At 42.4% G+C, this 58337-nt stretch overlaps 3 protein-coding genes and 1 long non-coding RNA gene across 10 annotated transcripts; 3 read left to right on the forward strand and 1 right to left on the reverse strand.

The window, feature by feature from the left end:
- The first annotated feature begins 10846 nt into the window (after positions 1–10846).
- LOC117668057 (uncharacterized) lies at positions 10847–14579 on the forward strand. Its single transcript, XM_034421746.3, has 2 exons — positions 10847–11424; positions 12868–14579. Exons 1-2 carry the CDS (start codon positions 10947–10949, stop codon positions 13365–13367), a joined length of 978 nt encoding a protein of 325 aa, XP_034277637.1. The 5' UTR covers positions 10847–10946; the 3' UTR covers positions 13368–14579.
- Positions 14580–15245: 666 nt separating this feature from the next.
- Positions 15246–16801, reverse strand: LOC132711502 (uncharacterized). The gene is made up of 2 exons (XR_009622389.1): positions 16743–16801; positions 15246–15793 (listed from the first exon to the last, which is right to left on the reverse strand). It is a non-coding gene; the product is annotated as an uncharacterized LOC132711502 (long non-coding RNA).
- A 153-nt stretch (positions 16802–16954) lies between these two features.
- CCHCR1 (coiled-coil alpha-helical rod protein 1) lies at positions 16955–43056 on the forward strand. Of its 6 annotated transcripts, none has more exons than XM_060690873.2 (18): positions 16955–17861; positions 18614–18700; positions 19534–19741; positions 21374–21866; positions 22649–22791; positions 22885–23005; positions 23813–23923; positions 26729–26878; positions 28704–28814; positions 31319–31425; positions 34599–34711; positions 37504–37576; positions 38672–38802; positions 39149–39358; positions 41349–41450; positions 41885–42036; positions 42114–42219; positions 42860–43056. In XM_060690873.2, exons 2-18 carry the CDS (start codon positions 18631–18633, stop codon positions 42958–42960), a joined length of 2502 nt encoding a protein of 833 aa, XP_060546856.2. In that variant the 5' UTR covers positions 16955–17861; positions 18614–18630; the 3' UTR covers positions 42961–43056. The 6 variants fall into 6 exon arrangements, with proteins under 6 accessions (XP_060546856.2, XP_087744241.1, XP_060546853.2 ...); XM_087888115.1 differs by having other exon boundaries at positions 17081–17190; XM_060690870.2 differs by having other exon boundaries at positions 17146–17323.
- Positions 43057–46474: 3418 nt separating this feature from the next.
- Positions 46475–54730, forward strand: TCF19 (transcription factor 19). Of its 2 annotated transcripts, XM_034421563.3 has the most exons (4): positions 47335–47415; positions 47555–47948; positions 51398–52034; positions 53583–54730. In XM_034421563.3, exons 2-4 carry the CDS (start codon positions 47675–47677, stop codon positions 53815–53817), a joined length of 1146 nt encoding a protein of 381 aa, XP_034277454.2. In that variant the 5' UTR covers positions 47335–47415; positions 47555–47674; the 3' UTR covers positions 53818–54730. The 2 variants fall into 2 exon arrangements, with proteins under 2 accessions (XP_087744244.1, XP_034277454.2); XM_087888118.1 differs by having other exon boundaries at positions 46475–47948.
- Positions 54731–58337: the final 3607 nt, after the last annotated feature.

The raw sequence follows: 58337 nt of genomic DNA on the forward strand, positions 1-58337 counted from the left end.
ACAGTCCTGTGGATTGCAGCAATGCAGGGACAATTAGTCATCCTTTCTTGAGATGCATTAGGGCAGTAGATTGGAAAGAGGCCAACCATTAACTTTTTACACCTGGATGGGTTTATTAGTTCTTGCTTAATATGCCCTCATAAAAACTGAGCAAAAGAGGGCTGCTCCCTGTTTCTTAGCTATTAAAATGTTTTATGGTGATAGGGACGGTCATAAGAAAGGAATGCAATCAGTTAAGAACTACTCATACAAGTCGACATTGAGACAACACCTTAGTTAAGTGATTTTAAATTCAATTGTAACAGTGATATAAAAGCATTGGCTGGGTTTCTCAGCAAATTCATATTGTGTTATAATAGCAATTTTATTTAGCGTGCACTTACAACTACAGTAAGGGCAGTACAAGTGAATGAAAAATATACACAATACAGTGGTGGGTTTCAAAATTTTTTACTACCGGTTCTATGGGCGTGGCTTGGTGGGTGTGGCTTGGTGGGCATGGCAGGGGAAGGATACTGCAAAATCTCCATTCCCACCCCACTCCAGGGGAAGGATACTGTAAAATCTCCATTCCCTCCCGAATCCAGGGGAAGGTTACTGCAAAATCTCTCCAAGACTCAAGGTTGACTCAGCCTTCCATCCTTTCTAAGGTAGGTGAAATGTGGACCCAGTTTGTAGGGGCAATAAGCTGACTTTGTATAAAATATACAAAAGAATGAAGGCTATTGCTTAACGCATTGTAAGCCACCCTGAGTCTCCGGAGAAGGGCGGCATATAAATCAAATTAAAAAAAAAAAATCCCCATTTCCTTCCGATCAGCTGGGACTTGGGAGGCAGAGAATAGACAGGGGGCGGGGCAAGTCAGAATTTTTATTACCGGCTCTCCGAACTACTCAAAATTTCCGCTACTGGTTCTCCAGAACTGGTCAGACCCTGCTGAAACCCACCTCTGATGCAATATAAGCAAACATCACAAGAAAACAATATAACAATCAATGTAAATAATTTTCTGACTGTAAAATTACTCTGATGATTAAAATGTACTTTTAATTTCTGATGTATTTCTGGGATCAATTCATGGAGCTGATTTTGACTGTTAAAAGTTTTAGGTGTAAGGAAATTACGATTAAAATATTGTCAGTTTCTACATGAATTGAAGAAAATCCTCCTAGAAGTGTCTGTAACAGGAGAAGCATAATAAATAGCTATGAGGAAAGTGAGAAGTGGCCAGGGGTGGGCTTCAAAAATTTTAGCAAGGAGTGCTCTGCCCAGTTGCTGGGTGGGCGTAGCCATGGTGGGCGTGGTCTAGTCGGCCTCCTGCACCACTTTGGGGGAGGGGTGTTTTTGCCCTCCCCAGGCTCCGGAGGTTTTCTTCGAGCCTCCGGGAGGGCGAAAATGGCCTCCCCAGGCTCCGGAGACCCTCTGGAGGCCTTCCCGAACTTCTGATAGGCCCATTTTTCACCCTCCCTGAGCCTCTGCACATGCCCTGCATTTACCTCCATCCAAAACGGGCTGCGTGGGGATTCCTGGGAGGGGAGGGGAGGGGAGGGGTGGGTGGGGCCAGCCAGGAGTGGGATTTGGGGGTTTTCTGAACTGAACAGAATCTTAGCTAGAGGTTCTCCTGAACCCTTGCGAACCCCCAGCAGCCCACCCCTGGAAGTGGTCCTTTAGCTACCAAAATGCCCATTCAAGCTGCAAGCTAAGGCTTTTTCCTCTAATGCTTTCCTGAGCAAAGTGTAGTGGTATGGATTAGATTTTCCAGTTTGCAGATCCATGTCGTCTACAATATAAGGAAGAGGAGGAGGAGGAGAAGAAGAAGAAGGAGGAGGAGGAGGAGGAGGCCACCTATGTACCATATCACTCCTTTCCAACTAAGCTGTTAATTGTCAAAGAAATATTTAATTTAGGCTTCAAAAATGCTTACAATTTCTTACATGTTAATGGCTGACCAAAGCTTTTTCATGGCTCCAGAGTTTTAACTTTAGATGCTTTGTATTGCTTTTAGCATTTCTCCTCCCCACCCCGTATAATATAAACGCATGAAATGTTACATACTCTCCTCCTAAACTGATTTTCTCTATGAAAAATCATATTAATTGTGATGGAACTCAATTTTAAGATAGCTTGAGCTGTTTATGGAGGAATAAGTGGTTTCCTTAGGAAAATAACTAAATAAATAAATAATCAGAATGCCATTACATCTCCCTCCCTTTTTCAATTCCACCCTGTTCTTTTCTTCTTTTCTCTTTCTTTCTTTCTTTCTTTCTTTCTTTCTTTCTTTCTTTCTTTCTTTCTTTCTTTCTTTCTTTCTTTCTTTCCTTTCTCTCTCTCTCTCTTGTCTTTCTTTCTTTCTTTCTTTCTTTCTTCCTCCCCCTCCCTCCCTCCCTCCCGCTCTCTTTCTTTCTTTCTTTTTTAATATTTCAAAATTGTTTGTTCTTTTTTGCTTCGGTTTCCTTTAGAATCTTGGGGTCCTCATTCCTAGGTTCCCATAACCTTAGTGCATTCTTCCATCACCTCCCATTTTGCCAATTTTTTCTTCTTTTTGTGTAAGTCTTAGAACACATCATAGATTTGTATCACCCCACCTTGCCCAGCAGTCACTCACCTTTTATTGAAGCAAAAAGATAAGGATAAAATACGCTCAGGTCTCAGTGCAAAAGCCTATATATGCTCCAGGGCGTGTGCACACACACACACAAGCTTCCGAAATCTTTCAAAATAACCTGGCCGCACCAGGAACATACATTTTAGTTCCTCCCAAGCTGAGATTTAAAGTATTTGTAAGGCTGGTGGGAGGTGGGATGGAAAAGTTTCATATCCAAGGAATTAGCAGAAATACCCAAGTTGTGGGAGATTTGATTGGTTGGTTGTCTCATCAATCACTGATTTTTATCATTATTTCCGAGGAGGGGAAAAAGGTGGTATTGGAAACAATAGTGAGATTGCAATCAAGACGAGGGAACGCACTCAAGATTTTCAATTGGGTAAGTTTTACAGTACAACTCTAAGAGGTAGATGGGCAATTTGCATTTTGCTTCTGATACTAAGAATAAGTCTTAGGTTAAAGTTACTTTGGTTGAAGCAACTTAGTATATACATGAACAGGAGAGGAATCATATCTAGGGCACCGTACAAGCTTCTCGTGCAGAAAATAGCTTGCCAGGTCTGCTTCCAAAAAATAGCGGACAAGGGGGTGTGGGGGGTTTAAGTAGTAAAAGAAAAAATTTTTTTACAATTAAATTATATATTTTCTTACAAACATTTTAATACGTATTAAAATAATCACTTCAAAACTTTACTTAAAATTCAAAACAACAAATATATTATAATAATATGTAAAATATTAAATTACATTTTAATTTCATCATAAAGCTTTTGAATAAAAAAAATGTCCACTATTTTGTGAAAAAAAATAGTGAGCATAATGTGAAAAAAACGGACTGTCCGCTCAAATAGTGGACACCTGGCAACATTAATAGCAAGTTTTTTCTGATTAAAAAAAAAAATTTGAGAGAGATTAAATAGTAGGGGATGTGAATCTTTTTCCTTGGGTTCTGGTCGTCCAATTGATGAGTAAGAAATCTGACCTGATATAAAGTTTCCCTATGCCATTTTCATAGTTCTCAAGGCAGACTAAACGTGCCTCAAATCTCTATATGGCATGAATGACAAGGGAATTGAAAATTGTGACAGATGGGAAAATAGAAGTACCAAGTGGATGGAGATAGAGAATACGTTCACCGTTTGAAAAATATATTAAAAAGATGTTGTAAATGTTTGGTGGTTTTTTTTTAATTTGGAAAATGCATATTAGGCTATAGAGAATGTGTGAAACACAACTAAAAAGTACTCTGGTCATTCTGATTTTAGCACAAGTCCCTTCCTAGTGTTTAATCATTCTTTCTGCTGTGCATAATGGAAGACCAAATCGATATGTTCTGCCAGTTTGAATGTCGTCAAATGCTTGCAAGTCACAGGTAATCTTCACGGTTCTTTTCTGCAGTACCAACTGTTAATTCAGGATCCGAGATCTTGCACTTGCTATGAGGCGCGTGTTCAACTATCTTGATAAATCTTTTCCCAAATCATGAAAACAGTCATGCCTGAGATTGTCATACTGTCAAATCATGTATTGTATCCAGTGATGAAATCCAAATTTTTTTTACTACTGGTTCTGTGGGCGAGGCTTGGTGGGCATGGCAGGGAAAGGATACTGCAAAATCTCCATTCCCACCCCACTCCAGGGAAAGGATACTGCAAAATCTCCATTCCCACCCCACTCCAGGGGAAGGATACTGCAAAATCCCCATTCCCTCCCCATTCCTGGGGGAAGGATATTGCAAAACCTCCATTGCCACCCCACTCTGGGGCCAGCCAGAGGTGGTATTTACCGGTTCTTCAAACTACTCAAAATTTCCGCTACCGGTTCTCCAGAACTGTCAGAACCTGCTGGATTTCACCCCTGATTGTATCTCTTATCTAAATGCAGCATCTGCCTCTGAAAAAAGCAATACCACCCCGTTTCCCACAGATTGAAGAGAAGCAAAAATATTCTCTGGCAGAATCATAATTGTCTACTTTATATTAGTGGATTTATTTATTTATTTATTTATTTATTTATTTATTTATTTATTTATTTATTTATTATTCAAATTTCTATACCGCCCTTCTCCTTTCGGATTCAGGGCGGTGAACAGCCAAGATAAAAACATCTATACACACATCACAGTTAAAAATAAAGTTAAAATAATTTATAAATTTGGCCCATAATTTAAAACTTGTCAATTAAAATCAATATTAAAATTTTAAAACTAACCCTAAAATCAAGACAGACCGGCTAACTGAAAAAAATAAGTTTTTAGGGCCCGACGAAAAATCCGGAGGTCGGAGATCACTCGTATCTCTGGGGGTAGATTGTTCCATAGGGTAGGTGCCACCACAGAGAAGGCTCTCCTCCTGGGGGTCGTCAGCCGGCATTGTCTGGCCAACGGCAACCTGAGGAGGCCCTCTCTGTGGGAGCGAACCGGCCAGTGGGAGGCTATTGGTGGCAGAAGGCGGTCCCGTAAGTACCCTGGCCCTAAGCCATGGAGCGCTTTAAAGGTGATCACCAACACCTTGAAGCGCACCCGGAAGTCCACCGGAAGCCAATGCAGCTCGCGCAGGAGAGGAGTCACATGGGAGCGCCCCGTCGCTCCCATAATCCCCCGCGCAGCCGCATTCTGCACCAGTTGGAGCCTCCGGGTGTACCCCAAGGGGAGCCCCATGTAGAGAGCGTTACAATAGTCCAGACGAGAAGTGACGAGTGCTTGAGTGACCGTGCGTAGGGAGTTATTGCACTTCTATGTATGCAGCATGCTATTATTTATTCACAACAATGGGTATGATGTATTGAAGAGACTGAGCAAGGCGTGATTCATCTTCACAAATCTGGAAAATGGTTTTGACGTTTAAAAATCACAATATTTCTTGTTACTTTTAAGAAGCGCAGAAATGTTTGCAAGACTTGTGTTTTTCATTTGTGTGGACACTGAGTCCGAAGAATATAATCCAAATTTACATAAATTGAATTTATTTTAAAATGTCCCACGGCCTTCACCTTTTAAGATTGACTTAGGTGATGCCCTAGAATCCTCTAATTTAATCTATAATCTACAGTTTATATTATAAATGTATAATCTCATTATAAATGAGATTATAATCTATAATCTCAACCACAGTTGAGCCCAAAATTTATGTTGCTAAGCAAGACGTTTGTTAAGTGAGTTTTGCCCCATTTTATGACCTTTCTTGCTACAGTTGTTAAGTGAATCATTGCAGTTGTTTAGTAACCTGGTTGTTAAGTGAATCAGGTTTAACCATTTATTTATTTATTTATTTATTTATTTATTTATTTATTTATTTATTTATTTATTTATTGGTTCGATTTATATGCCGCCCTTCTCCGGAGACTCAGGGCGGCTTACAATGCGTTAAGCAATAGCCTTCATACTTTTGTATATACCTGCTTAGTAGGGCTTTCGGCCCTCCCTAAGCGGTGTTCTATTTTATACAAAGTCAGCTTATTGCCCCCACAATCCAGGTCCTCATTTTACCTACCTCGAAAGGATGGAAGGCTGAGTCAACCTTGAGCCTGGTGAGATTCGAACTTGCAGTAATTGCAGGCAGCTGGTATTACTTAACAGCACTTTAATCTGCTGCGCCACCAAGACTCTTTTGACTTTGCTTGTCAGAAGGTCACAAAAAGTGATCACCTAATCCTGGGACATTGCAACAATCATAAATGTGAGACAGTTTCCAACAGTCTGAGTTTTGATGATGTGACCATGGGGATGCTGCCACGGACATCAGTGTAAAAAGTGATCATAAATCACTTTTTCAGTGATGCTGTAACGTTGAACCGTCACTAAATGTTCTACAGGACTACCTGTACAAGGGGAGAAAGTATCTCACCTTCACACTGAAATAAAAACCTTTTTCTGGAGCCCTTGGTGCTCTCTGAGCTTGGTTAAGCTACGATAATAGAATAAGAAGAATAACAGAGTTGGAAGGGACCTTGTAGGTCATCTAGTCCAACCCCCCACCCAAGCAGGAGACCCTACACCATTTCTGACAAATGGCAGTCCAATCTCTTTTTGAAAGCCTCCAGTGATGAAGCTGCCACAACTTCTGAAGGCAACTTCTGTTCCATTGGTTGATTGTTTTCCCTGTCAGAAAATTTCTCCCTATTTCCAGGTTGAATCTCTCCTTGTTCAGTTTCCATCCATTATTCCTTGTCTGGCCTTCAGGTGCTTTGGAAAATAGCTTGACCCCCTCCTCTCTGTGGCAGCCCCTCAGATATTGGAACACTGCTATCACGTCACCTCTAGTCCTTCTCTTCACTAGACTAGACATATCCAATTCCAGCAATTGTTCTTTATATGTGTTAGCCTCCAGCCCTCTAATCAACTTTGTTGCTCTTCTCTGCACTCTTTCTAGAGTCTCAACATTTTTTATAGTGTGGTGACCAAAACTGGATGCAGTATTCTAGGTATGGTCTTACTAAGGCTTTATGGAGTAGTATTAGTACCTCACGTGATCTTGATTGAATCCCTCTGTTAATGCAATTTAGGATTGCATTGGCTTTTTTGGCTGCCGCTGCACACTATTGGCTCATATTTAAACTACTATATATATACTACTACTATATGTATATCAGTGGTAGGTTCCTCCCGGTTCGGCCCGGTTCTGCGGAGCGGGTAGCGGTGACGATATGATGTCACTGAACCGGTTCTCTTTGTTCGGGAGCTGGGCTGTTCCGCCCCCCCGCCCCGTGTTATTCTTACTTTTTATTTGGCCCCACCCCCAATCTATTGCTGCCACCTGAGTCCCAGCTGATCGGCTATAAGGAAAAAAACTGTTTAAACTCTTGCCACGGGTCTTCAAAGGGCCGCCCTACAGCTGATCAGTGGTAAAAGGCAGTTTGGTGGTAGACCGGTGCCTCCAAAAACAAATGAGTAGACCGGTGCCTCCAAAAACAAATGAGTAGACCGGTACAGCTCTGCAAGCAGTTAAAAGCCTGGTAGACCAGTACCTCTGCTAAATCCTAAAGAATTGTCACATGACCATCAAGCCACGCCCACAAAATAAACCACACCCACAGAACCAGTAGTAAAAAAATTTATAACCCACCCCTGATGTATATGTACACTATATGTAATGTGTGTGTGTGTGTGTATATATATGTGTGTGTGTGTGTGTGTGTGTGTGTGTGTGTGTGTATATGTCCCTCACACTAATGTATGAGGGGTGATTGAAGGTCTGCAAGCAAACCACGAAGCTCAGAGAGCACCAAGGCCTCCACAATTGAACCCTGAGCTTCAGATATTCTCTTCTATTTGTTTTCTTGCCCTCCCAGAGCCGATTTAAGTTGTTCCTTATCAGTGTTATTACAGTTTTTATCTGTTAGGTGATAACCTCTGCCACAAACCTCTTAAAGTTAAAGGAATGCGAAGGCTGCCTCAGGGATGGAGGGCTGACACGTCTTAAAAACGCTGACCTGAGGGGAAATTCTTGTTCAGAAACCAGTACTTCCTTCCAGATCCTCCCGGAGGGAATTCCCCTCCTGTCAAAGAATAGGAACAGAAACAAGGCTTCTAGGGTTGACAGATTGGTGAGGTCTTCTCATGTGCTGCAGTTCAACTTCTATCATCCCCAGCTTTTTAGACATCACTGGGACTCTTGTGCATATAACCTTGGCCATCACTTTGAAAAGAGAGCCACACAGAACTGGAAACACTGCAGAAAAGGGCTCTGAATCTATCTGAAGTCGGAGCATTGAAGAGGGACTACAATGGTTTAGGCTTTTCAGCTTAGAACAGTGTTTCTCCACCTTGGGAAGAGTTGTGGACTTCAACTCCCAGAAATCTCCAGCCAGCATAGGAGTTGAAGTCCACTCATCTGAAAGTTCCTAAGGCTGAAAAACACTGACTTAGATAGATAGAATTCTTTATTGGCCAAGTGTGATTGGACACACAAGGAATTTATCTTTGGTTCATATGCTCTCAGTGTACATAAAGAAAAAATAAAATATATTCGTTGAGAATCATAAGATACAACACTTAGTGATAGTCATAGGATACTAATAAGCAATCAAATCATACTAGTGTAGGAAAATATATCCTTCTGGGTTCAGCTCCAAGTGGGGAAAAAGACACTGGAAACATGGAGACTACTTGGAAAGATGGTTTAATGGTGGACAGGAACACATGGCTTAAGTTCCTGAACAGAAAAGGGCGAAATACAGCGAGTCCCTGGGTTTTATGCTCTCTCTGGCTTTGAACTTCCTGGGGCCCAGAAAGAGTATCCTGATTGGTTGTCAGACTCCCAGGGGGTGGGGGTCTTAGCTAGCCTTGCTGGTTGATGTAATCTTCCCAGGTGCCATGTGGTGAGTTTCTGTTGCTAGATGGGCCCCATTGTGTTGCAGATGTCCTTTGACAAAGGATTGGGTTTCTGTCTCTGTCCCATTAACAAAGGGTGGGGGGCAGGAAGGTGGGAGCTGCTTTGCCTTTAAAACATGCTTCTTCATTTCTCATCCAGGGAAACACAATATTCTGCCTTTTTAATATTTCCCAAAATATTTCATTCTTCTAGGAAAGGGGTGGGTGCTAACTTCCTACACTAGGAAACAATAAAAACAATATAAGTTGTAAAGATACAAGCAACATGGTTATAGTCATAAGTGGGAAGAGACAGGTACTAGTAAGAATGAGAATAATAATAATAATAATAATAATAATAATAATAATAATAATAATAATAATAATACAGTCTTAGTAGTTAATTTGACAGTGTTGTGGGAATTAGTTTTTAGCAGAGTGATGGCATTTGGGAAAAAATTGTCTTGTGTCTTGTTCTGGTGTGAATGAATGGCTGGACTATGACAGAAGTGCAGGAAATCTTATTTTAGGAGACCAAATGGGGAAGAGCGGTCTGTTTAAATCCGGTAAATGAAAAAACATTTACATCCCCGATTTACAGATTGAACTGGGCTGGCTTGAGCTAAATTTTAAATTGATTTTAAATTGGGTTGTTTTAATTTACGGCCAAAATATTTCATTATTTTAATACTGTTTTTTAAATTTTGTATGCTCTGTTTTTACTTAGGCTGTGCACCGCCTTGAGTCCTATTTGGAGAAGGGCGGTATAGAAATTTAATTAATAAATAAATAATAAATAATAAACAGAGTTGGAAGGGAATTTGAAGGTCATTTAGTCCATCTCCCCGCCCCACCCAAGCAGGAGATCCTATACCATTTCTGACAGATGGCAGCCCAGTCTTTTCTTGAAAGCTTCCAGTAATGAAGTTCCCACAACTTCTGAAGGCACAACTGACTTCAACTGAGTTCAAAATGCCTGTTGCTAAGTGAGACAGTTGTTAAGTGAGTTTTGCCTCATTTTATGGCTTTTCTTGCTGCAGCTGTTATGTGAATCACTGCAGTTGTTAAGTTATTAACACGGTTGTTAAGCGAATCTGGCTTCCCCATTGACTTTTTTACTACCGGTTCTGTGGGCGTGGCTTATTTTGTGGGTGTGGTTTGATGGTCATGTGACAATTCTTTAGGATTTAGAAGAGATACTAGTCTACCAGGCTTTTAACTACTTGCAGAGCTGTACCGGTCTACCCATTTATTTTTGCAGGCACCGGTCTACTCATGTATTTTTGCAGGCACCGGTCTATCGTGTATTTTTGCAGGCACTGGTCTACCCATTTATTTTTGCAGGCACTGGTCTATTCATTTGTTTTTGGAGGCACCGGTCTACCACCAAACTGCCTTTTATCACTGATCAGCTGTAGGGCGGCCCTTTGAAGCCCCGCGGCAAGAGTTTAAACAGTTTTTTTCCTTCTAGCCCATCAGCTGGGACTCAGGAGGCAGCAATAGATTGGGAGTGGGGCCAAATAAAAGGTAAGAATAATGTGGGGGGTGAGGGCTGGGGGGGGCGGGTACAGGGGGGGGCAGAACTGGTTCGGTGATGTCATATCATCACCGCTATGGGCTCGGCGGAACCAGGCCGAACCGGGAGGAACCCACCACTGATGTGACCAAAGGGATGCTGCAGTGGTCATAAGTGTGAAAAACAGTCAGAAGTCACTTTTTCCAGTGCCTCTGGAACTTCGAACAGTCACTAAATGAATAATTGTAAGTCAAGGACTACATGTACGTCAAGAGTTCTAAGTATTGAAGTCTATGAATTCGAAAGTTTCCAAGGTTGAGAATTACTGCTCTGGTGAGAACGCAACAGTACTCAGAACTCAATGAGGGACTTCTAGATGCTGCTACTCACTGCACTACAACCCTTCCAAAGTTCAAACGAATACATTTTGAATACAAATAAACAAATGTTCTTAATTTTAACCAATCTCTGTTGTTGTATTTTGCCTCCTAGCTCAGAATCCATCGCCACTTCTCATGGCTCCTTTGCAAAATGAGAGTTGTAACGAGTCCACCATGGAACAGTTGGAGGCAGCAATGCAACAACTTGTGCTCCTTGCTGAGCTTCTACTCCTTCTACGGCCAGATGAAGATACCTGTGTTAAAATCCGTAACTGTGTTGACACGGCCCTTAGCTATTTTTCAGAGGCTGAAGAGAAAGTAGCATCTCAATTGCTGCTGGTTGATTCTCAATCTGAGGCCCTGATAACAGTGAAGAAACTCATGCAAGATGATCTGAAGGAGAAGCAGAAGAAGTTGGTGGATTTGAAAGCTCAGATCTTTGCTCTTCAAGAAGCAGAGAAGAAATCAGTGGAAATGTTGCAAACTGCTGAGCTGCACCTGAAAAACACAAAGGAGAGGCTCAAATTAGCCCATGAGGAAATGGAGAAAAACCGTGCAGGACGAGATATTGGTATGCACTTGATGATCCTTCCAGGACTTGGGACATTCATAGGTAGGTCAGTTAATCCCCAAACCAATAGATTTTGAATCGGAAGGGATTCCTTCAAGATGTACCTCTTTCTCTGTAGAGATTTATGGCACATCTGTTATCCCTCAAGTAAAATTGAGGTAATTTAAAGCCTGTCTTCATTACTGTTAGTTGAAGGCAACATTAGTTAGATGATAAAAAATATTGTAAATCATTCATTACTATATCCCATCAATTAAATGTTGATTGACTGGCAGCCTGTGCCCCGGAGATCATAGTTTCTGGAATTTTATTAAGACCTGGTTTTGTTCCCAAGCCTGGGGTTAGAGTGTTACAGAGTCCCTGATTAATTTTCATGTATCAGGGAGTGTTGTTTTACTCTGGGCAATGATGTGTTGTTTTAGAATGTTTTTTTAATCTATGTACTGGACTTAAACAACACCCAGTCTTCTTGGAGTTGGGCAACCTTAACAAATCCAATACAAAAATTTGCACAGATGATTAAAGATTGATATAAAAAATAATAATATATAATACATATATATATTATATAATAACAGGCTTTGGTATAGTGGTGAAGGTGCTGGCCTAGAAACCAGGAGACTGTGAGTTCTAGTCCCACTTTAGGTGTGAAAGTCAGCTGAGTATTTCTAAGTCAGTTACTCCCTCTCAGGATTGTTGTTGTGGGGAAAATAGAAGGAAGAAGATGTATTGTGTATGTTTGGTTATTTATAAAGTAATACAATAAAGGTTGGATAAAAGCCTAATAATTATGTTATATATAGATGATCCAATTAGAGCAGATGGGGGGAAATCAGTGGTGGGTTTCAAATTTTTTTACTACCGGTTCTGTGGGTGTGGCTTGGTGGGCGTGGTATGGCTTGGTAGGCGTGGCTTGGTGGGTGTGGAAGGGAAAGGGTACTGTAAAATCTCCATTCCTACCCCACTCCAGGGGAAGGTTACTACAAAATCCCCATTTCCGCCCAATCAGCTGGGACTTGGGAGGCAGAGAATAGATGGGGGTGGGGCCAGTCAGAATTTTTACTACGGTTCTCTGAACTACTGAAAATTTCTGAGTGAAACTTTGATTCAGATTATTTGATTCAGAATACAATTATTTATTTGATTCGGAATACAATTATTTCAGCAAATTCAAAACAATTTTTTAAAAAAACCCTTTTAATTCCTCTAGTAGCATGGCCACCTATATAGACTTGGACACAACACAATCGCTAAAGCACACTATAAAACAGAGTCCCTAACAATCAATTGATTATTAATGTGATCATTGGTGATTTATTCTAACCAGTTTTAGTACTGACACCATGCCTGCAGTCCTTTCAGACAAAACTCCCTCTAAACTTTAGTTCAGTAGCTGAATTTGGAGGGATATTTTTATTGTTGTTCTTGCTGTTGGAAAACAATTGGGAGTTAATAGCTATATCACTAATTTATCTTTGCTTCTAGGTGCTAGTGTGTTAATTGGTTATCAAATAGCCCTGGAGTCAGCTGAAAATCTAGTCGCAGAAGCTCAACGAGCAGTAGAAGAATATACAGCAGAAGTGGCTGGTTACCACGATAAGTTCATACACTTCTCCCAAAAGGAACAGGAATTACAAGATGGGATAAATGCCATGAATCAGAAGATCATCCAGACACAAGTTCAATCCGATGAGCTGCTTGCTTTCCAAGGGGATGTTCTAATAAAGCAATCCTGGATCAGAAAATGCCTTGCGCTGCTGGACGTACTGGCAGGCAAGGTTCATGTAGCCGCAGTCATATCTCGCCATGCTTGTTTCCCTGAGCTGCTGGTGGACATCTTAGGGGACATTGCACAAGTGATGGATGAGAAGGGTGGGGAAGCGTTCCTTGAAAATCAGAAAATCCAGGATTTAGTTCTGGAAATAAAGAAAGCAGTGAAGACTCTGAAAAGCAGAGTAGGAAAGAGCATGTTGCAAGATTATTAATGTTTCCATGGCCTCCTCCATGTTTCATTAACATGTCTGTGTACTGGTAGTCCTCGATTTATGATCAGTTGCTTAACAGCCAAAGTCATGACCAATCCCCCCAACAGCTAGTTACGACCCAGATTCGAAGTTCTGATGGCTGCCCCTCCCCTCAGTCAAATGATTCCATTTTAAGCGCTCAGCAGTCCACCCACATTTATGGCCATTTGCAACATCCTGCGATCACATGAACATGTTTTATAGCAATTTTACCAGAAACCGGCATTTACTTCTGATTTTCAGCAAAATTGGCCCATAGTAAACCACTGGGCAGGTTCCATTATAGCAATAGCAGTAGCACTTAGACTTATATACCGCCTCACAGTGATTTACAGTCCTCTCTAAGCAGTTTACAGAGTCAGCATATTGCCCCCAACAATCTGGGTCCACATTTTATCAAACCTGGAAGGATGGAAGGCTGAGTCAACCTTGAGTCCCGTCAGGATCAAACTGCTGTCAGTCGGCAGAATTAACCTTCAATACTGCATTCTAACTGTGCCACCACGGCTCTGATTGGACATAACTCAAGGACTGTGTTCATTCTATTTACCAGTTCCTTATAGGGTGCCAACATGGAATTAAACACTGAAATGACGTACTAATTTTGTATGCATTCTGCTGGTGCAGCTTTTCCCACCTTTTTGCTTTCTTGCCATGTTGAAATACAACTTCCAGATAGGTTATCCAGGTCCTATTGCAGTTCAGAATGTATTTTTCTAGCAGATGCTTCTAAGATGAGAGTTTTATTATACAAGTGTCCTGCCTCTTTGTCAAGAAGGTAGATGCTGCAGTCCTCAATTTGGAAAGCTCTTGTGTTTTCTAGCCACTTATGCCTTTTTTTCTTCCAAGAAAAGACTTCTTTTCAGGCAAGAAACGTAGAATGAGTGCAGAGTGTTTTTGTAGTCATAACCCAAAGAGCCATCCATGTTCTAATTCACTTTCCCCAGCCTTCTCCTTTCTGAATGAGCACTTTTAGAAACGCAAGTCCAACACTTCTGGACTTCCAGATGGGGAAGCCCATTCTAATAAAAAATATTATAGTGTGTACTTTTGATAACCCAAATGTGACTGAATGCTTGCGTTTACTTGTTTATTTGCATTCCTCTGGACACTGAAAAGCGGTCTTCGTGTATTTGTTGAAGCCTGTTTGTACAACAATAAATGTATTGGTTTTGAAGATGTCAAAGCTACTTGATGGAAATACTGAGGCTTTGAAAAATAACAGATTTTCAGTGACAAGTTCTCTCTTGCTTCATGAACATATATATCCCTCTGCCACGCCTGTAACCTATCGACCCAAGTATCTTTACATGCAACTTTAACATTCCTTCAAGAGAGGAACAGTCCCACATTTGGAAAAATTATGATATAAGTAGTAATTTGATACATGACTAAAGTGCTATTCCAGGTTCCTTTCACTAAGTCCCAACACCCATAAAAGATTATTTCCCCCCCTCAGCAGACAAAACAGTACCTGCTAGAAAGGAAGAGAAAAAGAGGTTCTCCATCAATAGCTTTAACTTGGTGTCTTTCAAACTTGGCAACTTTAAAATGTGTAGCCCTCAGCTCGAAGAATTCTCTGGCCTTAAAGCTGCCAAGTTTGAAAAACATTATTTGTCCTTCTCTGAATGAATAGCAACACTAGCACTTCCAGGAAAGGTGACTGCAGTGGGGCATGGTTTGGAAATAAAGATAATTCAGGTTGTTCATTCAGTTTATTACATAAAGTGCTTGATCGTCCATGCAATACTAGATGACACAAATCATTTAAGAAAGAAAAAATATATTAAATTTGGCTGGCATACTTTTCTTCTAGCTGAAGGACAGGAGGAAGGTATATAGAATAGAATAGAATTCTTTATTGGCCAAGTGTGATTGGACACACAAGGAATTTGTCTTTGGTGCATATGCTCTCAGTGTACATAAAGACAAGATACATTCATCAAGAATCACAAGTTACAACACTTAATGGTAGTCATAGGGTACAAATAAGCAATCAAATACTAGGAACAATCAATATAAATAGTAAGGATACAAACAAAGTTACAGTCATGCAGTCGTAAGTGGGAGGAGATGGGTGATAGGAACGATGAGAAGATTAATAGTAGTGCAGACTTAGTAACTAGTTTGACAGTGTTGAGGGAATTATTTGTTTAGCAGAGTGATGGCGTTCAGGAAAAAACTGTTCTTGTGTCTAGTTGTTCAGGTGTGCAGTGCTCTTTGGCATTGTTTTGAGGGTAGGAGTTGAAACAATTTATGTCCAGGGCGAGGGGTCTGTAAATTTTTTCACAGCCCTCTTTTTGACTCGTGCAGTATACAGGTCCTCAATGGAAGGCAGGTTGGTAGTAATTGTTTTTTCTGCAGTTCTTCATATTACAGACACCTGGCTGTATTTAAAGTGAAAAAAGAGGCATTCTAGATTATATGAGTTGTTTGACCTCCCCAAATGCCAAAGATGATCTTAGTTACAACAATTATAATGAATCCGTTTTATCAAACTTTACATTGCTTTCATCAAATGATACTGAACAAAACTGAACAAATGTTAAATGCCATAATGGATGAATAACTCAGATTCTTAGCCACAGAACTGTAATATTGCGTCACGTGCTGTTTCTTGCAATGCAACAATATGCCCGCTGGACCAATGCATGCCAGGTGATAGGAGGCAAAATTACAACACAAGGTCAAAGAAGAATTACAAAGAAGGTCAAAGAGCCTTGGTAGTACAGTGGTCTAAGGCACCCTGTTATTAAGCTGGTTATTAAGACCAGATGCCTGCAATTACTGCAGGTTCGAATCTCGCCAAGGCTCAAGGTTGACTCAGCCTTCCATCCTTTCTAAGGTAGGTAAATTGAGGACCCAGTTTGTGGGGGCAATAAGCTGACTTTGTATAAATATACAAAAGAATGAAGGCTATTGCTTAGCGCATTGTAAGCCGCCCTGAGTCTCTGGAGAAGGGCCGCATATAAATCAAATTAAAAAAAAAAAGTGATAAAATGCATTTCAGGAATGATATTTTCTCCCTTGGCAAAACTCTTCCACCTACAGCTGAGCTTCTTCCTAACTTAGATTGCAAATAGATTACAGCCAGACAAACTATATTTGGAATCCTCGCATTCCCGGATTAATTTCTGTTTAGTTAAAAAAAAAAGAAAGAGCATTGTTTCTCAAGCTTGGCAACTTTAAGACTTATGGACTTCAACTCCCAGAATTCCCCACATTGCCAGCTGCCTCAGGGTTTTTGGGAGTTGAAGTCCACACGAATTAAAGTGGCCAAGGATGAGAAATACTGGTTTAACAGAAGAAGCCCCACTTTCTTTTCTCTTAATTCACCGTTTTGGATCAGAATCATGGAAGCGGTCGGTGGTTTAAATATAAGGTTCTCTTATTGGACGGAATCTGCTCGCTTTACTTTTACAGAAGTCTATCTTAGCGCCCTCATCACTTATATTGCTCTTCTCCGTTTTCATTGGCTTAGCGCTCGTGGATGGGCGGAGCTAGTGCTTCCTCTCTTGGCAACCGAAGCTTTTTTTTCCCCCTCCTACATTCCAATCCGGCCCGCGGCGCTACGCGCATGAGCAGTTTGAGATTCTCGTCTGTTGGCCGAACGTTAGGGACCGTTGGCAAAGATTCGAAAGGGGCGGGGACGGGGGGGAGGCATATTGGAACGAGGAACTAATTAACCAATGAAAAGGCGGGAGGATCTGGGGAACCGGGGTTCCAGCACCTCACAGCCAATCAGAAAACTCGCGGATGCTGGGCGAGTTGAAACGTGAGAGAGGTGTGTTAGGGAAACTGCTTTGAAGGGCGGGCGTTGCCTTGAATCGCCAGCTTTTGTTTCTTATTTTGGGTTGGCTGTATCTAGAGCTGGGGGACAAAAATTGGAATTGAACCAAAGGAGGCTTCATGCGCAGGTAGCTATGAAATGTACAGCAACCTAGCCAGGAGAAGTTCTCATTACAACTTAATGTGGGGCATTGGGATTGTCTGAATCGCCAATACTGGTTAAGGGAATCTTCATCACTGGAGGTTTTTAAGAAGAGACTGGACAGATAACTTGTCTGAAATGGTATATAGGGTCTCCTGCTTGAGCAGGGGGCTGGACTAGAAGACCTCCAAGGTCCCTTCCAGCTCGATTGATTGATTAATCCTTGATTTTAGGGTACGTTTTATGCTGGATTTGCCAACCAGGAAACTAGATCAGAAGTATATAAATTTCTCTTGAACCCAAAGCACTCACTGCATGAAATGAGGTGAATGATGTTTCATCAGATTGTTTTAAAACATCTGACACTCATAAGATTCAGAAAGTTTAAAAAGCCAATAAATGAAGGGGGGGGAAAAAAAAGAAGTCGTGGAATTGCCCATATAGGAACTATAACGGAGAATCGTGTGGCTAAAACCATCTTCCCCAATGTGGAGACTGCAGCTTCCAGTCATGCGGAGTCCCAGGTTGGTTGCATAGCCTAAAGGTGTGATGGCAGTGGTGGGCTGCCCCCAGTTCGCACTGGTTCTATAGAACCGGTAGTAAAACTGGCGGGAGGCCCCACCCACTGAAGCTGACACCATGAAAACGCTTCTGCGCATGCGCAGAAGAGCATACATGCTTGCTTCGCTCACACGGCCCCGTTGCAAACTGGTAGTAAAGGTAAGTAGAACCCACCCCTGCGTGATGGTGAACCTATGGCATGTGTGCCAGAGCTGGCATGCAGAGCCCTCTCTGTGGGCAAGCACGCCATCCAGAGGTGGGATTCATTTACCTTCCCTACCTGTTCGCAAATGTGAGCGTGCACCCTTTAAGAGACACTGCTTTATGTAATCCTTCTCAGATAGTGGAATTATCTGGAAAGATACTCCTGAGTGCCATCAACTCATCAGATTTTGACTTGTGATCAGTCTTCTGTCATTGGACAGCCATTTGGTGTAGGGTCTCCTCGAGCAGCGGGTTTGACTAGAAGACCTCCAAGGTCCCCTCCAATTCTGTTATTCTCAGTCATTGCCTTTAGGGTTATAGGGCATTTTCCCTTAATCAGGGGTCTGGCTTCTTTAGAGTCCTGCAAAAAAGGCCTTCAATTGTAATAGATTTAATTAATTTTCACATGAGTGTTCTGTTCGTTTGATAGTGACATTTTGTTTTAATAATGTGTTTAAATTGTCATGAGTAGAATTGAAATTATTATTCAAAGTATTTGTATATTTTGAAGGACCTTGAAGTGAGACCATGGACAAGAAGAAAGATTCAGGCAAGCATCTGGACCCCCCTGCTGTGTTCCAGACTACAAGGCCAACTGGTAAAGAATCAGCAAATTCCTTCTTAGAGATAACCTAGCCATAAAGTTATCGCTACGGTTGCAACTTCTAAGCTAGCCTATTTAATGCATTGTGTGTGTTCTGTAGAAATGTACCTGAAATCCACTAAGAACAAAGTAAATCATCTGGATTATTTCCTGAGACTAACCACAAAAAGCATAACTTGCACTTCTGGTTGCAGTTCAAAATGTTGCCTATAAAGCCTTTTACAGAACCAGTTTGATATAATTGTTGAGGCACTTGGCTAGAAAATAGGAGACTGGGAATTCTAGTCTTCCTTTAGGCACAAAGCCAGCCAAGTAATCCTGAGCCAGTCACTGCCTCTCAGCCCCAGGAAGCAGGCAATAGCAAACTACTATTGAAATCTTGCTAAGAAAACTGCAGGACGTGTCCAGGTAGTCACCAGAAGTCAATATTGACTTGAAGATGTATGTGTATGGGTGTATACACAGACACACACACCATACCCTTTCAGAAAACAGTCCTGTATCTCACTGTGGTGCTCTCTGACCTCTGAGGATTTCTGATAAAGGTGTGAGAAATTGATCAGGTGGCCAGAAGAGCAAAGAAATATTTGTGTTTTCCATTTCTTTCCTGATCTTTTTTCACCAAATAATTTTCTTTCCTTAGTTTGCAAAGGTAGCATAGGCATACTTAAATTAGCACAACAGCTGTCTGGGTAAAACTTAAGATCCCCGTTCTGTGTTTTCATTAACAACTAATGGTTTTCTATCTGGTGAGAGTCTGGCTTAGCATTATAGATCCAAATAGAAAATCATGAGGTTAGGTGTTTTCTGTGTTTTTCCCCCCTTAGGATTTAAAGAATTGATTCCACCTTCACATTTCCAGAGCCAATCAGCACCACCTCCAACAGTGTCTACTACTGGGCTCTTGGGGGCCACAGCTTACCCTAACTGGGAGGAAGCTGCTGAACTCCGACGAGAGAATTTGCGTTTGAAAGACGAACTTCAAAAATGGAATACAAAAGTAGATACGACAGAAGACCCAAAAGATAAGACCAGGTGAACATTTCTGTATCTTATTCATTTTCTCTGAACTTTTTAAAATTCTGTGTGAGCTGGGAGAGGAAACTATTAGAAGAACATGCTTTGAACTGTTTCTTAGCTAAGCGATTGAAAGCGGCACCTTTTAGATTCATTTTTCTCTAGTTTTGTTTTCTTTGGACACGGTACAGGTAGTCCTCCACTTATCACAATAGGGCCCAAAATTTCTGTTGCTAGGACAGCTGTTAAGTGGGGCTTGCCCCATTTTATGACCTTTCTTGTCACAGTTGTTAAGTGAATCATGGCAGTTACCATATTTTTCGGAGTATAAGACGCACTGGAGTATAAGACACACCGGAGTATAAGACGCACCTTAGTTTTTGGGGAGGAAAAAAAAAAAAGCTGATTGGCAGGTGGATCGGCCTCCCGGAATACCCCCAATCAGCTATTCCCAGAGGTGACTTTTAGCAACAGGTTCCTTGGTTGTGAGCTCTGTGCCTTGCTTTTTTTTGCTTTTTTTTCTGCCTCTGAAACTTCTGAAACACTGTTTCAGAAAAAACTTTCTTTTCTTGCCTCTGAAGCTCTTTTTGAGGGCTTCTTTTCTGAAGCTCTGTTTTGGGGGCTTTTTTTATGAAGCTTCCTTTCTGATGCTTTTTTCAGCCTCTGAAAGCTCCATTTGAGAAGCTGGGCGGGGCTACATTCGGAGTATAAGACGCACCCAGATTTTCACCCTCTGTTTTGGGGGAAAAAGGTGTGTGTCATACTCCAAAAAATACGGTAAATTAGTAACATGGTTGATAAGTGAATCTGGCTTCCCCATTGACTGCTTGTCAGAACGACACAAAAGGTGATCACATGACCCCAGGTCACTGCAACCGTCATAAAATACAGGCCAGTTGCCAAACGTCTGAATTTTAATCACGTGACCAAGGGGATGCTGCAACAGGTGTAAGTCTGAAAAAAACGGTTGTAAGTCACCTTTTTCAGGGCCATTGTAACTTTGAACGGTCACTGAACGAATGGTTATAAGTTGAGGACTACCTGTATAGCAGATCAACCTACTTATGGTCTCCTTGACTCGTGGCTTTTAGCAAGGAAATATTATGCATTCCGTTGTTTCTGTTATTAAGTGAGCAGCTCCTAGAATTGTCCTTCCTAATGTAGAGATGCCCTTCAGATTGTATGGACAGGATTTACAGCAATAGCTATGCGGGCTGGGCAATTCTGTGAAGTGAAGCTCACAAATCTGGAAGGTTGCAATCAGGATGCACGCCTAGAGCAGGCGTGTCAAACTCAAGGCCTGTTTGGGCCGGATCCAGGCCTTAGATCTGGCCCGCAGGGCTGCCCTGGAAACAGCAAAGGACTGGCCCACAGGCCTTGAGAAGAGAAGGAAGGAAGGAACGTAATACTGAGAGGGAAGGAGGAAAGTCCTGCCTTAGCAGTTGGCCACCACAGGTGCCCCCGACATGAGTGACATCGAGCTGGCCATGCTGCCTCCCAGCCATGCCCTCCCCCCCCCCCCAGCCCCAACACAACTCTGTTGCGGCCCTCAATGAAATCAAGTTTGACACTCCTGGCCTAGAGCATTCTCTCTTGAGATAGGAGAATGTGCTGACATCTTCCTCTCTTCTATCCACGGTCCTTGGATAGGTTGGCTGAGCCTTCAAATGTCACCCTGGCAATGTCTCAACAGGCTGAAATCATCTCCCATCAGCTCCACGAGATCCAGCGGTTGGAGTCAGAGGTTAGCGCCCTCCGAGTTTCCTCTGCCCAACAGGAGGCAACCATAGCTGCTCGGGAAAGTACCCTGTCCAATCTCCAAGGAGAACTAACCTTCCTCAAAAGCCAGAACCTTACTGAAGTTGCTATCCTGAAGACCCAACTGGAAGAAGTCAGGAAAAGTAGTCAGCAAGAGAAGGAGGCCCTAAGGAATGAATTGGAAGAGCTCAGGAAGCAAAGTCAGTTGAAAGCAGATTTCCTGAGGGAGGAACTGGAGTCAACCAAGGAAAGGAGCAACCATGAAATTGCCCTGGCACAGGGAGAGCTGCAGCAGATGAAGGAAGAGCGAGAGGTGGAGTGGAGGAGGCAGGAGACCATGGTTCAAGAATGCCGACAGTCAGTGCTGAAAGAGTACCAAGCAAAGGTAACTGTAGAATGAAAAATAGCAATAGCATTTAGACTTATATATCGCTTCATAGTGCTTCACAGCTCTCTCTAAGCAGTTTATAGAGTCAGTATATTGCTCCCAACAATCTGGGTCCTCATTTTACACACCTCGGAAGGAAGGAAGGCTGAGTCAACCTTGAGTCCTTTCAGGATTGAACTGCTGGCAGTGGGCAGAATCAGCCTGTAATACTGCATTCTAACCACAGCTCGGGAGGATTTTTTTTTTTTTTTTTTTTTTAGAAAAGGCATAGAATAAAATAAGTTGCAAAGCTCTCTGGAAAAGAAAGCATTGGAGGGCAGTTACAGGTAGTCCTCGACTTACAACAGTTCAGTTGTGACCAGTGAAAGTTAGAGCGGCACTGAAAAAAAAAGTGACTTACCCTTTTTCCATACTTAACAACTTTTTCAGGTCTCATGATAAAAATTCAGACGGTTGGCAACTGACTCATATTTATGACAGTTGGAGTGTCCCGGGATCATGTGATCACCTTTTGCAACTTTCTGCCAAGCAAAGACATTGAGGAAGTCAGTTCCACTTAACATCTATGTTACTAACTTAGCAACTGCAGTGATTCACTTAACCACTGTGGCAAGACAGGTCGCAAAATGGGACAAAAGTCACTTCATGACTGTCTCGCTTAGCAACAGAAATTTTGGGCTCCATTGTGGCTGTAAGTCGAGGACTACCTGTAATTTCAAACAGAGTAATAGAGGTGAGCCTATGTACCAAGTCTCCAGCTTCTCTTTTTCCTCCTACAGCTGAATGAGCTGTCTGAAGTCTACGAAGCTGAAGCGACTTCCTTGAAGCATCAGATATGTGCATTCCAGCAGGATTTGGAAGCTCAGCGTAAGGAAGCCAGTCAATTAAGGGAGAAAAAAGATATACTCCAGAACCAACTCAGGTTGATTAATTTTTCTTCACTCTCCCTCTTCACACCTCTCCCTTCCCTGGTACAGAGATCTTATTCAAGGTAGTCCCTGGTTCTTTCTTCCAGCGTGACTGAGGCAGAACTGGCTACCCAGAATGCTTTGGTGCTGCAGTTTAAGACCTATGTGGGGGAGCAGAAGTCAAGTAAACCTGGTTTTGAACAGGAGCGGCTGATAAATCGAATACAGGTGAGGCTATAAGTGTCAGGCCTGGAAGCCATCTTTTGCATTGAATCTTCAGGCCTGCCACATTTACTACTGTGGGAAACTGGGAGGGGGGATTGTATGGAGCCAGGGTAATATATAGTCATAATAACATTCCTTTCTCAGAGAGTCAAGGACATCTTGCCCTGCACCTGGAGGGTTGGAACTGGGAGGCATCTCCAGTTGGGACAGTGCTTTGATTGGACCATGTGATGGACATGTGGGTGCAGGGAATGGATCTTTGACTTTCTTTTGGGTGGGGAAAACTTGGAAGCTTTCAGATGTGCCAATATGACATCTCTAATAAAATGGAACTTTAAGGAGCCTCAAGCCTCGGAGTCTTCTTTTGTTGGGGGTGTTACTTGGAACCCTGACATTAACCCGAATCTGCTTTAAGACTCAACCAGCTCCCCGGATCCCAGGGTGCTGTCCGGGGTCCTGAGCCCTGAGCGTTGACCCGAAACGGGTGGTGTGAAGACTCAGGAAAGATGGAGGAAGATAACAATAAACAGGGCTATTGCTTTGGCCCTCTGACCCATCCAGTCTAGCAGTCTGCTCTTTCGACCAGCTCCATTAGGAAGCCCATTGGTCAACCAGCAGATGGCCTTCGAAGGCAGTCTCACTGCTGTTAAAGCTTGTAGTCACAGCTCTCCTTGAATTCCATGCCAGTGGTTGTATGTGAAAATTGGACAAAAGTCACTTTTTTCAGCGTCATTGTAACTTTGAACAGCCACTGAACGAAGGCTGTTAGAGTTGAGGATTACCTGGGCACCATTTTTCTTTTTGTTTCAGCAACTTGAGGATGAGAAGGAGGCTCTGAAAATGACAGCTGAGCTTCTGCAAGTTCGTGTGGCTTCGTTAGGTGATATCTTGACTCTGCAGGAGACCGAGCTTGATAAAAAGGTGATTTCATTTGAGCATTTTAGAAAATTCTGATGTCTTATCTAATTGGGGTTTCGAATATAATGATCCATATAGCATTGCTGTAATACCGGTACTTGTAATGGAATATAAAGCCCTACACAATGTAAGATCTGGATACTGCAGGATTGTCAAACTGGATTTCTTTGAGGGCCAGATCAGCATTGTAGTTCTCTTCCGTGTGCCAGCTGGCGGGGGGGGGGGGAGGAGACGGGACAGACACCTGCAGCACCCTGCCGGCCATGTGCACACCCCCATGTCACATGCGGTCCCTCACACCCTGTTTTGGCCAGCAAAGTGCTGCAGGAGGCCATCCAGACTGAAAACAAGGTGCGTGCCCCCCCACGCCCTGTTTTGGCTGCCAGAGGCACCGTGGGCCGGTCCTTTGCTATTTTCAGGCCGGTTCCACAGGCCAGATTTAAGCACCCTGCAGGCCTTGAGTTTGACACCTCTGCTGTACTGTATATCAGCATTCCCCAACCTTTCTGGGGCCTAGGGTGGTGGTGGTGGTGGTGGTAAATAGGGGATGGATTTCTGTGAGGGGAGACATCCGCTCGCATGAGTGGAGCTGCCAGTAGTGGCGCCCACCGCTCATGAGTGGGGCTGCGCGCACACGCACACACGCTGTTTGCACAGCCCAGTTCCGAATGGGCCGCGACCCAGGGATTGGGGACCCCACTGTAAGGCTCTGTAGAAGGCCCACAAGTGCCTTTTACACATCAGTTAGGGAAAATGGCCTTTTGCAGAGACCTTGTGTGCTAAAGATGTGAAATGTGATGAACTGAGAGAGAACATTATCAGTACAAATTGCTAATAGATCAGTCCCTAAATTTTCTGGCTTTGTGGACTGGTGGGGTGAGGTGGGATGGGGTGGTGGATGGGAAAGCAGATGGTTCCGTGTGCTCAGCTCTATTTGCACACGAGCAAATGGAACTTCTCACGCAAATAAGTGCTCGCTACTCAAGTGGAGTTGTGCACATGAGGACGCTCGGCCGCCATTGACATGGCCTGGTTTGGAACGGGCCATGGCCCAGGGGTTGGGGAACCCTGCAATAGATCATAGAATAGGGGTGTCAAACTTAATTTCATTGAGGGCTGCATCAGGGTTATGTTTGACTTTGGGAGGCCAGGTTGGTGTAGCCAGCTCAATGTCACTTGTGTCGGGGGAGAGCCTGCGGTGGCCCAAGTGCTCTGCCAGCAAAAACGAGCTCCTGAGCTCCATTTTCAGCTGCGATGGTCTCCTGCAACCTTCTGCCAGAAAAAAATGGAGGCACCGCAAGCCGGTCCTTTGCTGTTTCCAGGGTGGCCCCACAGGCCAGATCTAAGCACCCTGCAGGCCGGATCCAGGCCTTGAGTTTGACACCCCTGTCATAGAATGTAAGAGCTAGAGGGGACTTTGTCGATTGTCTAGTCAAACCCCTGCTCTCTGTAGGAATCCACTGCAACCTCTAACTCTTCTAAGTCTTCTCTAACCCATCTCTAACTGATCAGCTGTTGTCATGCTATTTTATAGTTATGTGTGTAAAGGTTCTATTCTTTATTTTAAATTGGTTTATATTTCTTTTTAATTTTAATAAATTGTATCGTTTTAACATTGGTTTTGATTTCTAAAAAAGCTTAGATTTTTTTTAAAAAGCCCATTTTATAAATAAATAATAAATGAGTGTGCAGAAGTAGAGTTACTAATTCTGGAGGAAACTTTGCTGCCAACTAAAGGAAGATAGTACCTTTGGATTATATTTTGCCCAGCTCTTTGGTACAATGCTCGTGATCATCACAGCTCCTGAACAATGAATAACTAGTAACTGCTGTCAAGAAAGTTCCCCCCTCCCATTTAAAAACATAGCATGAAACAAAGCACAGGGCTTCAGTTGCTTACTATGATTGCTTTTTTTCCCATTCAGTCATGACTAATTCTCAGAGACTGTTTGGACAAGTCTCTGCAGTATTCTTGTCAGGTTTTTCAGAAATGGTTTGCCATTGTCTTCTTCCTAGGGCTGAGAGAAAATGACTGGCTTAGGGTCACCCAACTGGCTTTGTGCCTAAAGCTGGACTGGAACTCAGTCTCCCCCTTTCTAGCAGTAGCACTAGCACTTAGACTAATATACCGCTTCACAGTGATTTACAGCACCCTTTAAGAAGTTTATTGAGTCAGCATATCGCCCCCAACAATCTGGGTCCTCATTGATCTCGAAAGGATGGAAGGCTGAGTCAACCTTGAGCCCGTGAGGTTTGAACTCCTGTCAGTGGGCACAATTAGCCTGCAATACTGCATTCGAATCACTGTGCCACCATGGCTCCTTTTAGCCTGATGCCTTCACCACTGCACCAAACTTGCTCTCCTGTCATGTTCCCTTTCTAAGAAAACATACTGAAACAGCAAGCATTCTTGACAACAGAGCTGGAGACAGACTTGCAACTCATTTTTTAATTACACATTTTTTTCAATGAGCCTGGCAGGATCTAAGAGTGATGTCTATTTTCATATTTCTCTCTGGATACCATGTTGTGAATTGTGATCCTAGTTACAGAAACAGGAAAATGTTTGGAGGAAGGGATGTAGGCCCGCTGAAATTGATGGCTTCCCAGGGGCTTTCATATCTTGATAGTTTTATGAGTGGAAGCTTTTTCTTGCATCTGAAAAGTCTAGCATTTTTGAGAACAAGACTTTGTCTTTTTCCATATGCCACCAATGGTGCATTTGTCTTTCCTGGTATCTGCAATCATTCCGAGTAGAAAGGGATGATAAGTATGTTGGAGGTCTGATTTTGTGCTTTATCTTCTCAGGTGCATCTCCAGGACCCTCTCCAGTCTGAGTCATCTCAAAAACTTCAGTGCCTGCTGACCAGATGGCGGGAGAAAGTATTTTCTCTCCTGGTGCAGCTGAAGTCTCAGGAGCTGAGTCATAGGGATGACACTAAACTTTTGGAGAAGAAGGTACGGTTTATCCATGAACAGGGACTGGGGGCCTGAGCGGATTAGAATATACACAGAAAATAACAGATGTTGTGCATTTTACAAATGGGAACTCCTTAACTTATCAGGCTCTGTGGTGGTGAGAATGCAGTACTGCAGGCTAACTGCCCACTGCCAGCAGTTCGATCCTGATGGGGCTCAAGGTTGACTCAGCCTTCCATCCTTCTGAGGTGGGTAAAATGAGGACCCAGATTATTGGGGGCAATATGCTGACTCTGTAAACCTCAGAGAGGGCTGTAAAGCACTGTGAAGCAGCAGATAAGTCCCAAGTGCTGTTGCTGTTTGGTTGAATTGATTAAATGCATATACTGATCTTCCCAGTGCATTCATTGGGAAATGGGTACATTCTCTAGAAAAGCCCAAATGGAGCATGGTAAACTAGGATTTCTAGGTTTGTCAGGAAAGATTGGGAGAGAGTGGGAAGAGAATGCTGAACACCTAGATTTTCTGATGAGATGTGAATGGTGGCTATGAAAAATTCTAATTGCCTAGGGCAGGGGTCAGTAACCTGCGGCTCTGGAGCCGCATGTGGCTCTTTCACCCCTCTGCTGCGGCTCCTTGTCACTCAAAATATGCGTCACAACTGCCAATGTGCGACACCCGCCGGCATGCAATTTATTGAGCTTTTCAACCCCTGGTAGGCCAACCATGGATAAATCCAAGAAAAAGAAAAGTTTCAGAAGAAAACAGAATGTTTAATTCAACTACATATGCTAGTTTTGTGGCCGCTCAAGAAATAGTCAGGCACAGGAAGGGTTTTGTGGCTCCCGGTGTTTTCTTTTCTGTGGGAAATGGGTCCAAATAGCTCTTTGAGTGTTGTAAGGTTGCAGACGCCTGGCCTAGGGTGATAAAAGTACTTGTCACTGTGTGGAAAGGCTGTTGGGCTTGCTAGTTATTATGAATGAGGTTGTATGAAAAATTCATGAGTTGAATCTGGTTAGCGGCTAAGAGATTGAACTTGAATCATGAGATGTGTAGATTTTGCCTTTAACCATGATTTACTAGGCAAGCCAAACCATGACTTACTATGCAAGTCAATTTCAGCCTCAGCTCCTACCTCATCTGCGTTAGAATACTTTTAAATCAAGAGTGCACAGCCTCTTGACTCCCAAAGCTTCCTAAAATATTCTGAAAAGTAAATACAGAAAAATATTCTGTATTTTTCAATGTTACAGAAGGGGGAAGTTATTAAAAACTAATATGGACTAATCATATTTATATAGTTTGTTTTCTTGTGATTGGTTTTGATCATTGCTGTGCCTTCGGCTTTCACTGGGTCCTATATTATTTGAAGTGGTGCTCACAGTATGCCCCTTAAATTGCCGATCCGACATTTTGGTTTATTGTTTCTTCTGTTATATTGTTTTATCCATCTTTGTTTTTAAAGTCTGGTGGCAGATGTGTGAGGAGTAAAATATATAAGGCATGTAAAGGATTTCACATGCCTTTACATGCTTGGAAGTACATTATAAAACTTAAGTAGCATTGTATCCAGCCTTACGTATTCTTTTAAAAACTGTAAATCCTCCAGAGTCTTTTTGGAGTTGGGCAACCTTGAAACCCAAGAAATAAGAGCCAGTTTAGTGTAGTGGTTAAGGTGCTGGGCTAAAAACCAGGAGACTGTGAGTTCTAGCCCTGCCTTAGGCATGAAAGCTAAATGGGTGACTTTGTGCCAATCACTTTCAGTTCAACTCACGGGGTTATCGTGGGGAAAATGAGGAAGAAGGAGTATTATGTATATTCACTGCCTTGAGGTACTTATAAGTGGATAATTCACTATCCCCAGGTAAAAGACATGGAAGAAGAAGTGGCTTCTAGAGAACAGAAAGTAGCTTTGTTGCTCCACAGTCTTGAGGACAAAACTGCTGAAACGGATATGGAAAGAGTAAGAAACAAGGTAATATATTCTCACACAACCCCTCTTGAAACAGAAAGATTTGTGACTACAGATCCCTCTGTATTATAGAAATAGAATAACAGAGTTGGAAGGGACCTTGGAGGTCTTCTAGTCCAACCCCCTGCCTAGGCAGGAAACCCTACACCACATCAGACAAATGGTTATCCAACCTCTTCTTTAAAATCTCCAGTGTTGGCACATTCGCAGCTTCTGGAGTCAAGTTGTTCCACTGATTAATTGTTCTAACTGTCAGGAAATTTCTTCTTAGTTCTAGATTGCTTCTCTCCTTGATTAGTTTCCACCCATTGCTTCTTGTCTTGCCCTCAAGTGCTTTGGAGAATAGCTTGACTCCCTCTTCTTTGTGGCAGCCCCTGAGATATTGGAACACTATTATCATGTCTCCCCTAGTCCTTCTTTTCATTAAAGTAGACATACCCAGTTCCTGCAACCGTTCTTCATATGTTTTAGCTTCTAGTCCCCTAATCATCTTTGTTGCTCTTCTCTGCACTCTTTCTAGAGTCTCCACATCCTTTTTACATCGTGGTGACCAAAACTGGATGCAGTATTCCAAGTGTGGCCTTACCAAGGCATTATAAAGTGGTATTAACACTTCACGTGATCTTGATATTATTTGAAAATGGTTGTCCCCAGAGTGACTGATAGTAGTTGGTAGTTGGTAATTGATGGAAGAAAATGAAAGGAGGAGCTTTTGGGCAAAGCTCTACACATAATTTATTTTCTCCTTGATTTATTAGAGCCATGGTGGCTCAGTGGTTAGAATGCAGCATTGCAGGCTAACTCTGTTCACTGCCAGGAGTTCAATCCTCACCGGCTTAAGGTTGACTCAGCCTTCCATCCTTCCGAGGTTGGTAAAATGAGGACCCAGATTCTTGGTGGCAGTAGGTTGGCTCTAAACTATTTCGAGAGGGCTGTAAAGCACTGTGAAGTGGTATATAAGTCTAAGTGCTACTGCTATTTGAGCAACATGTTGATTGGCTTTAGTGCAGCCAACCATCTGCTTTCATTCTCTGGATGTAAACAAAGAGGTGTCTTCTGTGGATCTGGAGTGACTTATAGGGATCACTTGGGACACCCAAGTGCCCAGAGGATGGCCAGATCTCAAGGCATGATAGTTTGTGCACCATAGATGAAGAATGGTAGGCCTTCTCTTATTAATCCAAAGTATCAGGGAAGCCAGGAGTTGGTTCCCTTGGCAGCATAAAACTGGAGCAGTTCAATTCTCACATTTTCCTATTATCGATGGCTCGGTACCATTTTGGATCTTCCATTTAAACAAGGAAGAGATTCTAAACGAACATGCAGCTCCTGATCCTAATGCTTTCTGCATTCCCCTGAGAGGTGGCCATTTTCTTCCCTCAGAATTTCACCTCTAATGTCCTTCCCAGACAAAACAGATGATAGCAGTCCCTTCCCCTGAATAAAGAAATTGCTATGCCAAGAGGTAACTTCTGTGTACTTTTTATTGCTATCTGCTTAGGGAAAAAGTGTTAGGAATTCTCGGTAGCCATCCGAAGATGGGAGGTAATTTTTTAAAAAATAGAATTGATCTAGCAATAGCACTTAGACTTATAAACCGCTTCACAGTGCTTTACTGTTGTGGTCCGCCAGCAGCCTGCGGAGCTGGCAGCGGAGTCAGACAATGAGGAGGCTGGGGAGGAACATGGGCCAGTCCTGGAGTCGGGAAGGCCTGGACGAGGGCTCTGCATCGGAGGCAGAGATGGGGCCAGGGCCATCTGGGAATGATGCACGGACTCCGGAGCCCCCAGAGTCGGACAGCAGAGAGGTAGAGGAACAGGAGGAGTCTGTTCCTAGTGTACGCATTCGCAGAGCTGCCAGAAGGCAAGAGCAGCTAAAGCAAAAAGGACGACTCGGGAGTAAGGCCAGGAGATGATTGGCCCCTCCCATAAGGCTTAAAAGAGAAACAAAGGCACTTGGGCCTTTTGCAGGAAAGCAACATTGCTAACTCTGTTTCCAGTCGGCATCTCTTGTTTGTTTCTGAACTTCGTGGGGCCTTTGAAGAAGGTTGGTGATTATCCCAAAGGACTCCTTCCAAAGGACTTGTTTTGCAACTAATTGGGACTCGGCTGGGAATGAATGTAATTCTCAGCTGTTACAATAAAATAGGTTTGTTTGGGACCAATTGTGCATTGTAATGACTCAATAAGCCTAGGTCACAACATTTACAGCCCTCTCTTAGCGGTTTACAGAGTCAGCGTTTGCCATCAACAATCTGGGTCCTCATTTTGCCAACCTCGGAAGAATGGAAGGCAGAGTCAACCTTGAGATGGTGAGGCCCCTGTTTCCACTGGCACACCCAGAAACAGGGTTAAAATTGGAACTTAGAATGAGAAAGATAGTTATTTAATTCTAAAATAGGGCCTTGCAGTAGCATTAAGAGTTTCTACCTTGTATGGTATATTCTGAAGAGATCACAAGAATTAATTTTCCGGCCTATTCAAAAAAGAACGTTCCTTTTCTTACAGACTCTGCAAGCAGAGATGCTGCACTGCAACAAACAAATGCATAGTTTTCAACAGAGGGCAGAGGCTGGTGAAAAAGCCCTTCGGGAACTGGCCGACTTTGTCAGCAGGTAATAGAGAGAATGGATTCTAGGCTTTTCATCAAATATTGTTTCTGTTTGTACAGGTAGTCCTCGACTTACAACAGTTCATTTAGAGAAACTAAATGCCTGGAGTGTGGGAAGTGTTTCCCTCAGAAAAGATATCTTACTGAACATAAAAAGGTTCACGCAGGAGTAAAACCATATAAATGCACAGAATGTGGAAAGAGCTTCAATGTTACGATGGCGCTGAAAAAAGTGACTTATTACTGTTTTTCCATTTAAGACCATTGCAGCATCTCCATAGTCACGTGATTAAAATTCAGATGCTTGGCTGCTGACTTGTATTTATGACCGTTGCAATGTCCCAGGGTTCATGTGGTCGCCATTTGCCACCTTCTGACAAGCAAAATAATTGGAGGAGCCAAATTCACTTAACAACTGTTGCTAATTTAACCGCTGCAATGATGCATTTAACAACTGTGACAAGAAAAGTCATAAAATGGGGCAAAAATTCACTTAACAAATGTCTGTCTCACTTTGCAACATCAATTTTGGCCTCAGTTGTGGTTGTAAGCCAAGGACTGCCTATAACTTTTTGCTGGCTTTCTCAGTTACATTGGCCTCTGCCTGATGCTGTAGGTGGTTCCTTGCACAGTCTCTCTCACCTTTATCCTTATAAGATTATTTTGTTATTGCAAATAACAAAAAGGAGACCTTGCATAAGTAACTTGAGATCCTAGAGGAAAGGCACAATATAAATCTAATAACTCTTTGGTAGCGCCTCTTTCATTTGTGAGACATTTTGTTGGACAACAACAAACAGTGCACAATCCACTGTGATTTTTTTAAAAAAAATTATACATTTTTCTTTAACATACATAAGCACTTAGTAAACAGTGTATTGTCTGGGTCAGTTTACTTATACATAATAATAGTGATAATAATATTATTTACTTATACATAATAATCTTTCAACTTCTAATTTCTACCTCTATTATCTAACCATTGATAAAGCAAATCCCATGTTGAAAAGTATTCTGTATCTTCTTTATCCTTTATCTTTAATGTTAACCTATCCATTTCTGCACAATCTAGTATTTTTTAAATTATTATTTCATCTGTAGGAGTTTCCTCATTTTTCCAATGCTATGCAAATACAATTCTCGCTGCTGTCAAGACATGTAGTATTAAATATATATTCCCTTTGTCATATTTTTCTGGTAATATACCTAACAAAAATATTTCTGGCTTTAAATCTATATGTTGCTTTGTGCCACTGTGATTTTTACTCCCCTTGTTTTTTGATCCTCTCCCCTCTTAATCATAAGAAAATCCATCTGCAACTGATCACTGCAGTTGACTCATCTACTCTAGTTTTCTGTGCCAATATTGACCAGCCAAGTATATCTGGAATATTTACAAGCACGGACAGGAGAGCCTAGCCCTTTTCTCTTGTTGCATCATAGCAACTGGTATTTAAAGTATGCTTATAATTCTGGAGATGGTATCAGTAGCATAATCGTTCATGAATTTGTCCAGTCTTTTTAAAATAATCTATGTTAGTAAAATAATCCACGTTGACATTCCACAATTTAACTATTTGTTGGGAAAAGAAGTGCTTCTGATCTAGAGTGGCCCTGACTGTCTCTGCATTTAGTTTCAGTGAATTATTTAAAAACCCAATATTGCGAGACGGAAGTGTTCCTAACCTACATTTTCTATATCTTGAATGATTTTATGTCTTCAGTCATGTATCCCATTGCTTGCCTTACTCCACGTTAAAAAACTGTAATCATTGTAGTTCTTCATTGGAGTACGATAGTTCTCGATTTACAACCGCAATGGAACCCAAAACTGGCTAAACAAGACGAGTTTTGCCATATTTTATTACCTTGTTTGCCACAGTTGTTAAGTGAATTACTGCAGTGTTCCAATATTTGAGGGGCTGAAACAGAGAGGAGGGGGACAAGCTGTTTTCCAAAGCACCCAAAGGCCAGACAAGGAATAATGGATGGAAACTGATCAAGGAGAGATTCAATCTGGAAATAAGGACAATTTTTCTGACAGTGAGAACAATCAACCAATGGAACAGCTTTGCCTTTGGAAGTTGTGGGAGCTTCATCACTGGAGGCTTTCAAGAAGAGACTGGGCTGCCATCTGTCAGGAATGGTGTAGGGTCTCTTGCTTGGGTGGGGGGTTGGACTAGATGACCTACAAGGCTCCTCCCAACTCGGTTATTCTGTTAAATAACATGGTTGTTAAGTGAATCTGGCTTCTGCATTGGCTTTGCTTGTCAGAAGGTCACAAAAAGAGGATCACATGACCCTCAGACACTGCAACTGTCATAAATACATGCGAGATGGGGATCCTGCAATGGCCATGTCAAAACTGGTCATAAGTCACTTTGTCCAGGGCTGTTGAAACTTCTAACAGTCACCAAAAGAATGGTTGTAAGTCAAGGACTACCTGTCCTTGCAACTTTTTTTTTGCTTGCCTTTTTTGCATCTTTTCCAGCTCTGCAGTATCCTTTTTGAGGTACTGACAGAATCGATCCAATATCTACAATATGTTCTGTTTATTACCAGCTAATCTGGAGATTGACATTCAGTTTTAGGAGGTTGTAAAAACCTGAAGTGTTGAAGGGCCCAAATTCCCCATCTGGATGATTGTCACCATCGGTGTGATGTTTCCTGCACTCTGAAATAATTCACTCATTGAATATACTCTAGGGAAAATTCGCCACATTAGAATAAAATGAAAGTGTAAAAAAGAATTCATTACCACATACATCCACATCTGTTACCTGCTGAAGAAGGACAACTGGTTAGGAAATCAGTATAATTAGACTGTTTATTTACAAGACAGTCCCAGTTAATTAGACACTGTGTTTTGCAAGAGTTAATTGATTTATATGTACAAATAGAATAGAATAGAATAGAATTCTTTATTGGCCAAGTGTGATTGGACACACAAGGAATTTGTCTTGGTGCATATGCTCTTGGTGTACATAAAAGAAAAGATACACTCATCAAGAATCATAAGGTACAACACTTAACGATAGTCATAGGGAAACAGTCAATATAAATCTTAAGGATAGTACTGGTTTAGAGCCTTGGTGTATATTACGAACCCCTTACTTTCCAAGTTAGAGATTCCAAACATCTTGAAAAGTTTTGAAATTCAAATCAATTGCTTTTTAGGCTAAAGCAGCAGCTGATGGGGCAGGAAGAGAGATGGAAGGCAGCTTTGTCAAGGCTTCTGGGCCTGGGAAATAGGGTCAGTTTTGCAACCAAGAGAGTTGACACCATCCAAGGTAAGCTATGGAGCAATCTGGGCATTAATGATCTTCACTGTAATCTTGTCTGGCATGTTTCCCCCCATTTATTTATTCAATTTCTATAGCCGCCCATCTCGATTCAGTTAATTCTTTATACCAGGGATGGGGAACCATGGTCCTTTTATGACTGGTGGACTTCAACTCCTAGAATTCCTGAGCCAGCCCTGTTGACTTCCTGTAATATAATGGCTCAAGAATTCTGGGAGTTGAAGTCCCCCTGTCATAAAAGGGCCATGGTTCCCCACCCTTGCTTTATATACCATTAAACCATTACAGGTAGTCCTTGAGTTATGACCACAATTGAGCCCAAAATTTATGTTGCTGAGTGAAACATTATTTAAGTGAATTCATCCCATTTTGCAATTTTCATTGCCACAGTGGTTAAGTAAATCATTTGTTAAGTTAGTAACGGTTGTTAATTGAATCTGGATTCCCCACTGACTTTGCTCTTCAGAAGGTTACAAAACGTGACCCCAGGATACTACGACAGTCATAAATATGAACTAGTTGCCAAGCATCCAAATTTTGATCTTGTGACCGTGGGGATGCTGCAGTGGTCGTAAGCGTGAAAACTGGTCATGTCTCTTTTTTTTTCCAGTGCCCTTGTAACTTTGAATGGTCACTAAGTGAACTGTTGTAAGTTGAGAACTACCTGTATGTTACTTCCTATAGAACAAGAAAAAGCAATTCAGCTGTGGTTTTACAAAACGTTAGTTTTGAATTATTATTTTCAAGTAAGCTTCCTGCTCTTCTGGTGGGTGTTATTTTTAGAAATTTGCCGCTATTGTCTGTTGAAGGCACTGAAATGGAAATTGTAAACATTTCTCTTGCCTTATTGCAATACAAATGCTAATTCAAATAAAGGAAATCCCCTTTGCACTTTGTTTTGTTACAATAATACCAAGTATTGCAACATGTTTCACAGAGAAGTTCAGGGCTTTTTCTCTCACTACAAAGTGCAGGACATGAGATTTTAAAACTGATTCCAGTTGAGTATTATAAAAAGCATCTTAAGCCTGAATATTTAAACAGTGGATCTAATTATCAAGTGAGGTGGTGGGCTCCCATTTGTTTTTCTGGGTTGAGGCAAAAATACTAATTTGGATTCCTGCATACATAGACAATCCTAATATTAAACATTTATTTTTGCTGTCTGGCTGGTAAAGTCAGTAAGGAACAGAAAAACCTGAGTTCTAGTCCTATCTTTACTGGTTATTTTGGATCACTCATTTCCTCTCGGCACCTAGGAAGAAGGCAGCGGCAAACCTCTTCCCAAAATGTAGCCTAGAATATTGCGTGGCCTTATCCTTGCAATTAGCCAAAATCAAGTTTGACTTGCACACATAAATATGTATAAATATACGTGTATCCTGCTCCAATGTGACTGCGATCGGTAACTTACTATATAATACTTGTAAATTGTAAAAACAAAACATTTATGATGTAATATAAAATAACATCAACAATGAAGATAAAGAACAAATAGAGACAAAAATAAGATAATGAAGACAAAAAAAAAACCAAACAGGGACAAAAAATAATAATAATTATGGTGCATTGTGTAAGTTAATGATCTTGGTGGACTCCACCTTAGCAAAGGTGTGAAATAAATGCAAATAGAAGTCTTACCATCTTTACTAAACTATAGTTTGTGGAAGCCATGATATAAAACTGATATTAAACAGATGATGAACTTGTGGCGTGCCAGAAATCATTCTCTTGTTTAAAACCATTACAGCTGCTTGCCTACCACTTCTTATCCTATCATTAGTCACCTTTGGTGAGATGGGCAGCATGGATGGATGGATGGATGGATGGATAACTGCAGTCAGTGATCACTGCCAAAACAAAACTTGATTACTGTGATCAACGTATTGTGCTTATTTTTTGGAGCTTGTTTTTTTTTTGGAGGGGTTTTTTTTGCATCTCAGTGGTTAGATGGCCTAGACCAGGGGCCCCAACCTCTGGCCGTGGCCTACTAGTGGGCCATGAGCTATTTACAAGCGGGCCATGGAAACGGCAGGCAAGTTTCTGCCCATGCATCTCCACTTGCGCGAGCAGCCGGCGAGTGTGTGCCCGCACACTCGGTTTGTGTGAGTGGCAGATGTGCGGGCACACCACTCGTACAAGTGGAGCTGTGCACATGCATGCGCTTACCAGCTGCTTACACACAACCATCCCCTCTCCCTCCCCACCAGTCCGCAAAGCTGGAAGGGTTAGGGAACTCTGGGCTAGACGCATATTTTATTGTGTTCTACTGATCTAAGTGAAATGTTAATATAGATTACTAGTCCATATATGATATGCCATACGCCAGTGGTGGGTTGCTGTCAGTTTGTACCGGATCGGGAGAACTGGTGTGCAGAAGCGCTGCGCGCTCACAAGCGAACCAGTAGCAACAGGATTTGGAACCCGCCCCTGCCATATGCTAAATAAATAAATAAGTGTTTCCCCCTTATTTGGGGTATTTCTTTTGTGGAGGATTGAGCTTATTGTCATTGAAATGTTCACCAACTGTTGTTTCTTTTCATCTTCAAGTAAAAATAACTCTCTCAGACTTTTGTGGAGTCAGGAGGGGGGAATAATTTTGTTTTAATTAAGTGTAGTTGTGTATGAAATGGCTTCCTGAACTCTGGTATTTCTGCATTCATTCAAATAACCTTTATATTTCATACGATACGCTCCTTCCCCCGCTGTAATTATATAATTATGTATATCTCGGTTTGAGGAGTTTATTTTTACCGTTCAGTTTCTATTTTGTGTTCTAGGGCTTGTATGTCGGAAAATAGCACTGGCAAAGCTTCAGCGAGAAGAAAAACATATTGCAGGGACAGACCAAGAGTAAGTTCAAAATTCCAGGTCCCAGAAATAACTACTGTAAAAGGCAGATTGGTTAAGCTCTTTATAATTCTGTATGTTTATTTAAAAGGGAAGTGCCAATTATTTTCTCCACTCTTTTGCATATTACAAATTATTGTCACTGGAGTATTATGTATGGATATTGAGGCTGATAAATTACTTCCTATGGCTATTCAGCGCATATATGGCTAAAATGGAGTTTTGAATTCCAACCAAGTGCTATACTTTTCTGCAAATAGCCCATCCTTGTGTTAGACCTCCTGTGAGCCCCAGCACCCATTTGTGCCCTCATACAGCTCTAGAATGGGGTGACATTTTGTAACTTTTAAAACTTGTAACTTTAAGACCTTCCCTCTCACATGCAAAAATGTGGCTAAAAGTCCCCATCTGTTGAGTTTTCATCCAGATCCCTTCACAGACTCTTAAGCAGGACACAAATATGGCGAAATCTCAAAACCCCGAAAAAGGTTTCCCATCTGTGATCCATATATGGTGAATTACATCAGAGAGAGAAAAGCTGGAATGAATGCCTCAGATATTTTGTGTAGAGGTAGTCCTCAAGCTACGACCACAATGGAGCTCAAAATTTCTGTTGCTAAGTGAGACATTTGCTTTGCCCCATTGTACAACATTTTTCTTGCCACAGTTGTTAAGTGAATCACTGCAGTTGTTAAAGTTAGCCACGTGATTGTGAAGTGAATCTGTCCTGCCCATTTACTTTGCTTATCTGAAGGCCTTAAAAGGTGGCCCCAGGACATTGCAATCGTCATAAATATGAGTCAGTTGCCAAGCCTCTGAATTTTGATCCATGTGACCATGGGAATGTCATAACTGTCGTAAGTGTGAAAAACAGTCAGAAGTCACTTTTTTTCAGTGCCATTGTAACTCCAAACAGTCACTAAATTAACTGTTGTAAGTCGAGGATTACCTGTATTTGGGAGGTAGAGCTAAAAACCAGAACTTCTAAGCATCAGTGCAGTTCAGTCACAATATATATTTCGTTCATGGACAAGGTGAAAAGAGAAAGTCCCAAGTATGATTCAATACTTATGGCTTCTGCTCACCCTTTCTTTCCAGGATTCAGCCATCGTATGAAGACCTACAAGCTGAGTTACACATGCTGCATGAGGAACGAGACCGACTCTCTGCGGAGCTTAAACATGGGGCTCAACTGATAGAGAAGAAGGTGGCTGAAGCAAGAGAGAGAGGTGATTTCAGTACTATTGTATTTCAGACAGTTGGTGCAGGCTGGCAGGATATTCCACACAGCTCAACATTCTAGAAAATGGGCAAGTCAGAAAAAAAAATCCAGTTTTAGCCCGTTCTTCGGCCAGAGATATAGGAAATCTTTCACATGGAAGAAAATTCATCTGTGTCCACAGCTGGAATCTGAAATAATGCGGCAAGGAGGCCTTGTTCATTCACTGATGCTTCCCTGTTTTTAAGGCTGAATTGAACAACTTTTCCCAACTTCTGGGGAAGGAATATAGCAATATTGGTTTGCTGTCTCCTTTTCTCCTTTTGACCCTTTCTTTTCTCTCTTCTCCCAAACAGTGGAGACTGATCTGAGCAAAATGAGGGGAACGTTGCAGCACCTGCAGGAGACGCTAGAGGCAAAGACAGCGGCAGAGCAGGAACTGAGGCAACAGTTGGAGGCTACAGAAAAGCAACTGGAAACAACCAACAGTGAGCTCCAGAGGACTGCCGGAGCTGCAGATAGTTTGAGACAGGAGGTGGGACAATTAAGAGCAGAGTATGAGAGAGGTATGTTAAGTTCTTCAGAAATGGGAAGAATTGATTTCTGGAGATAAGTAAGCTCTTGCATTAGAAGGTTCTTTTTTTTTTTTTTCCTATGATGATGAATAGAAACAATTAGAAATTCCTGAGGCTGCAGGAATGCAATTGTAACACCAAAACACAGAGAACTACAGTTCTGTATTAAGATTTGCCTTGTATCTCAGGTATATTATCTGTAAACTGAATTTTCTGTGCTGCATCAGACACTTGTAGACTTACTCCTTCCTAAAATATTGGATCAGCCCCTTTCCTGAATGTGAACAACAATTGAGTTTTTTTAGCTTAATGAGAAAGGCTGAGTTGAAGATACACCTGAGATATGAAGTTCTTTTAAGAAAAGGTCCTCATCTATTTGAAGTCCTCCTTAATGGGCATTGAGGGTTTTTTCCCCCTGCAGTTATTCCTTCTGAGATGGTTGTTGTTGTTGTTAGTTGCAAAATTGTGTCCAACCCATTGCGACCCCATGGACAATGTTCCTCCAGGCCTTCCTGTCCTCTACCATCCTCTGGAGTCCATTTAAGCTCATGCCTACTGGTTCAGTGACTCCATCCATCCACCTCATTCTCTGTTGTCCCCTTCTTCTTTTGCCCTCAGTCTTTCCCAGCACTAGATTCTTCTCCAGTGGATCCTTCCTTTTCATTAGGTGGCCAAAGTATTTGAGTTTCATCTTCAGGATCTGACCTTCTAAAGAGCAGTCAGGGTTGATCTCCTTTAGGACTGACCGGTTTGATCGCCTTGCAGTCCAAGGGACTCGCAGGAATCTTCTCCAGCACCATAGTTCAAAGGCCTTAATTCTTTGGCACTCAGCCTTCCTTATCGTCCCAACTTTCACAGCCATACATTGCAACTGGGAAAACCATAGCCTTGACTATATGCACTTTTGGCAGGGTGATGTCTCTGCTTTTTAGTATGCTGTCTAGATTTGCCATAGCTTTCCTCCCCAGGAGCAAGCATCTTTTAATTTCTTGGCTGCAGTCCCCATCTGCGATGATCTTGGAGCCCAGGAAAATCTGTCACTACCTCCATTTCTGCCCCCTCTATTTGCCAGGAATTGAGAGGGCCGGATGCCACGATCTTAGTTTTCTTAATATTGAGTTCCAAGCCAACTTTTGCACTCTCTTTCTTCACCAGCATCAAGAGGCTCTTTAGTTCCTCTTCGTTTTCTGCCATTAGACTGAGATGGGTAGGTAATTTTTTTTCAGACTGACAGAACATGATCAGATTGAAGGACTTCCAGCGTGTTTTTTTTTCCAGCTCTTTCATTTTATATTATTTATTCTGACTTCCTGGATGCAGCAATATTCTCAAATACTATCATCAATGATAATATGGCTATTGCTATTTTCATATAACGGGGGCCCCAACAGTTGAATACATATACTAGATGGGCCACTCATTGCTTAAGAGTCCTTACGGGGCACATACAAAATCCCCCAAATCTCCCTATTTAAAATATAAAAATTACATAATTGAGATTGGAGGCTTACAGTTGCAAGAAAAAGTATGTGAACCCCTTGGGAGTACGTGGAGTTTTGCATGTTATGTCCAATTAAACTATGGCAACATCTAATGTTTGTGTAGTATTATTTTAAGCAGACTGTGTTTTTCTATTGTTGTGACTTAGATGAAGTTCAGAGCACATTTTATGACCAATTCATGCAAAACTCCACGTACTCCCAAGGGGTTCACATACTTTTTCTTGCAACTGTATTACCTATGAGTGATGGATAGGGGTTGGTATAATGAATAAATCTAATGAGCAATTATGCATAACAAGAAGGGGTTTATTTAGGTTTGGTAGTTGCATTTAAACATGGAGAGCTGGCGGTGGCAATGATCAAATGAAAAAGGACCATTCCCCAATAGCAGAAATCACGTGGAATCCAGGGCATTAAATTTAGAAAAATGGGTTACGAGCAGTAGGCATTTAGTTAAGGTCAATGCCATTTCTTCTCAGCTCTGCAGGAGAAGGTAACGGAAGTTGAAAGGCAACTGCGGAAGGATCTTTCTGAAATGGAAAAAGCACTTAATACAGCACGGAGAGAACACGCCAAAGCAGGTAAGAGTTGTCACGCTGTTGTCTATGGAAGAAGGCTGAAGATGTTTTATCTGTGGCAGAAATATTTTAAAAAGCCTTTTGTGGTAAAGGGATAACAGAAGATTTTTACTACAAGGCCAAGCTACGGTTAAGGTTGCAAGATGGACTACTTGGGTCCATGCTAAAAAAATTATATTTATTTATTAAATTTATATGTTGCCCATCTCACTATCAAGTGACTGGACGGCAGGTTGCAATTCAGGAGGGAAACCCATTCTATCCAGAACTTAGCCTGGAATGACCTTTATCTGAACTTCCAAAGAGCTGCTGCCATTCACAGTAGATGGCCTGCATCGTTTGACTGACCTTAGGGCAATCGGATATAAGTGGCAAGAGGCTTGTGTTTCTCACTCTCAGCAACATGAATCCCTCTTTAAATGTGCTTACATCCTTAGTGGTTGCCCTTCGGCAAGCTGAGCGACAGGCAGCCAGAGACAAAGCAAGGAGTGAGGAACTGGCAACAATTCAGGAGTCTGCAACACAACAGGAAATGGCCCGTCTAGAAGGACTTCTGAAAGAGCTTGAGAGGGACAAAAACGTGTTAATGGTATGTTCAAGCAGTAAGGGGGGAATTGTTTACCCCATTGCTGGCTTTTCATTAAGATTGCTTCCTTCCTCTTATAGGCCACCTTGAGGCAAGAAGGGCTATTAGCCCAGTATCGAAAGAATCGGATGCCAGCAGTCCCAGCTAAGTCAATTGGAAAGACAGGAACTAGTCCTCCATCTAAAGGTATAGATTTGTTGCGTGAAAATTCTATTTTTTCCCTTAAAAATATATTGTTTTATCATAAAAAAGAAAACACAAAACAGTAAAAACAAACAAACAAAATGAAACAAAACAAAAGCTGTTATCTAAATAAATCGATTCTATCTATCTATCTATCTGTCTATCTATCTATTATCTATCTATCTATCTATCTATCTATCTATCTATCTATCTATCTTATCTATCTAAAAGTCAACAAGTTAAACTAAATATTACACTAATCTCCAAATCCCTCTGTTAACCATCCGTTATTATATTTAACTCATAGAAAATCCACCGACGGTTTCCAGTTTCTTATAAAGCTGCCTAATCCATTATCTCTAAGCAAAGCAGTTAATTTTGCCATCTCTGCTAATTCAGTCAATTTCAAAGTCCATTCTTCATTTTTTCCCCTGTGCTGTCTCCAGTTAACATAAGTATCACATGTTGCTTCCTGTAATCCTTTGCAATTCTTATTGTTAGCTTATTTGTAAAAGTTTGAGAGTTTTTTCCTAAATTTTAGTGTTTCCTTTTTCTTCTGGCTTAAGGATGTTTGGTCCAGGATTTTGTTGATGACTTCCTGCCCCTAACACATCATATCCTTTAAAGATATTTCTTTTCACAGAATCCCTATTTGCTGTGTTGGATGACTTACAAACTCTGGGTGCTGCTATCTTGGAGGAGGAAAAACCTGACAAAAATACAAACACCCTTATGGACACTTAAAAATACAGTGGGAAAATATTGGAGAAGCAAGGATGAGAGAGATCATTTTATTTTGTAATAAAAATGATGTAAATAAATTTATATTTGAAATGTTCAGTTTCAAAGTTCTGATTGTCTCATAAAGACTATCACAGATCTCCCACATGTTTGGATGGGGAAAAATAGTTTAGGACCTCTAAAAATCATACCAATTGATATTACATAACACAGTTAGGCCTATTCCTTGCTATATTGTTCTTAACAATAGATTAATCAATTACATTCAGTTTTAAGGCAACTGGGATGATTTCACCACAGCCACATAAGCAATAAGATAGTTAACTTTTTTAGATATCAAATTATAATATCCATTCCATTGTAATTCTATGGCTCCATACTATGGTGATTTTATTATGGTTTTATCTTAATTTATTTTCCATATAGTATTGTTCATATATCTTACACACACACACACGCACACATACTTTCTGAGACTTTAAACTATATTTGTATATCAGTGTGCATGACCTCTGTAAATGCCATACATTAAATAAATAAATAAATAAAAGTATAACATTAGATTCAGTCTGAAACACTCATTTTGCTGTACCAGATAAAAAGGAAGTAAGATATTATGTTCTGAAAGGAATTTATCAACAAAACCAAAGAGAAACAGTTACTCTCCAGAAAATACAAATAGCACATACCGGTAGAACCATTTAATTTCTTTAAGACATTCAGCTTTCTATTTTTGCTACCACTGCTTAAGAACCTCTGTTAATACATTAAATAATATCACCATGCTTATTTCTCCTCAAAATGCTCACCATTTCTCAAAAAACAAACAAACAAAAAAAAAGGTATACTGGCTAATGTTTCCATATGAGCAAATTTATTCCACATAACAGCTCCAAATTATAAACCTTCCCTCCTTGACCATGCTTCCCTTGATTTGTTTTTTAAGGAATTGTTGCTTTGGGAAAAGGAGAAAGAATTGCCAGGGAAGGAATTTAATAGAACTATGAAAATGGAGATTCAACATCCTAGTGCTTCTGCCAAGCATTGGGAATAGGGAATTCCATCCTGTTTCTGCCTACTAGAGGGATTGGGATACTTAAATCTTATCTTTAACCATCTCTTGATTTGACTGAATCTTGATTGGTTTGAATGGTGGAAATGTGTGTTCTGTCTTGTTTAGAATAATTTCAGTGTGTTAAGCATACTATTCAAAGTCTCAAAACGTTCTTAAACACATACCATTCTTGTTTTCTTTCCAGTATGTTCAGCATTTACAACACCTGCTGTATTTTAAAAGTACCCAGTGGCCCTATTCCACCTTTTGTACATTACTTTTACAGAAAAATAAATGTCTTCCTCTGTTTACTAGGAAGAGGGCAGGGTGAGGCTCTTTAGAAATGGTTGACAGCCTGATGATGTTTCCCTCTTTGCTGCTTGTTTTTTCCAATAAAAGTGTGGGAAGAACAGAAGAGGGTGGTTTGTTGACTGGTGACCCCCTTAAATAAAATAACTGAGTTGGAAGGGACCTTGGAGGTCCTCTAGTCCAACCCTCTGCTGAAGCAGAAGACCCTATACATTTCAGTCAGATGCTGAATATCTCTTAAAAATCTCCAGTGATGGAGCACCACAACTTCTGAAGGCAAGTTTTTCCACTGATTAATTGTTCTAATTTTCAGGAAATTTCTCCTTAGTTCTAAGGGGGGGTTTTCTCCTTGATTAGTTTCCATCCACTCTTTCAAAGCGGCTGCATTCATTTCTTCCTTCAAACAAGGAATCCTTGCGGATTCTCACTGTCACTGTGTTATATGTTTGTCAGCTGAGCATCCATTCTGAGCCTGCCAGAGAACTTCTATCACGTATCTATAGCAACAGGATAAGACTAGTCTTGTGAAACTTTAAGCTACTGCGCATGTCTACATTCTTTTCTAACTTCCTGATTTATACTTCCTTTGTTCGTCTGTGTGATAAGCTGCCGGTAAAGATGTAGTTAGTTAGTTTTTTCTATTTTTATAATAAAATATATATTTATATTTATATAAGTTATATAATTTATAATAAAATCTTTATTAGAATGTATATATTTCGGTTTTTCTTTCTTTAAAGTATACAGCATGGAAAACAAGATCCATCCGTCTCTAATTAGGTGCAATTACCCCAGGGGGAAAACGAGGCTGATTTACGCTTTGACACTCACGCCCCATCACCACCTCCTGCCCATCCTTCAAGGGGGTTCTCAGCTTGCCCATACCGGTTGTCTTCAATTTACGACCACAATTGATCCCAAAATTTCTGTTGCTAAACAAGACACTTGTTAAGTGAGTGTTGCCCCATTTAACAACCTTTCTTGCCTCAGTTAAGTGAATCACTGCAGTTGATAAGTTAGTAACCCGGCTGTTAAGTGAATTTGGCTTCCCCATTGGCTTTCTGGCTTGTCAGAAAGTCGCAAATGGTGATCACATGATACTGAGACACAGCAACATCATAAATATGAACCTGTTTCCAAGCATATAGAATAGAATAGAATAGAATAGAATAGAATAGAATAGAATAGAATAGAATAGAATAGAATAGAATAGAATAGAATAGAATTTTTTATTGGCCAAGTGTGATTGGACAAACAAGGAATTTGCCTTGGTGCATACGCTCTCGGTGTACATAAAATAAAAGATACATTTGTCAAAAATCATAAGGTGCAACACTTAATGATAGTCATAGGGAAAGTCAATATAAATCTTAAGGATACCAGCAACAAGGTTACAGTCATACAGTCATAAGCGGGAGGAGATGGGTGATAGGAACGATGAGAAGATTAATGGTAATAGTAATGCAGACTTAGTGAATAGTTTGACAATGTTGAGGGAATTATTTGTTTAGCAGAGTGATGGCGTTCGGGAAAACTGTTCTTGTGTCTAGTTGTTCTGGTGTGCAGTGCATATGATTATGGGGATCTTGGAAAGGTTGTAACTGAAAAAAACGGGTCATTAGGTCAAATGTCTCAGGAGATTCCCAGTCATCCAGGTCATGGTTGCCCCAAAGATGCCTTTTCAAGAGGCAACTGGATTTTCTGCTTTTTCTTATAAGACCCTGAACAAGCTTCTTGGATGAGAAGCGAAACGTCTTCAAAGAAAAAACAGAAGGTCCAGTTGCCTCTTTTTTAAAAAGCACCTTTGGGTCACAAGTCAATTTTTTCAGTGCCGTTGTAACTTTGAACGGTCACTAAACGAGGTAAGTCGAGGATTCCTGTTACTGGGCCACTTTCTAGCTAGAAAGCGAAGCTGGGAAGCGGCCCTAGTCCTCGCTCCTCCTCCCACCTTCCCTCCCCTCTCCCCCCCCCCCCTCCGCCACCCAATCGCCTTCCGCCGGCCGAAAGCGCCAACAAGGCCGAACCCCCACCCTGACGCTCCCAACCAATCAGGGCCTTTCCTCCGCCCCAAGCCCTGCGTCTGGCCTCGCGCGCTTTATGCTAGCCGACCCGCCCTCGAGCCTTCCCAGCCAACGGGACAGCAAGGCTTTCTCTGGGAGAGGCCAATCGGCGTCGGAGGCTACGGCCGCTCCTCCTTCCCTTCGCTTCAGCCGGGCCAATCGGAAGGCAGCGCGCGCCGCTCGGAGCCCCGGGGAGCGGCTTTTGACAAGGGAGAAAAGCCTCGGGGCCAGAAGCGAAGCGCGGACCTTTATAAGGCTATTCGAGGCGTCGCCAAGGAGACGGAGATTCGAGAACCCTCCGGCCTCCCCCCACCCACCACCACGCCCAAGATCGCTCGTTGCTACGGCGACGCCCGGGTTCTAGAACCGAACCGCGTTGCCTGAGCAGAGCGGGGCTTTGGATGTTCCAGAACGCTTGCAAGGAAGGGCGGTCCGGCTTCGCTGCCGGGCAAACCGGAGAGACGAGAAATCTGCAGCTTTTTGTGGCCGGCCGGTATAAATTCGAATTCATTTCCAGGATCTTCAACCTGCTGGAGAAAGCCGAGGCGGTTTCGATCCGGTCCCTCGAGATCTGCATCCTCCCTTTCCCGAGGAAGATGCGCGAAGAAGCCCGGCGGGGCTGATTTCCACGAACTCGGGACCTGCGGGGTAGTTTTCCCTGCCGTGGAAACCTGCAGAAGTGGGGGAAGGAAAAAAAAAAAAAAGACTTCAGGCAAGAATTCCCATGGCTGGTTGCAGACACGGGTGTTTTGCACTCACAAGGCGGGTCAGGAGTCAGTCTGACTCGAAATTGCTCTCGAGGAACTAATTGTCCTTAACACATCTTGCGACGCGTGTCACGCAACGCATGTCATGCAAACCTTGGTGGTCTTGCAACGCGTGTCATGATGAGATGAAAGGGGCTGCATGACTGAAGAAGCCTTATTTTCTTCTTCTTCTTCTTCTTCTTTGCAGTTAAATCAATTGGGGTTAATCAAGGAAGCTCTGCTGATGGAAGGATCCCGGACTGCCCACCCCTCACCCACCCGCCTTCAGGTAGAGATGAACCTGTCATTGCACAACAGCCTGTGATTTGGGACATTCAGCCAATTTTTGTAACAATCTCAGTTTTTGCAATTGAACCCTATTGTCTTACATCCAGTCCTTGCTGCTTTTCCCTTAAAAAAAAAAAAAGGTTGCTGGCTTGTCACAGCGGAAAGTCAACTTGCCGGCTTGCAGGTGGAGTGACTGAACCCTGCCTTGGACCTGCTTTGTCACCTGACACCACTGCCTTTGGATTGAGGGAGACCTAGCCATGCTTTCTGAAGCTCTGCCCTGCTTCCAGTTACTCCGGATGGGCCCGGCCTCTTCTGGGGATTTGCCAAACCGGGATCTCTACACTTTCCGACCTGCCAAGCCCAGCTGCATTTATCGTCTGGGTCGCCGTGCTGAAGTTTGTGATGTCATTCTGGTGTCCGAACAGAACCCAGCCTTGATCTCCCGGGTTCACGCGGAGATACACGCAGAACGGGATGCTGACAGCATGGCGGGAGAGTGGCGAGTTGGCCTCGTGGACTGCAGCAGTTATGGTGAGTTCTTGTGAACACAAGTAGACTTTGACTGATGACAGTTCATTTAGTGAAGTGTTCAAAGTTCACTAAATGAATTGTTTAGTGTTCAAAGTTACAACGGCACTGAAAAAAGTGACTTATGACCATGTTTCACACTTACGACCGTTGCAGCATCCCCGTGGCCACGTGATCAAAATTCAAAGATGCCCGGCAACTGACTCGTATTTTATGACAGTTGCTGTGTCCCAGGGTCATGTGATCACTTTTTGCGGCCTTCTGACAATGGGGAAGCCAGATTCACTTAACAATTGTGTTTGCTAACTTGACAAATGCAGTGATTCGCTTGATGTGGCACAAAAGGTTGTAAAATGGGGTTAAATTCACTTAGCGAATGTCTCGCTTAGCAACATCAATTTTGGACTCAATTGTGGTCGTAAGTAGAGGATTGCCTATATTAAGCTGCTAAATCCTGGCCTAATTGTTTATTTACATCCCACTTTTATTAGTTTTATAAATAGCTCAAGGTAGCCAACACACATAATACTCTTTCTGCCTTCTATTTTCCCACAACAAAACCCTGTGAGGTGGGTTGGGCTGAGAGAGTGATTGGTCCAAGTCGGGATCTCTTGGTTTCTAGGTGTTAACCACAACACCAAAGAGGTTTTTTTTTTTTAATTTGATTTATATGCCGCCCTTCTCCGGAGACTCAGGGCGGCTTACAGTGCGTTAAGCAATAGCCTTCATCCTTTTGTATATTTATACAAAGTCAGCTTATTGCCCCTACAAACTGGGTCCTCATTTAACCTACCTTAGAAAGGATGGAAGGCTGAGTCAACCTTGAGCCTTGGCGAGATTTGAACCAGCAGAAATTGCAGGTAGCTGTGTTAATAACAGGGTGCGTAGACCACTGTACTATCAAGGAGTTCAGACACTCCTTCCTAAATGTATTGAATTTCAGCACGGTTGGACTTTTGAGGGTTAAAAAGAATTGCTTTTATTTATTCATTTATTTTGAGGACTTCAGAAGAAAACCCACAGCTCAGAAGTTGAATAATTGCTTAGACTAATACAGGTAATATTTATATAAGGGGCGTCAACCTTATCCTTTAAAAGTCAAGTTCATTGCTGAAGGAGAAACACACATTCCAAAAGGCCTGATATGAAACAAACTACAATATAGATAATCCTCAACGTACGACCAAAATTTCTATTGCCATGTGAGACAGTGGTTAAGTGAGTTTTGTCCCATTTTACAACCTTTCTTGCCACTGTTGTTAAGTGAATCACTGCAGTTGCTCAGTTAGTAACACGGTTGTTAAGTGAATCTGACTTCCCCATTGACTTGGCTTGTCAGAAAGTCATAAAAAGCGATCACATGGCATTGGGACACTGCAACCATCATAAACATGAATCAGTTGCAAAGCATCTGAATTTTGATCCTATTAACCATGGAGATGCTGCAGTGGCCATAAGCGTGAAAAACAGTCATAAGTCACTTTTTTTCAGTGCGGTTGTAACTTCGAACAATCACTAAATGAACTGTTGCAAGTCAAGGACCACCTGTAGCTCACACTTAGAGAGCACGCTGCTTTTTTCACTTCTCTGCTTCTCTCGGGTGTGTTGCAATACTTGAGCACCTGACTTGATCCTGCACACATGAAATATTTTTTTAAAAAAAGTCTCGTAAACTTGAGTATTAAGTGGCTGCAAATACTTGTAAATAACAAAATACTTTTCTAAGTGTCCATCTTCCTTTCCTTTATCATGATCGGCTTCTGCGAAACGGGATGGTTGTGACGGGACAAATTCCACATATTAGTGTGTCTAATACTGGCCGAAACACACTGCGATAAGAAGACTGCTGGCTACAAAGTTGTGCAGGTGTGAGGGCCTCGTGTGGCCAGTTGCCCATTCCTATCATAAAGCAGTTGTGGAGTGGAGTGGAGTGGAGTGGAGTGGAGTGGAATGGAATGGAATAGAATACAAAATAGAATGGAATGGAATGGAATAGAAAATGGAATGGAATGGAATGGAATAGAATAGAATAGAATAGAAAATGGAATGGAATGGAATGGAATAGAATAGAATAGAATAGAATAGAAAATGGAATGGGATAGGATAGGATAGGATAGGATAGAATAGAATAGAATAGAATAGAATAGAATAGAATAGCAGAGTCGGAAGGGACCTTGGAGGTCTTCTAGTCCAACCCCTTGCTTAGGCAGGAAACGCTACACCATATTAGTGTGTCTAATACTGGTCCAAACACACTGTGATAAGAAGACTGTTGGCTACAAAGTTGTGCAGGTGTGAGGGCCTCGTGTGGCCAGTTGCCCATTCCTGTCATAAAGCAGTTTTGTATATGGAATGGAATAGAGTGGAGTGGAGTGGAATGGAATGGAATGGAATGGAATAGAATAGAATAGAATAGAATAGAATAGAATAGAATAGAATAGAATAGAATAGAATAGAATAGAATAGTCGGAAGGGACCTTGGAGGTCTTCTAGTCCAACCCCCTGCTTAGGCAGGAAACCCTACACCACTTCCTGTGTGAAGAACAATTTCCCTTTCATATGTCTTGCACATATCAGCCCATTTGAAAAAGATGATGGTTTGGTTACAGGGTAGTCCTCAACTTGCAGCCACAATTGAGCCCAAAGTTTATCTTGCTCAGTGAGAAATTTGTTAAGTGAGTTTTGCCCCCGTTTTAGGACTTTTATTGCCACCGTTGTTAAGTGAATCACTGCAGTTGTTAAGTTAGTAACACGGTTGTTAAGTGAATCTGGCTTCCCCATTGACTTTGCTGATCAGAAGGTCACAAAGGGGGATCACATGTCCCCAGAACGCTGCAACCGTCATAAATGTGAGTCAGTTGCTAAGCGTCCGAATGTAAATCACATGACCATCGGGATACTGCAACGGTCATAAGTGTGAAAAATGGTTATAAATCACTATTTGCAGTACCGTTGTAACTTCAAACAGTCATTAAGTGAACTGTTGTAATTCAAGGACTACCTGTACAGTCTTTGACAGGTAGTCCTTGACTCAACAACCATAATTGAGCTCAGAATTACAGTTGTAAGTCATACCTGTCCTTAAGCTGGTCATCACAAGCCTCACCTGATTTTACAACTTTTTTTTTTCTTAAATGAATTCCGAAGTTGTTAAGTGAACCCATTTGTCTGCAGTGGGCGTTTTTTGCCAGAAACTGCAAATAAATGCCGGTTTCTGACAGAAAACCATCATTAATCAGGGTCATGTGACTGTGGGATGCTGCAAACGGCCATAAATGTTCCCAAAATGTGATCATAGGGGAGGGAACTGCCGATCAGAACTTCACATCTGGGTCATAAGTACATTTTTGGAGTCTGTTGTGACTTCAAACAATTGCTTAGCGGCTGGTCATACCTTGAGGACTAGAGACTACACGTAACATTTTTTCCTCCCTGTGTAATTATCCTTTCAGGTACATACATCAATGCTCTCCGCATGTCCCATGGCCAGCGGGTAGATCTGAATGATGGAGACCTTCTGACTTTCGGACATTCCAGCCCGGTGCCCGAGGGTTGCGTGTTGCCGCCGCCGCACGGCAACTCCGAGTTTTATTTCCTCTTCCAGAAAGTCCGTGTTCGGCCGCAAGACTTTGCAGCTATCACCGAACCCAAAGCCCCGTGGGCTTCTTCCTCTGGTTTCCGGCCGGTGTTGCCTTCCGACAACCATCGCATCCATCCCCTATCCCGTCATTCGCCCACCTCCCTCTCGTGCCGCCCCAAAGCCACCCTCATCCTCAGCTCCATCGGCAGCCTTAGCAAGCTGAAACCCCATCCCTTCACTTTCTCTTTGAGTCGGAGCCGATGCACGGATCCTCCCGCCCAGCCGAAACCGTCCCGCAATCGACGTAAGTCGGCTCACACGGTGCTTCCTGAACTTGAGGATGAAATCGCACGTCTGGAAGAGGAACAGCCACCCCCAGATAAGGAGCAGCGCTTGGGAACTTACCGGTGTTGCCCGAGTAGCAATTTGAGGCTCCAGCAAAGAGTGCAGGAAGGGAGCAAAAGCATCCAGGAAGATATAGAACCAAAGCTTCATATCACACCGAGTGGGTGAGTCCCTTTAAGGCAGGGGTGAAATCCAGCAGGTTCTGACAGGTTCTGGAGAACCAGTAGCGGAAATTTTGAGCAGTTTGGAGAACCGGCAAATACCACCTCTGGCTGGCTCCAGAGTGGGGTGGGAATGGAGATTTTGCAGTTTCCTTCCCTTGGAGTGGGGTGGGAATGGAGATTTTGCAATATCCTTCCCCCAGGAGTGGGGAAGGAATGGGGATTTTGCAGTATCCTTCCCCTGGAGTGGGGAAGGAATGGGGATTTTGCAGTATCCTTTCCCTGGAGTGGGGAGGGAATGGAGATTTTGCAGTATCCTTCCCCTGCCATGCCCACAAAGCCATGGCCCCCAAGCCACACCACAGCCACCAAGCCACGCCCACAGATCCAGTAGTAAAAAAAATTGGATTTCACCACTGCTTTAAGGTCTATGTTATATGCAACATTACTTTTATTAAAGAAGCAAGGTTAAAGACACTGAGCTTGTCAGCTGGAAAGCTGACAGACTGGGTTCGAGACACTGTTCCTGCAAGGGGTGAGCGTCCATTCCTTGCTCCAGCTCCTGCCAACCTAGCAGTTAGAAAGCATGCAAATGGGAGTAGATTCTTCTTTTAACAAAATACTTGTTTCTGAGAGCCAGTTTGATGTAGTGGTTAAGGCACCAGGCTAGGAACCAGGAAACTGAATTCTAGTCCAGCCTTAGGCAAGAAAGCCAGCTGGGTGACTTTGGGCCAATCGCCAGGAGGCTATGAGTTCTAGTCCTGCCTTAGGCATGAAAGCTGGCTGACCTTGGGCCAGTCACTCTCTCTGTCAGCCCAATCCACCTCCAAGATGCCTGGCCTGGGAATAGAATGTGAAACTATTTTGAGAAGTGCCCAGCTTCAAAGCATTTCCCGAAACATCAGATAGTGAGGCTATTGGACACTATTGAACTGGTCAAGGGAGGAGGGCCAGGGAAAGGGGAAAATTGTAACCTTTTGTGCGGGAATACTCAGATCTAGCCTTACTTTCGCTGCAACCACTTGCCTTTAGTAAAAGAACCTATCACTTCAACCAAATGGAGTCGAGGGTCTTTCTTTCCTAAGGATCTAAGTTGGGGCAGGTGTGACACTATTTCAGGAATGCGCTTGGGTGATTATGATGCATTAGGTAAAGGTAAAGGTTCCCCTCGCACATATGTGCTAGTCGTTGCCGACTAGGGGGCAGTGCTCATTTCCATTTCAAAGCTGAAGAGCCAGCGCTTTCCAAAGACGTCTCCGTGGTCATGTGGCCGGCATGACTAAACGCCAAAGACGCACGGAACGCTGTTACCTTCCCACCAAAGGTGGTCCCTATTTTTTCTACTTGCATTTTTTTTGCGTGCTTTCGAACTGCTAGGTTGGCAGAAGCTGGGAGAAGTAACGGGAGCTCACCCCGTTACGCGGCACTAGGGATTCGAACCGCTGAACTGCTGACCTTTCGATCAACGAGCTCAGTGTCTTAGCCACTGAGCCACCACGTCCCTTTTTATAATGCATTACAAATGTTTTATCTCTGTTTGGTTCTTTCCAGGAAGCGTCGTGGTCGGCCTCGGAAGAATCCTTTGGGAAGCGCCGGCCAAGTTTTCTCCCAGACTCTTTCTTCCCTGGAGCCATGTGCGGCTCCCCGGTGCCGCCTTCCCCAGGATGAGATGGTGGAGTGGGTCCAGTGCGATGGCTGCGATGCCTGGTACCACGTAGCTTGTGTGGGCTGCAGTTACAGTGTGGTCAAAGAGGCAGATTTTCGATGTGTTGCCTGCCGTTCGTAATGCCAGATAATTCTCCTCAGAAAACAAGTCCCATCAGAGACCGAAAAGAATTTTTTTAAAAAAATAAGATCCCTGATGGACGCATGTGGACTACTGAAAATTTGCACAGGGTAAGCCTTTCTTCAAAGAGAAAGAAGCAGATATTGAATAGGGTGAACTGCGGATTCGTGCAGAGGAAACCTTTGAGCAACCTTTGACACGTAAAAGGAGACAGACTCCTAAAGTTATCAGTCCCGTTTCTTTGGGAATCATTGCCTTGCTGAGAACATGCCAAGGAAGCGTTGGTGGGAATGTATCATGCTGCAAATTGCTACCTGGTGACTCTCTGAAGAAGGTCAGTGAGAGGCCTGGAGATCAATATGGAATAGACCTTCGGTGCAGAGTCCCCCACTCCTGGAATCTTTTCATTTTTGAAATTTTTCAAAACCTTTTTCATTTTTGAAAACATTTTCGTTTTTGAAGCGTGCGGGGAAGAACCATCCGTATGTCAGTTGACTTGCGCAACGAATTCATAAAACAGCCGAATATTGTCAAAGATCAGATTGGCACCAACTTTCTGATTGCACCAAATGGTCTGCTCACCATCAGTGCCTTACAACAGGGAGAAAGAAGGCTGTTGTGTGAACAACCAGCTGCTTCCTGGAGGGGTCAACGGTGGTTCAAAACACAAAAGAAGCAACTTGGGAAGGCAGCTCCAAGAATTGCGTCTCCGGATTTGAGATTTGGGGCTCTTCAAATCTTCACTAAGTTCATATACAGTACGGGACGATTTTTCAAGAACAGGAATTTATTTGAAGGAGTGACACCTTCTTCTCTCTCTCTGTTTGTCAAGCCTTTGGGGTGGGCGAGATGGCAGGTGAAAAAGCAAGCATGGAGTTCAAAGATGAAGAATTAAATGAAAAAAAAACAACAACGATAACCCACGAGTTCTAAATTCCAGACAGATGAACGGGGGCTTGTATTCGAATTGATGAAGCCGGGGCTGGTACCGTTCACCATCTGCTTTGTCCGTATTTAAAGCGCGTATGTTTGCTTGACTGTTACACCAAAAGCAACTAGGAAGGAAATATTTTCCATCCTCTTCACTTTTCACCCTTTTGTTTTCGCCTCCCAAAACCGGGCTGTGAGACTAGTGGGGGGAAAAGAAGGGGAGGATTTTTTACTTTTTTTAGCAATCGCTTTTTGACTTTTAAAAAAAAGCTTCTTGCACTTTATATGCAAATAAGGCAGACACATGATTGAGTGCTCCTTCTGATTTAACTTAGTCCCTCTTTAAAAGAAGCAGTCTGGCCCAGTATTTCTCAACCTCGACAGGTTTAAGATATGCGGACTTCCATTCCCAGAATTCCCCAGCCAGCCATGCTGGCTGGGGAATTCTGGGAATGGAAGTCCGCATATCTTAAACCTGCCAAAGTTGAGAAATACTTGTGGCATCTTATGAAGGCAAATGTGTTGCTTTGTTGGTCTCAGAAGGTTCCTACAGCATTATCCTCAGTCTCCATTGTGTATATTTGTAGATGGAGAGTGAAGCTACTCTAGAAAAAGGTAAATGGCAAGTCTGGTAGTCTTCAAGGGAGACCAAATCCATATGGGGGGGGTGTCTATGACAATTCGGCACAGCCAACTCAACTGCAAGACAACTCATCACCGCCATCTCGCCACAGGACAACTCGGTACAGGACAAGAGTTACACTAATATCAAAAGAAATGGTGGAATAGAATCTATTAAAGAAAGGCTGCAAAAGGAGGGAGAGAGTGAAATGTGAGTGGCAAAAATTAAAAGGAACTTTTATTTCTTTTAAACAATTAAGTAGAATTGTTAAATTGCCCTGCAGCGAGTTGTCCCATTCCCTCCTGTATGCCCTCCCGGATCAAATGATCCCACAGAACCTCTTCTAACCAAGATGGCAAACCACCTATCCGGCTGCAAAAGCTTACTGTGTTTCCCCGAAAATATGATCCTGTCTTATATATATATTTTTTTTTGAACCCTGAAATAAGCGCTTGGGCCTTACTGCCATGTGCTCAAAAGCCCGATTGGGCTTATTATCAGGGGATGTCTTATTTTGGGGGAAACAGGGTATACGCGCATAAGTTTGTTGAGCAGTGTTTTTTTCTTTGTCTAAGGCAGGGGTGTCAAACTCGATTTCATCGAGGGCTGCATCAGGGTTGTGTTTGACTTTGGGGGACCGGGTTGGGTGTGGCCAGCATGATATCACTCGTGTCGGGGCGCCTGTGGTGGCTCAAGCACTCTGCCAGCAAAAATGGGCTCCTGAGCTCCGTTTTTGGCTGTGACAGTCTCCTGCACCCGTTTGTCAGAGAAAACGGAGCTTGCGAGGGCCGCCTCCATTTTCCCTGACAGAGACACCGTGGGCTGATCCCTTGCTGTTTCCAGGACAGCCCCGCGGGCCGGATCTAAGCATCCTGCGGACTGGATCCAGCCCCTGGACATGAGTTTGACACCCCTGGTCCTTTGCACCTGATAAAGGGGGTGAGTTGGTGGGTTTTTAAAAAAATCTTTCTCGAGAATGCTCGGTAGCCTTGATTTCTAGCATAGAAACTGAAACCCTTTTTAAAAAAAATCTGTAAAGCCTGTAAAGCAGCATGGTTTAGGTTTTCCTAAGAAATACCCAGATGTGTGCAGATGTGTATGCAGAAGGCATCCCAGCTAGATAAGGCACTTCGCTTAATTGAAAGCTGGGGAGATGCCATCCTCATTCTACTATGTATTTAGCTGTAGATCAGTGCCAAACAACGGGGGATCTGCTTGTCTAGACCAGAGGTCTCCAACCTTGGCAACTTTAAGCCTGGTGGATTTCAATTCCCAGAATTCCCCAGCCAGGAATTCTGGGAGTTGAAGTCCACCAGGCTTTAAAATTGCCAAGGTTGGAGATCCCTGGTCTAGATGTTGAACAGTAGATCCCAGCCTCCCTCGGTGATAACATCTGGGGGCTACACAACTGGAACGGACTGTATCTTTCAGTTTAGGAGGGAAGAAGGGGGTCAAGCCACAGAATGAAGAATCTTCAACCTGGGGAAATGCTAGAAACAGGCTCCATCTTTTCACGGAAATGGTTTCAAATGTCAAATACAAGCCTTCTGCTAGCAAAAGAAATAAACAGGAGATCAAAAAAATGGAACCCCTCTCGAAAAAAGGATATTTGCCGTAAACCGTGGGATCTGCCTTGTTTTCTCAAGATGCGTCAACTTAAAGCACTTTGCAGTTAAGGCAATTCTTAACTTCAATCCCGTTTCTGTTCATCCCGGCTTCACTTATCCGACTTCTCAGCAGCATGTTTGCTCGGCTTTGCCGCCTCTACCGACTCAATCGGGGGAAAATCTGCTTTTTAATGCGCCAAATTGAAAAAAATAAGCTACTCCTTACAGGGAAACTGCTGCCACAGAAGCCAACAAGAAAATCAACCAAAGACTTCTGTAGTTTAGGAAAGAGGCATTCGTGTGTTTTTTTTATTCTTGTGCACTTAGCAAGGTCGTTTTTGTCTTTTTAGGGGGAAGGAAGGAAGGGTATCCTTTTCCTGTAAAAAAAAATGTTTCTCATCTTGCAACAGGCTTGATTTTAACTTTGAAATAAACCTAAACTGCAAACTTAATAGCTGCATAAATGTGATAAGACGGAACGAGATGTGTTCAAACTAAATTACAGTAGTGGCCAAAATTGTGGAAACCTTTTGGGACAAGCGTATTTTTACAACACCACTTTTATTTGGAATAATACCATAAAATTATATATCAATGGAAAGATAATTTAATCAAGAATGTAATGCAATGACTTTATATGAAGGATTTGCTATTAGAATAGCAGTTATAGTATAAAGAAGAAAAGTGGAACACATAGAAAAAACGAGATATACAAAAATGATCACGTCAGTTAATAGTTGGGTAACCTTTAGCATGAATTACAGCCTTACAACGTCTTCCCATGAAGTGAACCAAGTCTTTTAGTTCTGCATATGTTCTAATGTGAAACCAAGATTGAATGATTGCTTCTATTAGCTGGGTTTTATTGCTGGTTCACTTCTGACTAACAAGTTTCTTTAGCTGGCTCCATAGATTTCCAATTGGGTTAAGGTCTGGATTATTCCCAGGCCGTTCCAGCAGTGGAATATGATTATCTTGAAACTCCAGAAATAAAGTGGTGTTATTAGCCATCAAACCTCAAAAATACATTTTTCCCAAAAGGTTTCCACAATTACTGTGTCTTTCCTTGAAAACGATCTTATGGCAGGAGAATTGCGGGTTTCACCTGTTGAAAGAACGCTCAACGTTGTTGCTGGGATCTCAGACATTACCATTAGAAGAAATATCCTTCTGGGTTCAGCTCCAAGTGAGGGAAAAAGACACTGGAAACATGGAGACTGCTTGGAAAGATGGTTTAATGGTGGACAGGTTCACATGGTTCGAATTCCTGAACAGAAAAGATGCTGTGAGTCCCCGGGTTTTATGCCCTCTCTGGCTTTGAACTTCCTGGGACCCCGAAAGAGTATCCTGATTGGTTGTCA

Source organism: Pantherophis guttatus, chromosome 2 (genome assembly GCF_059756535.1).
Source record: "Pantherophis guttatus breed Tessera chromosome 2, ASM5975653v1, whole genome shotgun sequence".
NCBI classification, from domain to species: domain Eukaryota; kingdom Metazoa; phylum Chordata; class Lepidosauria; order Squamata; family Colubridae; genus Pantherophis; species Pantherophis guttatus.

What these genes read in the sequence shown, in the direction of transcription:
- CCHCR1 (XM_034421566.3), top strand. Translation starts at nt 17,667, where the DNA reads ATGATGTTTCATCAGATTGTTTTAAAACATCTGACACTCATAAGATTC. An exon ending in ATTGCAGGGACAGACCAAGA is followed by an intron (nt 37,577 to 38,671) that starts GTAAGTTCAAAA and finishes CTTTCTTTCCAG; the next exon opens with GATTCAGCCATCGTATGAAG. An exon ending in GAGAGAACACGCCAAAGCAG is followed by an intron (nt 41,451 to 41,884) that starts GTAAGAGTTGTC and finishes TTACATCCTTAG; the next exon opens with TGGTTGCCCTTCGGCAAGCT.
- LOC117668057 (XM_034421746.3), top strand. Translation starts at nt 10,947, where the DNA reads ATGGCTCCTTTGCAAAATGAGAGTTGTAACGAGTCCACCATGGAACAG. An exon ending in AGGACTTGGGACATTCATAG is followed by an intron (nt 11,425 to 12,867) that starts GTAGGTCAGTTA and finishes CTTTGCTTCTAG; the next exon opens with GTGCTAGTGTGTTAATTGGT.
- TCF19 (XM_087888118.1), top strand. Translation starts at nt 47,675, where the DNA reads ATGCTTTCTGAAGCTCTGCCCTGCTTCCAGTTACTCCGGATGGGCCCG. An exon ending in CGTGGACTGCAGCAGTTATG is followed by an intron (nt 47,949 to 51,397) that starts GTGAGTTCTTGT and finishes TTATCCTTTCAG; the next exon opens with GTACATACATCAATGCTCTC. An exon ending in CTTCATATCACACCGAGTGG is followed by an intron (nt 52,035 to 53,582) that starts GTGAGTCCCTTT and finishes GGTTCTTTCCAG; the next exon opens with GAAGCGTCGTGGTCGGCCTC.